At 45.0% G+C, this 58,024-nt stretch overlaps 1 protein-coding gene across 5 annotated transcripts; it reads right to left on the bottom strand.

Annotated features, from left to right (window-relative positions):
• Positions 1–4,560: 4,560 nt before the first annotated feature.
• BRPF3 (bromodomain and PHD finger containing 3) lies at positions 4,561–40,273 on the bottom strand. Of its 5 annotated transcripts, none has more exons than XM_044254793.1 (13): positions 40,253–40,273; positions 34,070–35,546; positions 31,033–31,189; positions 28,395–28,526; positions 26,228–26,356; positions 25,625–25,937; positions 24,589–24,894; positions 22,459–22,965; positions 19,527–19,620; positions 15,677–15,774; positions 12,297–12,394; positions 8,303–8,457; positions 4,561–6,935 (listed from the first exon to the last, which is right to left on the bottom strand). In XM_044254793.1, the coding sequence occupies exons 2-13, from the start codon at positions 35,518–35,520 to the stop codon at positions 6,752–6,754; spliced, it is 3,624 nt and encodes a 1,207-aa protein (XP_044110728.1). In that variant the 5' UTR covers positions 35,521–35,546; positions 40,253–40,273; the 3' UTR covers positions 4,561–6,751. The 5 variants fall into 5 exon arrangements, with proteins under 5 accessions (XP_044110728.1, XP_044110725.1, XP_044110723.1 ...); XM_044254790.1 differs by lacking the exon at positions 40,253–40,273 and adding an exon at positions 38,972–39,028; XM_044254788.1 differs by lacking the exon at positions 40,253–40,273 and adding an exon at positions 38,609–38,718.
• Positions 40,274–58,024: the final 17,751 nt, after the last annotated feature.

A 58,024-nucleotide genomic window follows, 5' to 3' on the forward strand; every position in this document is an offset into this window, starting at 1 on the left:
CAGCAGTGTTATTCAAGCATGAGAGCCCCGCAGCAGTAACAACCCGACGCCCACCAGCAGGAGAATGGACAAACACCCCGCAGTGTATTTGTAAGACAGAATACTACTCAAAGCAAACTAGAGCTACATGCAAAACAGCGATGGGGTTCAGAGACATAACGTTGAATGAAAGAAGCCAGACTCAAAAGAGCACATATTGTAGGAGTCCATTATATGAAGTTCAAAAACAGGCAACACTAATCTATGGCTGTGGACATCTGACAGTAGTTACCCTTGGAGAAGGAGGATATGGACTGGGAAGGAGTACAAGAAGCTTTCTAGGGCACACTTTCTAGGGTGGAGACACATGTACAAATTCACGGAGATTAAACTTGAGGTTTGTGTACCTTAATTACTATATGTACAGTTGTATATAAGACAACAATAAAGGGGTGCCTGGGTGGCTCAGTCAGTTAAGCGTCCAACTCTTGGTGTCGGCTCGGGTCATGATCTCATGGTTGGGAGTTTGAACCCTGCGTGGGACTCTGTGCTCAGCAGGGAGTTTGCTTGACATTCTCTCTCTCTCTCTCTCTCTCTCTCTCCCCCCACTCTTCTCCTCCCCCCATTCATGCATGTGTTCTCTCTCTCTCTCCCCCTCTCAAATAGAAAAATAAATCTTAAAAAAATAAAATAAAATTCAAGGTCTAAAGTTCCATTGCTTCTGCCACTTGCCCTTCCAACCTGGCTGCTGGCCTTGCCCTCAGAACAGTGTTTTGTGTATCTTCGGAGTGACCTTTCATGCCAGGTGCTGGTGGTTGTACTGGAGCAGAATGGGAACTTCTCAAGCTAGAGAAGAAATGGTGTAGCCACTGGGGGCTGTCCTTCTTCTGCAGATGTTTGAACACAGGGCAGAATTTGGTCTAGGACTTATTTCCATGGAAATATACACCCAATAGCAAAGTTCCTAGGACAGAGAGGTAGAATTCCCATTCAATTTCAACCGCTGGAGACTAACAATATGTTAGCAAAACAAAAAGGAAGTTGGCTTGGGTCGGTCAGAACACACAGCAAATGAAGAAAAGCCGAAGTCGGGCAGGAGAAGTGTTTGGCCTTGAGTTCCAGTCATGCCAAGAACTTCTGCTCTGATGTCAGAACCCACAGCCTCTCAGGGCAGCCGATTTACCCAACTACCCAGTACAAGAAATTGGAGTACGTGCTCTGTCTAGGAAAAAACAGGAGACTATGAGGAATGACACGAAAATGGTGGAAATGGCTATTTCTGGGTATATAATATTCTTACTTTATATATAAAATTATTTTTATAACTTTATATATAATTATATAATTTTAATATATATTTTATTTATATATATTTTATATATAATTATATAATCTTAAAATTATATAATTTTATAATATAATCTTGTTTTCTCCTTTGTGCTTTAAAAAACAAATCCTGAATGAGACAGCAAGGAGCAAATTTTATAATCTTCCAGTACCAGCTTGTAAAATCCCGTGGGGGCCCTTCTGGACTGTGAAGCTAGGGGAGAGGGGACTGTCCCCCGAGGGCCCATCAGGAGCCATCAGGGCTGAATTTCCAATACTTCTTCTTCATCCCCCAAAGAAGTCTACAAAGCTGAAAGGAAGAGGAAGGAGCTCACACATCGCTTCAGGAACAAGGGCAGTTAGACGGAAACCAGATCCTTCCAACCAGCCTTATTGGGGCCAAGCAAAGGACACAAGGTTCTTTGACACAACCCTTCGGAGATTTGGGGACAATCAGCTTTTGCTACTAGTCTGAGTCCTGGCCCTCTCAAGAGTATTCAACTTGTAGGAAGTACATATATATATATTTCTTTTCTTTCCACCCTTAGTACCGTCTGCTACCCTTGAAGGGAAAGGGTGAGCAGAAGGCCAACCCCAAGTGCCAAGGTTGAGTCAGAGACCCCTCCAGCTCAAAGTTTACAGCCTCGCCAGGTCAAGGGAGTCTATCTGGAAGGCAAATTCACACTCAAGGGTTAATGACAATTCATACATTAATGGAAGTGGCCAAGTTGACAGAGTCTGCAAATGTCTTTAATTATATTTTTAAACTTGTGAGGAAAATGAAATGTATTTCTAGTCAGTACCCCCACATGCTCCAATATCAAGATATTCTAGGCTTCGGTCCATGAATTTTAATCACGGGATTGATAAAACTCGCTAAGGATGCTTCTGCTCACCTTGAGGGCTCTGAATGCATGGGCCCGTGGAGAGTAGAAAGTGCTGGGTTCTGGGGTCTTTCTGGTCAGCATGGCCTTTTCCTGCTCTGTGATGCTGAGCCCATGTGACCCGCCTCTTTCTGTGAAGTGAGTGGGTGGGCCTCCTTGCTCCCTAGGACTGAATTTCCTTAGTGTGAGGCCCTCCCCAGTGACCAGAAACCCCCTGAAGATTGTCTCCACCCCCAATCCCGGGCTCCAGATATGAGGGGCTTTCCTCAGGTCTGTCCTTTCTCCCTGTCCTTGGCCACTGTCAAAACTGCCTTGGTGGGCTCTGGTGTCCCCACGTTTCTGTCAAGTGCTCCTATCTTCCTCTTGAACTCGGGGCCCAGGCCCATCTGCTTGCTGAGGGTGTTTCTCAGATGTCCTGTGGGCGGCACAAACTCATCAAAACTAAGCTCTCCTTCCTCCCCTTCAAACCCACAGCTGATGCCTCCAGCCAGGTGGCAACCCTGTCTGCACTCTTGCTTTTTGACTCTGACATCTAATTGGCTGCAAAGTTCCAGTCGTGTCTCCAACCCGTTCAAATCCTCCAAGGCTGTGCTAATGCCTCTCCCTGGCTTCAGGGTCCTCTCTGAAGTCAGCCTCTGGGAGGCTCAGAGAAGCTGAGTACCACGCTTGAGGTCACACAGCCCATGAGCGACAGGGCTCTGAACACCATCACACCCTTTTGTGATCTCAGTGGCCACCAGGCAGACAGAGACCGAGACGGCCACCAGTCATTGGAGAAGAGCACCCACCAAAGCTCCCTGAACCCTGCCTTTGCCTGTGTTGCTTCCTCTCTTTACAAGGCCTTTTCTCCTCATCCTCACCTGCTAAAACCCTGCCCCTCTGGGCATTCTCCTTCTGTTCAAAATGGTTTTATAGGGGCGCCTGGGTGGCTCAGTGGGTTAAGCCTCTGCCTTCAGCTCAGGTCATGATCCCAGGGTCCTGCTCAGCAGGGAGCCTGCTTCCTCCACTTTCTCTGCCTGCTTCTCTGCCTACTTGTGATCTCTGTCAAATAAATAAATAAAATAAAATAAAATCTTCAAAATGGTTTTATAGGGTGAGCGTCCCTTCTTGCCTTAAGTATTGCCTTTGTAATTCAAAATATAAATTTATATAGCGGGATTTTAAAGCCCATTTAAAGGGTTGACTGAATTGCTGCATTCTTCTGAAAGCTTTTGTTATTCAACAAAACGTGGTGTCTTTCTCAAACTCCTCCCCTCTGTGGGAGCCTCACACCGGCTTCCTTGTTCAGACCTGTCTGCAACATGTCTCAGGAATCAGGCTGTAAGCCACCTGTGGACCTGCATCCTGTGGGCCGGGGGTGTGCCATCTCTGCACCCCCAACGCATAATTCCAAAATTATCAGCGCATGGCAGAAACCATGCCAATGTTGTATTATCACATTAAGCACTTTAACACTCTAGTGACCTCAGTGAGAATTTCGAAGGCCGCCTGGAGGCAGCGATCCGGAGACCTCTGTCCTCCAGTCACCCTGCTGTGACAGTAACTCTCAGCCAAGCACAGGAGCCAGGCAGGAGCAGAGATGGGACAGGGGAGGGGATGGGGAAATGCTGTCCCGGGCCCAGCAAAGGAGCAGTTTGTCCCTGGCAACTCACCCTCTGCTCCTCAAGATGTCCCTTTCCAGAAACACTGGAGCCATATATGACCAGTGAGAGAGGGGGGCTGGTACAAAAAAGGCCAGCATAGCCCTGAGATGCTGTGGAGCCCACCAGGAAACCCTTGGCCAGATCCTTGTCGTGGGATTCTGCTGCCATTAGTTGGCTGGCTGGCCTTGGACAAGGCTTTTAATCTTGCTGATCTGTTTGGTCATCTGCAAAATGAAGACCAGGTTGGCGCTAGGATCCCTTCTGGTGAGCCAGGAGGAGCCAGGCCCACGTTAGGCCTGTGTGTCCCAGCTATCTATAGAACGGGGACAGCAACAATGACAGAGGAGACGTGAGCATCCTCTAGTCTCGGATTTGGCAAGCTTGGTAAACAGGTGCTAGAGACACGGGGCTACATCTCCTGCTGCATGAGGAACAGATGCTCCCGAAGGAACAGGGCCACAGGAAAGCTGAGCCATGGGCCGGTAGGCTGGACCTTCCACAGGACTGAGAGGCTGGAGCTATTTGGGAGGGAAACAACGTTGGAGCCCACCTTCACACCCCTCCCGGGAGTCCAAGAGACAGACAGACAGAGCCCTTTCCAGCTGGGAGCCTGCAACAGCGGACAGCCCCATTCTTAATGGCTCCCACTTTCTGAGGAGGCGGTGGGCTACAGAAATTAGGAAGCAAGGGGCGGGCCCCCGCGGACGATACCAAACACAGCACAGCAATTACTGCCCATTAGAACATTTATTTCTCAGAGAGAAAATAAGTTTCAGACAGTCATATTATAGTAGGTAAAATTAACTTTTGTATTCTTTACAAGCATAGATTTTTCTCTGTTTATTACCTCTCTTATACCATCTGTTATAAACAATTCTAGAAAGCAAATAAAGTCACTTTCTACAATAAATAGAGCATCGTGTGCTTCACAGCAGACGCGACTGAGACACGTAGGCCCCGAGCCACAGCAGGATCTGAGCCGCTTCCCATTCTAAAAGAGCAGTTTTAAAAATAAGACTCAGAGAGAGACTGAAGGAGTCAAGGAGCTTGGGGGAAAAAAGAGACTAAGAAAGAGAAGGTGTTCAGGGGAAGAAAGAGACACAGAGAAAAGAGAGAGAAAGCCCCGAGATCTTACAACACAGGTTGAGACAAAGGTCACAGAATCCACAGCTGACCGACTACCTGGGGAGAGGGGGACGCATTGGCTCCTTTAAACAAACCTGGGCATTTAAACTGTGTGCATTTAAAACACTCAGCCACACAACGGAGGACTCCAGTAATGGAAACTATAGGCCTCAATAATTTAGAACAGTATTTTACAATTATATACACCATGTCCTTCCCTAGCCATATGCTGTATTGTATTTTTATTATTGTACAAAATCCAAAACCCCATCCTTTATGTTATAGAGTTTTGTTGGTTCCCTTTTAAACTCTGGCTCGTGTCCCAAATGTATAAGAAGTTGTGGTGGTTGGTTGGTTGTATTTTTAAAAAGTCGAGTGTGTAAAAATGGCAGTGATCTCCCCAGTGACTTTGTTTTGTCCAAAACTCCCCTATGAAAAATTTAAAACAATTAAAAAGAACATCAGATTAAAAATCAACATGGCGATCAGTGGCCTGCGACCTGGCGGCTTTGGTGCTTAAGAGGTGAAAAGAATCATCCAGAGAATAGACATCGAAGCCTCTGAAAGTTGTGTTGGTTTGTCAGTCAGCATTCCCCGTTTCACAGTTGTTTTTTTTTTCCTTCCATTTTTGAGAAGGTGAAGGTGGGGAGGGGAGTTGAAAGGAGGAGAGGGAAGAGGACAGAGAGTGAGAAACAAAAGCATGGTGTCCCCTGGAGTGTGGGAGCGGGAGCAGCAGAGGCTGGGCAGGAGAGCGCAGGCAGGGAGCGGCTGGACTGCGGGGCCCCACCATCCATGGCGGCAGACAGTGAGGCCCACAGAGACAGGGCAGGAGGGGTTAGCGGCAGACCCAGCTGAAGAGCACGGATGCACCTCACAGCCCTCGCCATCCAAGTGGACGGATGGACACTCAGCCAACCAGCCTGGTCTGACAGGAGCCCACCAAGCCTCAGCCTGCCACTCGGCACACAGGGAGAGGGGAAGAGGGGCCTGGCCTCGGTCAAGGAGGCAAGCCTTCAGAGCCTGGCCCCAGCTGTGTGTCTGCAGCAAATACAGGTGGGGGGATGTGCTGGTGGAGGGGTCACCCGAGTGGTAGGCTGCCCTCTGTCCTGGGCCCTGAGGAGCCAGGCGGAGGCACCCACCTAGCATAGCAGCTGGCCTCAAAGGGAATGAGACATAAAAAGAAGAAGAAGAAGAAAAAAAAAAGACCAGTTTGGTGATGGTTTCTGTCCATTTGGCACAAAAGAAAGGAAAGGAACATGGGAAAAAGAGAGACGACACTGGTGCAGAAGATGGGACAGGGAAGAGGTAATAAGAATGAGTGATGAGGGGGGAGAGGGTGAGCTCCGTGAGCTTCCCTGCGGGACCCTCGTGTATCCACAGCACCTCTGGGGTCAATGTCAGAGCCTCACTTGCCCTGAGGCGTAGTTAGCTGGGAGTGGGGAGGAAGGAGCCAGGCACACCTTTGAGAAAGAGCCTAGGACCTCTTGCATTCTGGCTCAGGTCCATCTCCTTGGCTGGGCCTAAGCCTCACAGCTATTTCTACTTCTAACTGGTTCTTCAGTGGACTAGCCCCTGAGCAAGCTCAGGTGGGAGTTTTTGGCACACAGCAGGCCCACCAGGGGAACCACGCAGTTGGTCAAAACTGGGGCCTTGCCCGTGGGGAGGACACAACCCAGTCCCTGGCCTGCCATGGAGGGGGGAAACTGCCGGCCATATGACTGGCTGGGGCAAGAAGAGGCCTCTGTTCCTCACGGGACAGAGGCAGGACAGGCAGACGCAGGCCAGGCCCTGCCCTTAAAGGTAGCTGGAGGTGACGAAGGAGTGGGGCCCCCGGACTCGGCTCAAGTGGATCATTGCACGGTCGTAAGCCACCTGCACCGACTTTCGGATGCTGGTCTTGCGGCCTTCCAGCATCTTGAGCTTGTCCACAGTGTCTTCCACACCCAGGGGCAGCACTTTGTCCCTTGGAAGCCATTGCCTAAAACACAAGCACAGCAAGAGGCCTGGGGTGTGGTGGGTCACATGAGGGGGCACCTCTGGGCCATCTGCCTAGGACAAGTAAAGCCAGGGGAGGCGACAGAACAGGAGGAGACAGACTGGGACACTCCAGGCAGGTCGTCTCCAAAGGACCTGTTTTGCAGCCAGGCCCTTCCCTGAGCCCCACTCACTCTGCTTAGGGCTGTCAGGACCTGGGAGCCAAGAGAGGCCCATATGAGGGTTAGCCCTCACCCTGCCTTGGGACATCGGGGAACTATGGCTAGGAACTGGGGCTGATACCAAGAATCAATAATTCCATGGTGGCAACCACAGCTGGGGTGTGTGTGTGTGCGTGTGTGTGTGTGTGTGCGCATGTGCGTGTGTGCGTGTGTGTGTGTGTGTGTGTGTGTGTGTGTGTGTGTTTAAAGATCCCCAGGTGAATCTAACATATGGTTAAAAGCTATCCTTTGGAGCCAGATCATGGTTTGTATCCCAGTTCTGGCTGTGAGGTCTTAACTTTACAAGCCCCAATTTCCTCAGCTGCAAAATGGATTGGAGGGGTTCAATGGAAGATTTAATGAGGATTAAATGAGATTATATATGTAAATCAATTTGCATTAGGACACGGAGTAAACAATTAATGGTAGCTATTATCTGGACTGGCTAGTCCTACCTCCTCATTCTATAGAAGCAGAAGTGAAAAAAGTTTCCTGCTGCTAAGAGAAATCTTGAAGGGCAAGTAAGCCCTTTGCCATGGACCTGCACTGCTCAGAACCACTCCAACTCTACATCCCCCGACCCGAGGACCAAGACACACATGCCCACATCCATGGGGAGGCTCTCAGCTGAATCTTCTCCAGGAATCACCCTCCACCAAGGGAGCTACCTGGCCCAAGGTGACACCCCCACCCCGGCCCCCACCCAGGGGCAGCCAGCATTCAATGACTAGTTGACAGGAGGATACAAAGGCACAGACGCATAGACCCAAATCGTGACATCGCTAACAAGCCCTCCAGCTCCCGAGCTCCCCTGAGGAACAGCGGAGGCCTCTGTAGCAAGTGTGACCCTGTTCAACAGGTCCCTCTGCCCAGCCCTGCATCCCTCATCCCCACAGCTCTCCCCAGTAAGCCTCCTTATAGAAATCTCCACCTCAGGTGTTTCCCAGGGAATCTGACCTGAGACAGTTACTATTAACGTGCCAGGGGCAGCCAGCTGCTGGTAATGCTTCACCTTACCTGGGTGGAGGCAGGGTCATGGAGTCCAGAGCCCTCCGTAGACCTCCCCAGCATGGCAGTGTGTACCACAGCCTCCCAGTTGGGCCCACAGCCCACACACTGATGCAACCTCCTGGCGGGAGCACCCACTCACCAGGTGCGCTTGTTGTCAAAGAAGAGGACAAGGAAGAGCTTCTCTCCAGCCTCGGCCTGTTTCTGCTCTCCCAGCTTCAGCACATCCAGAGGGGGAACAGGGATGGGGACACCATTGTGCAGGAGGCCCTCCCGGGGCATCTTGGGGTCGATGATCTGGAGGCAGGAAAGAAGGTGGCCCTCAGCTGTGGGTGGAGGGGGTGAGCAGAGCATGCTGCACCAGGACTCCCTCCTGAACCTGCCCCCCACCAAGCTATGCAGGGCCTCAGCCAGGCCCACAACCAAGTGATGAAGGGGTCTGACCTCTTCTGTGACCACCCAGAACCCCAAAATGGAAGTCTCGGCTCTCCTTTCCCAGTTCATTGGTCTAATCCTCTAGCCCTGCTCAGTCAATTCTTCCAATGAGTGAGCTTGCTCCATGAACCTTTGGGGCCCAGAGCTAAAACAGAAGCAACGTGAATCCGGGGGTGGGGGGAGGAGGTAGGGGAGGGGACACTGGTGTGTGTGTGTCAGAATTGAGGGGTTATCTGTGATGTCCAGGCCAGACTGGCAAATTCATTCTTCCCAATGTCCCTTAGGGGAAGGGAGTAGAGGCCATTTTTGCCCTTGTCAATTTCCCTTTAAAAGCTTTGCAATTCATATCAAAGGCTCCGGGGCCTTTCTAGACACCATCGCTAGGAAGGAGCTTCTTCAACAGCAACAGGGCCCATCCCTTTGGTTCTACCTACCAGAGGCCCTGGCTACCCACTATTTTCTTGACTATATTCTGCCTGCTGTGTGGACTAGGTACATTTGTGGGCATCAGAAAAATGCTGTAAGACTGAACTTGGAGGGTTGCTGGAGAAAGGGGAATAATGTGGCTAGAAAGAAGGGCCACCGGAGGAATTAATGCTCAGGGCTGCAAGCTCCACAGGACAGGAGCTCTGCAAAATGCCTGGTGACATGGACAACCGTGACCTCTAGCTCTAGGAAGCACTGACAGTGACCAAAGCTCCTACTTATTCACACATCACCATCTTATTTCATGTTCTTACTGATGCGGAGAAGTCTGCTGACAGCTAGCTATCAGCTGACCGAGGAAAGCACCAGGCACAGGACATGGCTGGCTGTGGCCACAGTGGCTTGAGCCTCTGCTGCCTGCTGCCCTACACAGACCTCGTTTCCAAAGCAGTGGGATGATCATCTCTGTGTGCTGAGGCCAGAGGGGCTTGGAAATGTACTGAGGAAGCAGCTTTCTCCAGAGATGGAATAATCTTAATTTCTATACCCTGTCCCAGGGGGCCTGTTCTCATAATAAACTGCTCTGGCTATTTACCTTTGGATGTCTGCCAGCTTCCCTACTTCCCTCTCAAGATAAGCAGCTGAAAGCAGGTGTTTTGGTTAAGAGTGTGCTCTAAGGAAGAACCACCCCTACCCTGCCCCCAGCTGTGTAGTTTGGTCAAAACTCTATCTCCCAGCCTGTCTGTCCCCCCTGGGACCGAAGCTAAGGGTCCTAATGAGAACCACCACAAGCCCTCCTGAACTTCCTCAATTGAAGAAGATAGTGGGGGCCACTCTTCACTAAAGCCATGCTGGTTCCTGCCTTGGAAAGGGAGGGAGGAGAGTGGGCAGATGGTGAAAAATGCCACCCCCCGCCCCTGCTCCGGGCAGAAGCAAGGTGGGTAAGTCGCCCCTCAAGGAGAGCTCTCCTCCCTTTTTAAAGAAGATACAGGCAATTATATCCCCAAATAACACATGATGGACCATTCACTCAAATGTTATGCAGATGTAAAACAACATGGCTTGTGATACACTTTAACGCATTATCTAATAAACATCTACATACATTATTATTAGAGCCTTACTACATAAACAGAGACAAGACATGATGCAAAACGCTTATAGCTGACATGCTAGAATGGTGGGGTTCCTGCTACTTTTCCAAAACTTCTATAGTACTGGCACATTATTTTATAGAAAAAGACTTTTTTTTTTTTTAAAAACAAGAGCCAAAAAAAACCATTCGAAAATCATATATTCATTATGGACACAAATACACATTTAAGAATGCACAGGAGAACTGGGAGAGCGTAAACCAAAATAAAAACACAGGCTGTGTTCAGGTGGTGGGTTTTCTCAGGTGGTGGCTGAATTTATTTAATCATGAAAGAAAATGTTATGATAAAGAAGATAACTAAAAAGGGAAAAAAAAGACCAGTTTTAGACTTCTGTTGTTGTTTGTTTTTTGCACTGTGAGACTTAAAAAAACCAGGATCAAACTTGTACAGCTTTAAGCACTTCCTTGGCAACTACGCTGGGGTCTCAGTGACAACAGGGCACAGACTCCAAGCCCAGCCTCCTCAGCAGTTGGATCACTGCGTGGATCCCCCCACTTGCCATTATAGGGGGAGTGCGGTAGGCAAAAGGCATTCCAGTATGGCCCCAGCAAGTTGTCCAACCTCTGGGAGCTGTAGCTTCCTCCAGCCCAAAAGGGTCAGAGTTTCCACCTTCGTGACCTTAAGAAGCCGCTATTAGACCCGAAAGAACCGTGAGAAGCCCAGAACCCTGTATACATGCAAGCAGTTGGCAGGGTAGTTCACAATCCTGATTACAGATCATCTGGGAAGGTTTTTTAAAAAATATTTATAGCTAGAGGCATCTGGTGGCTCAGTCAGTTAGGCACCTAACTCTTGATTTCAGCTCAGGTCATCATCTTGGGGTCCTGAGATCAAGCCCCATATGAGGCTCCACACTGAGTATGGAGCCTAAGATTCTCTCTCTCCATCTCCCCCAACCCATATCGTGCTGCTCTCTAATAAAATAAAATTAAATTAAAATTAAGAAAATATTCATTGCTTAGTTTGGCCTTATTCTCACTGGGTCATTCTGAGATGGGGCCTCAGTATCCGTATTGTTTAAAAAATTCCTCCATGATTCTGGCATGCCCCCAAGGTTTAGAATCACTATCTTCCAGCGCCAGATGGACATTACCTCCCCAGTACAGAGGGAGCTCTAAGAAATAACAATCAAGGTGATAAAAACGGAATTTTTAGCTACTGCTACTATGGAAAAAATGAGAAATTTTAGCAACTACTGGTGGGAGTAGACACTGAAACTAACTTTCTAAAGGGCCGTTTGGCAATTTGTATCAGAATTTTGCAGAGACCTTGCCCCAAGAAGGCACCTCCAAGAATTCACTGTACAGAAATCATCATGATGTGCACAAAGTAAAATTAGAGTCATGTTTACTGCCAGCTATTTGTCATAGTGAAAAACTCAAAACAACCTAAATGACCAACTACAGAATGGTTAAATAAGGTGCATGCATACAACTGAGGATAATGCGGTCATTAAAGTGATGTTGATAAAGAATGTTTAATGGCACAAGACATGCGTGTTCACAGTACACTGTTAAGTGAAAGGGAGGTTAAACAGAGTATGATCTCATATTTATGCATTTTTAAAAAAAGCTGAGTGGCTATACACCAGGAGGTAATCTCCGAATAGATGAGACTATGGGTGATTTTGAACTTAGTGGCTCAGAACACAGGCTTTGCCATCACATATGTTGACCCTTGGGCTCAAATTCCAACCCTGCTATTTAATAGCTAGATGACCACAGGCAACAGACAGACCCTCAATTTTCTTCCCCACAACATGAGAAAAACCATACCTTCCTCAGTATTTCAAGAATTTGCATGACAAATGTTTAATAAATTCTCTACAACAAGCATACATTACTTTTATGCATAAGCAAATAAATAAATGCTATTAAATCCTTATGAGCCCAAGTCTCTGTCTTCACACTTTTACCCTATTTTGAGTGCTCCAAGCTAGGGGCCTTGATGGGTTGACCCACCCAGGCTGGGGTAAAACCTCCCTCTCTTCTGTGGCTAAAGGCACCCTGATGCCCACCGTACTCTGCTGGCTTGATCCAATCAGATAAGCCCCCAAGGCAAGACAGGGGCCAGAACAGCCCAGGGGAGGGAGGAGAGTGGTGTCTGGGGCAGACTCACCAAGGCAGGGTAGGAGGGATAGCCTCGGCACTTGGCCCACACCAGCTCCAGGGGCTCCAGGTCTCCGCGGTCTTCAAAGGGCATCAGGAGGCTTCTGCCTGGGGGTGGGGGAGGGGAGGAGACAGCACCCAAAGGGGACTTGGAATGGTGCCCAGGAGGCCTGCCTGTGGCCTCCATTTGACTGGGGCAACCCAGGAATGAGTCAGTCACATCCCCTCCACCCTTCCTCTTCCCTGGCCTTTCCTTAGTTCTTATGACTAGACCAGAGGTCGGCAAACTTGTTTTGTAAAGGGCCAAATGATAAATATTTTAGGTTTTACGGTCCACATGGTCTCTGTTGCAACTACTCAGCTCTATTGTTGCGGCATGAAAACAGCCATAGATATTCTGTAAAGGAATGAATATGGCTGTGTCCCCATAAAATTTTATTTTTAGGCACTGAAATTTGAATTTCATGCAATTTTCATGTGTTATAAAATATCATTCTTCTTTTGATTTTCTTTTCAATCATTTAAAAATGTAAAAACCATTTTAGCCTGCAGGCCCTACAAAAAAACAGGCAATATGTTAGTCTGCTGACCTCTGGACTAGAACCCTAGGATGGTATTCCTTGGAAAAATATGACTGCTTCATCACCGGGACCCCAGGAAGAAAAATGACAATGCAACTTGACAAAACCACAACCTGCTCTCTGGGCCTCCCTGCGTGGTGAGCCTCCCAATAGAGGCTTCATGGAAAAAGATGCCTGGGACAGACATCCCAGGAAAACCACTTGCTAATAAATGAGTTCTTTCCTGACAGGGCCACGTCTGGCCACCCACGTCACCTGGATCCACAGGACTCGGCAGAGCCTAGCAGGTCTGCAGGTCCCTCATGGACATGCTTTTCTCAGAACCTTAGACGGTGTCCCGCTCAGGGCAGGCACCACACCTCTCCAGCTTACTCTGTTCTACACCCGATGCACCAGCACACTTGGATGGACTTCACAAATGCTCCTGAACAAAAAGAGGAACCTCTCTTCCCCTCCCCACAGCTAGAAACTGAGAACTCAAGGTGACCAAGCACAATCAAGGAAAAGGCCCCAGACTTCTCCAGAATGGAAATTATATTCCTAAAGAATATTACCACCCTCATTTATAATTTTTTTAAAAATATACTACTAATAATGAGGTATTGTTTCTTTTTTAAAGATTTATTTATTTGAGAGAGAGAGAGAGAGAAAGAGAGGACATGAGCCAGGGAGGGGGTGTGCAGAGAGAAAGGGGAAGCACTCTCCCTGCTAAGCAGAGAGCCGGACACAGAGCTTGATCCCAGGACCCCAGGATCATAACCTGGGCTGAAGGCAACCGCTTAACAGACTGAACCACTCAAGCACCCCAAGGTATTGCTTTTTATGCACTGGGTCAAAAGCAGTAACAACAAAAGGATAAAATCTAATACTAAAGAGGAAGGCTGTGGGGAAACTGGTGCCATCACACACTGTTGAAGAAACTCCAGACCAGTCTAATCCTTAAGAATATAATTTGGCAGGGGGCACGTAGGTGGCTCAGTCGATTAAGCATCTGACTCTTGATTCTTGCTCTGGTCATGATCTCAGGGTCCAGACTGAGCCCTGTGTCAGGCTTCATGCCGAGCAGGAGTCTGCTTGAGATTCTCTCCCTCCGCCCCTCCCCCTGCTTGCATGTATGCACTTTCTCTCTCCCTCTCACTCTCTCTAAAAATAAATAAATCTTAAAAAATACATATAATTTGGCGGTATGTCTCAAGAGCCATTAAAAAAAAAGTATGAATCATCTGCTTCAGTACATTCCTTCCGTGGGAATGTATTCAAAGAAAAATAACTTTAAAAATGAATAAAAGGATTTTGAACAAAAATACACATTTACTACATTATGTATAATGTTGAAAGTTGGAAATAACCAAAAGTCTAACAATAAAAGAGTTAAGTAAACTATAATGCACTGATTGGAAGATACGTTGTTCCACTAATATGAGATAAATAAAGATCATGTCAACATGAAAAAAGTATGAGAGAACGTTGAAAAATGCAGAAAATGAAATGTTCTGGATTAACATTTTGTTAAAAATGTGCCTAAAATAAACAGAAGGCCACAGAGAGAAATGAAGACAACTGTGTTAAGGTGATGATGGGACATCAGAGGGTCGAAATTTTTAAATTTCCTTTGGCATCATTTTATAAGTATATGGTTTTAAAAATAAGAGTAAAATGTCACTACCAGAATCACAATGTAGGTGCCAATCCGCTGCCAGTTTTGTGTTAGATGCTGATCCAATTCATCTAGACATGAGCCCTGCTTTCTGGGCGCTGACAGTCAGACAACAGTGAAACACACAGGCATGCATTCCTCAACACACGTATGAGAAAGAAACTGATGCTAAGGAAAAGAAAAGGAGAAGAGAGGCCCTGACGCCTGTGTGTTATATGGAAGCTTCACCGGGCATCCAGAGTGCACCGCCCCGCCGCACAGGAGGGCTGCACAGAGACGGACTCGGAGAACAGCCCACCCTGTCCCCACTCCACCTGAGCACCAACCAGCCCTCTCCTATGGCCCTGCCTTGTCCTGTTCTTGAATCCCTCGGTCCATGTATGTCACTGTTTGGACCAGCCGGAGTAGAATGTCTCATGAGGATGTAGCTGGAAGCACTGGATCCCATGAAATCTCAGGGCACTGTGTGAGATTCAGTAATCCAGGCTGTCACTGATCGCTCCCGTGAGGGCAGACTGGCAATGTCTCTGGAAACTACAAGTACACACTTCTCTCACATACAGCAGCTCCACTTCTCCACAGAAGTGCATGCTCCCCAGCGATACAAAATGATCTGTGTACAAGTTGCTCACTGATTATAACAAAGAAGTGAAAACAATCTACATGCCCATCTGTGAAGGACTGGCACTCCTAGATAATGGGACATCAGGCAGCCAATAAAAAGCACAGAAGCATCTCCAAGATATATTATTAACTGAAAAAAGGCACAGTTTAGAGGAACACATGTATATTAGCTTCTCTACGCACTCTCCTAAATATATGCATAGGTCTTGGCTTATATAAACTTCATCTAGGGAGACACAAAAGAAACTGCTAGCGGTGGTTGTTCTAAGGAAAGGACCCCTGGTTTTTCATTATGCACCCTTCTGTACTTTTTTGATTTTTGTTATCATGGGCATATATTACTATTCAAATTTAGGATGAAGTTCAAAAAAAAAAAAAAAAAAGAGTTCAAATGGCCTGGGAGGGGGAGACATCTCCACGCCCATGCCCAAGAGTTTTAGGAGCTACGGGTCTGGCTGCAGCCCACAGAGCTGCTTCTTTGGAAGGCCTGCCCCGCCTCCCCAGATCCACCAGTACACCGCTCCTCACCTGAGCTGCTGTAGTCAGAATCTCCATTTACACCTTCCAGGAAGGGGACACGAGATAGGGCTGGTTTCCCACGGCTGCGTTTGGGGGGCGTCAGACCACTGTATATAGACCAAGAAGGCAGAGGGAGCAAAATGAGCAATTTCAATGACTAACACATCCACTGTTGCTCTTCTATGCCTAAGAGGAGAGGAGCTGCAAAAACCCTTCAAGGAGAATAGTTTCTCACCTTGCCCTAATAACTTGCACTAACCCACGATATGCTTCCAACCACAAAGTTCCTATGAGGCTTTGAGGGACCACTTCATCTGTGTGGAAGGGCTCTGGATAGAGATGCCTGCTTCCTTGCCCAGGGACCTGGGCCTTCACCCAGAGGAAAGGTCAGCCCAGGCACTTGTCAATCCTTCCAAGGTTTAAGCAGCCTAGTCATGAGAAGGGCCAGTCTCACATCTGTCCAGAATTCTTTTACTCTATGGTTCATGCTGCTTCTTTAGAAAATAATTTATTTTTGAGGTACCTAAATGTGCCACTTTCCCAAACTTTCTATAAAGGACGTGTCTTTAATTAGAAAAGACATTTTTTAATTGAAAAAAAAATCCACTTCTCACTTCCACTTTGTGTGTGAAGTTTTTCTTAGACAGAGATCGATTTTTTTTTTTTAACAAATAAGACCAATTTTTTCCCATATGGTTACTGCAAAGAAGTAAAAAATATATATATATTAGACAAAGACTAGAAGGTACTAAAGCAAAAATGGGAATGGTAATATCAGAATAATGGTATAAGTGGAACCCACCCAAGCATCTATATTTTTAAATAGCTCTCAATGCAATTCTAACGTACACCATAGTTGTAAGCCTCTGGGCATGATGTAGCCAGGGTTTGTTCCCATCCAAACAGTGAGAAACATCACTCCTATAATTTTTTCAACAAAAAAGAAATGCTTAAAAGATGGGGCACCAATCTGCAGAAGAGTAGAAATGCTTAGGACACCCCTGGTGGGATAAAAGGAGGCCGGTGTCAGGACTGGCTGGAGAGAGTAGGGTATTCCTGTTTCACTGAATCAAAGCTGACTTTATTATAGTCTTTTTTCTTTTTTAAGTTTTCATATTATAGTCTTATTCAGAAAACCTTGCACAACCAGAACCCAATGAATCCTAATCCTTCAGTAACTGGCAGGTTGGTAGCTTTTTTTCCTGCTAGTCAAAATTAGAACCTGTTTAGGAAAAAAAAAAAAAAAAATTAACACCCGGTTTACATTTTGGATTCAGTTCCCACTCACCCTATAAAAATCTGCCACTGGGCTTAGAGACTCTGAGGCCTCTCAAAGTTCCTACCAAGGATCTGGGGAGACATCTTCAAATGTGACAAAAGAGGCCACAACAGAGAGGTTAAGAGAAAAACTCTGGAGCCAGACTACCTGGGTTCCGACCTGGCTCTTCTATTCATGCGTTCTATGACGTTGAGCAAGTTACCTACCCTCTCTGAGGCTGGTGTCCCCATGGGCTGCTGTGAGGATCTACTGCATTAATACACAGGGCACTCACATACCCAGTACTCAACAAATGACAGATGGTAGTTATATAACAAATACTATTATATGAAGGGCAGTAAATTTTAATTTCTCACTTTAAATATTACAAACTACTAATGTTGTGTACTATCAAATGATGAACTCTGAGGAGGAAGAGCTCAATAAAAGAAGATACAACAAAACTAGGTCCGTGTATTCCTATTTCATAGAAAAGCACAAGTGACTCAACCTGGCCTGCATTTCAGCCCTCTTCCCAAGTTACGTAGATCTAAGCAGCCAACCCAATCTATAATTACTTTGTTTACTGGTCTAACATTCATCTGTCCCTTCTAAAAGATAAGCTCCATTAGAACACATCTTATCAGTACTTAGAACAATGCCTGGCTTGAAATAGGTGCTCAATTATTAATAATTGAGTAAGTGACCCATAGAAGGCATAGCCCCAGTCTGCTCAGAATATCATCAGGAAAACCCCAGCATAGGTGGGCAAGGGAATAGGATTAGTGAACACAGGTTCTTTCAAGTTTTTTTCTACTTCTGGGATTATATGATTCCAGTAATTAGTAACTAAAAGGGTGAATGGGTGGCTCAGTTAGTTGAGCAGCTGACTCTTGGTTTCTGCTCAGTTTATGGTCCCAGGGTCTCAAGATCAAGTCCCACATCGGGCTCCGTGGTCAGCACAGAGTCTGCTGAAGTTTCTCTCTCTCTCTCTCCTTCTGCCCCTACCCTCTATGTGTGCATATTCTCTCCCTCAAATAAATAAAACTTAGAAAAAAAAATTAGTAAGTAAAATCTTCCTTTATGTACTTATCACCACAGTGTAGGAATTAAAAAAGGAAAGAAAGAAAAAGGAAAAAAAAAAACCTTACAGTTGGGAGTCCTGAACCTCCTATTTTAAACCCTGAAATTCCACTGAGTCCCACTGAGTTAAAGAGGAAATGCCTTCCAAGGGCATTGTTCCCACACTAAGCAGGGCTCTAGAGAAACTGGTGGCATGGAATGGAGTTCTACACAAAAGCAAACACATGGCCCAATCAGCAGGCTAACCAGAGGTTGGCCTGGCTCCCTTCCTGTGGTTCATGGCTGGGACGAGAGCCCTTCATGGAGCAAAGGGTCCAACGCACCTTCCAACCTTAGTCAAGGGCTAAGAGGGGATAGTTTGTTAAGCTACTCCTACCTTATGCCAATGAACTGGGTTTCCAGGCATCATTATCTTTGAAAGGACTCAAGAATTCCAACCCAGGACCAAGGTGAAAACATCTTGTAAGATTTTGAAAACTCTGCCTCCTCTATGCCTAATACTGTGTTTCTTCCCATCCATTGCCCCTGCATCTCTAGAGGCCACGGAAGAAAGCTAGGGTGATTTTGAGGCTTGGTGGGAGGGAAATCTCAAAGGAACCACATACCATGGCAGGGGTCCTCCTACAGCCACACATGGCCCCTGCCCCCAGAAGCCCAGCAGCCACAGTAGAGTGAGTACTAACAAAACACACACTCAACCTGCCTTGGAAGCACTTCAAACCTGGATGTAGAGTCTTTTAGTGCTGCCCTGGGACCTTTCCTCCCCTACTCTGAACCCAGGATCCATTCAATGGCCATGACGGGGGACCATGAGTTTGCTTTCAGGACAACTTGTTTCTCCTCTGTGGCACTGAGGGTCTCCCATTTCCAATAATCCCACTCTCCATAGTGTCTGGCAGAGCACCCATAACAGAGTGTAGGGATCCAATAAACTCTTGGACTTGGAAGGAACTTTAATGTTCTGGTCTCAGAAAGCCTCCCTTCTGATAAAAGAATGGAAAAAGAAACCCATCCGTTCCCAACTCGAGGATGGCAGAAGAGCTGGGGCCTTTGAATAAATGGCTCTTCCAAACTTCCTATCTGCTCATTTCTTATTGGCCCACCACACCTCTCAAGATGCCTTTGCTACGATACCCCAAAAGGCAAAGGGCAAAACCGTGTCTGTAACTGGGTTATCAGAGCGGCCCAGCAGGGAAGGTGGGGGTTTGGCTCAAATGTTAACTTCGCTGGGCAAAAGAGATTTGGCTGTCCCTGCCCTCTGGAGCCAAATTCAGCTCTACAAACCCTGCAAAGCATCAGCGCCACTCCTCCCCTCCCAGTCGGATCAGCCTAAGAGGCAAGGGTTATCCCCATTTCCTAGGAGCTACCAGTGTTATAGACCAGAGGCCTCAGGAAATAGCAGGAGTGGGGGAAGAAAAATCTTAGATAAGCAGGAGGAGGTTCCATCTGTAGCTGAACAGAGAATAAAGGGGGAGGTGGCAGAGCTGCCAACAAAGATTTGGGAACAACTGTTCTTACCTGCAAGCTTCAAATGCCAGTCCGCCACTGAGACCCAAACTACATTCAGAGTCAGACCCGCTTTCAGTGTGTTTTCCAAAGCCGTTGGTCACGCCTGCCAAGGACACAGAATAAGCCTCAACTCGGAAACCCCCTTCCCCTGACCCATGCTGGTGTGTGAGGCAGCCGCCTCAGGAGGGCTCAGTGAGGACTCAGGAGGGCTCAGGTGGAAAAGAGTGGTTATTCTTCCCACATGGGAGATAGGTCTTGGGTGGCAGAAAGAACCCAGTGAAGATTTGGGGGAAATGTTGATTAGGGCAATGAGCAGACACTGCATTTTCCTTCCCATCCCTCTGGTTTAAGGGAAACACAGCACACAGTTCACACCAGTTACTGTCAGTTGGCTACAAAAGGAAATACCAAGACTTCCCTACTCCAGCTGGCTCCTAAGTCCCTGGATCTGCTTCTAATTTCAAGTCTCAATTATCAGGGAGTCTCCTCTGCCTCTTGGGAAGCCCACCCACCTTGCCTCTTCAGATAAACACTCACACACCCTATCCATCACACAGCTGGCAACAGCTAGCTTCATTCTTTTGGGATGGTGTCAGGGGAGGTTGGGGAAGGGTAGTGGCTTTGTCAGTCCCACCCCAAGATACCTAGCAGAGCTGGTCAGAGCTGAGGATAGGGGAGTTGAGCACCTCTAAAGGAGACCTGACCTTGCTGGCCTGGGAGTCAAAAGTTCCCTAGGTCCTGGATTGGGCTCTGAAATACACGTCCCTTTTCCTCTTTACCTCTTCTTCTCCATTTCTGAAAATAATACCTTCTTACTTAAAGAGGACAGTATTAGGTATGAATGAGAGAAGTCTGTTTCTAGAAAGGGGCCCTTTGGAGGAAATGAAGGCTGTCTGGTCATCCCAGGGACATGAGGCTCATGAGCTGCCAAGGCTTCCAACTCTCCTCTCTAGTCCCTGATTCCTAATCACATTCCAGAGTCCTAGGAGTCTGGAAGCTGAGCCAAGAGCTCAAGAGCTCTCGGTCAGACACCTTGGCCAGAGAACTGTGAGTACAAGCTACACCTGTAAAAGCAGGTGCCTGAGCCAAGATATCTGGACTCTAACCTGGCTCTGCCTCTATAATGTTACAGCTTCCGTTTAAATCACGAAGCCAGCTGTGCCTCAGCTGCCTTGACTGCCAAAGATCAACACCTATTTTTGGGAGACTCCACTAAAGTTGTACAGAAATACTCCTGGATGCCAGGCCTCTGGGATGGTGGGGAATGAACGGATTCTAGCAGGTTCCCAAGCAGTAGAGTAGGCCCTCTTGGGTTGGATGAGCCTGACACCCAGACCTATTTCCCAATAGCGGGATTTTTCATTTTTAGTGCACAGCCCTCTCAGTGCTGTCTGGCTGCTCCTCACGGAGCGGAGACGACCGCGGTAACTGCGACCATCGACTGCTGCGTGCCAAGTACTTCACACAGGCTATTTCCAATTCTTAGAGCCTCCTACTAGAAATAAGAAATTAAGTCTGAAAGGCTAATTCATCTGCCTAAACCTATACAACTGGTCAGAAGATGGGACTTGAACCCTGGTCTGCCTAACTCCAGGCCTCAGACTCTTGGTTCCATATACTAATCTCTTAATGGGGAAGGGAAGGTATTGCTAGAAACAAAGTGTTAGGTAGGAAGACAAAAAGCATATACTGGCCACACAGCCCAAAGCCACCACATAAAAGAACAAGAACAACACAGAAAGCAAAAGCCCAGAGCGGGCCCCTCCCACCAAGCAAGCTGCCCTCCCCCATCTCACTGAGACTGCACAACACTGTCTGCACCTCCAGGCCCTCCTCACCATCCAGCCTTGGCTCCTGGTGCTCCAAGAAGCCCCTCTTCAAACTGTCCCTCACAGGCACTCTGTCCTTGTTCCCATACACATGGGCCTGAGCCCTTGGCTCCATCTACTCCCCGCTATTCTGCCTTCCTCCCACAGGACCAGCTCAGGCCCCGCCCCCTCGTGAAGCCCAAGACCTCTAGCTCCTAGGTCCCTGCCTGCCTCCAGCAGTGGTGTCCCCAACACACAATCACGTATGGTCCTTCTAACATCTGTGCACCTCAGGACACCATTTGGTCTCCCCCCTGGATTGTGGACTCTTCTAGAGCTGGAACTCAGTCTGACTTACTGTATGACTCCGTGACCAGCTTGTGCTGAATGTGTACTAAGGACTCTTTAGTGACAGAGCCCCCATTAGCCAGCCCTGGAGCCCCATTTCCACCCACACCCTGGCTAAAGCTGCTGCAACCACACTGGCTTCCTCACTGGCCCAGGCACGCAGGCACTTCCACCTCCAGGGCCTGTGCACTTGCTAGCCTATCTTTTTGAAGTGTTCTTCCCCCAGATACCCAAATGGCTTATGCCTCCAACTCCTTCAAATCTTTACTCAAATGTCCTCAACTCAGGCTTCCCCGGGCCACCCTCTCTAATAGCACCCCAATAGCCCCTATTCCCCTTTCCTGCTAGACTTTTTGCCACGGTTTCTAATGGAAAATACAATCTACTCATTTGCTTTTAGTCTTTCTCCCTTACAAGGGAGATTTTTGCCTTTTGCTCACTGATTTTCCCACTATGCCTAAGATAATGCCTCATAGAATTATCTGATGAATGAATAAACTAAAGTGAAGGTAGGAACTACTTTATGGCATATAGATTTGCATTCCCTTCAGGGCCAAAGAGGGCCCCAGACACAATCTGGCCATCTCAAATTGCTTTCTCAAAGCCTTTTCCTCCAGGCCCCTACTCATGCGCCAGGCCCAACTGTAAACTACAGAGCCCTCAGTGCTTCTATTGGGTCCACAGAGACCATGAGGGAGGTAGCCAACTGGGGGACGGGCGGGTGCTGGCTGGCAAGGCAAAGCAAGAAAGCAGATGAGAGGTAGAGAAGTCACCGGTGTGGTCACCTGTCTCCTCTTCCAGTCGGGGGGATCTCTCCCCTTCGCTCTCACTACAGCTCCTGCTCCTTGGCCGTTTCCGGGAGTGCTGTTCATCATCGATGCTGGCCGGAGAAGCAGGAGAGCCCACTGCACCGTGGTCCTCGCCATTCTCCAGGGCCCTATCTGGGCTCCTCTGTAGCTTAACCCCATTCTTGGCCTTCTTGAAGAGGACTGAGGTGCGGCGGCCCACACCACTGAGTGGGGCACCAGCAGGGGCATCAGGGGCCATCAGAGATACTCTGTTGATGCCATTGTCACTGAGCAGGCATTGCAAGGGCTCACTCCCAATCTGCAGAGGGGATTTTTCCAAGAGCTCATCTTCTTCCACCTTTTTGGGCTTTAGGAATCGGCTTGGAGGTTTGCTATCATTTATGGGTTTCAGAGTAGGGGGATCTGGAGGCGAGTCTTGCTCGGACAAGGAAGGTGCAGGCCCAGTGGGCTCCAGGGTTGGTGGGGGAGGCAGTTTGGAGTCATCTGTTAGACAAAAAGAGAACCTGCTTGAACATTTTAGAAAAAGTCTGCCCCTACAAGCCAGATACTGACACTGATGACCAAGAACCAAAGGCATGGGCTATTACAAATCTTGACGCATATGCCAGGTCTCCTTGTCTGAGGCAAAGAGAATGGAGAATTAAGCTTTATCTACATTAATGACTCTAAACCATGTGTATTAGAATCACCTAGGAAGTTTCTTAAAAATTCCAGTGTCAAGGTCCTATCCCAGACCAACTGAAACTAAATCTCTAACTATGGGATATTTTTTTAAAAAGCTTTACCAGGTGAGTCTGATGAAATGAGTGTTACAAACCATTACTCCACACCTGAGAAAACTGAAAGCCAGCTGGCTTCGATCCTCAGGCAAGTTCAGCTTTACAGATTAAGAAGTACACAATGCGCATTCGACTCAAGTGTTTTCCCTTCTGCCAATGTATTTTGTCTCCTATCACCCAAGTAAAGCAAGTAGTACAAACAGAAAGAATAAGTTTACAAATGTGGAAAAATTAGAGCAAGTAAGTTAAATCAGTGGTTTCCAAACATGTCTGGTCATTTGCCACTGTGAAACTTTTAAAAATTACAACTTTCAAGCCACAGCCCAGACTTCCTTCATCTGACTCTTTGAGAAGAGAGGCCTGGGAATTTTGTTTTGAAACTCACTGGAAAAAGCTCTTCTGGCCAGTCACTGGGCAGGACTCTGCACTGCCACAGCCCAGGAGTGGGATACAAGTGGCATGCTGACTGCCACCTAAAGAATCAGAAAGAGTGACTGCTAAATGGGACCTCCCAGCCATGTCCTTATTCTTGGTCAACATAAAATAAAATGGACCATTTCTTGCAATTTGACCCCTTACGCTCTGGAGATAACCGAACCCTTCTAGGCTGTGTGGATGACAGATCATCCCCCCAAGCTGTAGGCTCAGCTCTGAGGACCTGTATGAGGAGTACAATTTTGTCCCCAATGAAGGGGAAGGATGGAAAGCAGCTCAGCTTTATGACTGGTGAGACTGGTGAGAAAAGACTCCGGACATCTTTTGCAATCTGGCCTTTCTGCTTGGGATAGGCCTGTAGACTTGGCCAGCTGGGGTCAAAGCCATGAGGTAGCTCAAGAAGCCAGACCATCTTTAGGGTCTTTCTTCCTTTTCTATTCTCCTACCCCACAACTTAATCTGCTCTAAGAGCCTATTTGCATGATGGCTCAAGGTGAGCTAAAATTTAACTATTATGTGCAATACAGTCATATCAGTTACAAAACACTATAATGCTTCCTTACCGGTTAGTGAAGACCTGCTGGGCCCCAGTCTCTGAAACTCCCCAAACCTGTCCACAATCTAGCAATTTAACATCCCCGTCAGTGGTCCCCAAGAACACACTCCAAAACAACAGCCAACAGCCACTCTGCTGACTTTTGGTCTCTACTGATTATTAAATATTTTGGATATCATCCCTGGATATACATGGAAGTGTGACCCCTCCAACAGTTTTTGCTTGCCCACAAGGGTCAGACCTAAGCTCAGGGAAGGATGCTTCCACTATGGGATTTCAGCTCAATCCTTACTCCGTTACATAGGCCTCCAACCCCCTGACTGCCCCGTCTCTCACCTCTGTCCCCATCGTCTTCTGGCTCCTCCTGTGGGGCCTGCTCCAGCACAGCCGCATCCCCCTGGGGCACTGCTGGCAGCTCCCCATTGGACACAGTCTTGTTCAGTGATGGTGGCTGTGGTGGTGGTGGTGGCTGTGCCAGCTTCTGCCGAAGGGCATTGATCTCCCTGCGCAGCAGGCGGACGCGGCGGGTCCGGGCCCCACTGGACCGCATGGCGCTCACCAGGTCCAATTTCTCCAGCAGCTCCTTCAGCTGCACCTCCGGGGACAAATGGGCCCGGTTCTCTGGGATGAGGATGTTGTCCACTGCCAGGGAGAAGGGAGGACAGAAGGGGCTGAAGGACCTGCCCAGCCCAGGGCAAAGGGAAGGGACTGAATCCTTCGGATGCAAAATGTTCTCCTGGAATGCTTGGGCCAGTGGCTTCTAGCAGTGTCACTGTGAGGCCTTGGCCCTGGTATCACCACCACCCAGAGGGCAGCCACAGGGACAAGGTCAGAATCTGGGAAACATCTGCAGGAAGCAGTTCACATCATAATTACAGGCTCCGTGGAGCAGGCACGAGGCAGCTTGGCAATCCCCCAGCCTGTGACTGGCTACTGCCACCAAGAAGCAGAGAGCAGGGACAGGCAGAGTGCAGGGCTCAGAAGCAATTCCGTTTTCCTGCTCCTCTACTTCCACTCCTCTGAAAGAGCCAGGCATACACTAGCATTGCACTCTCCCTGCTCCATGCTCCAAAGCCACAGGGAGGGCATCCAGAAGAGGAAGACCCCTTGTAAGGATTTAGCTTTTCAAACAGACAGCAAGTACCTGATTCCTTTCCTGCCACTCAAGAAATACTCAGTGAATTAGTTAAACTTTAACTCCTGAAACTACTGCAGCCACAAGCAGGTATATCTCAGCCTGTGCCTACTCTCAGCTCTCCTCCTCATGTCTACCCTATATAGCTCCGAGGCCCACCCTGATCCCTGGCTCTCTGGGCTCCATCCCTGTGCCTCCTCCTGGTCCCTCTTCTCCCCACCCATCCAGGCTTCTCACCGTCTTCCCAGGAGAAGCGGTAAAAGTCCTCCAATTTGGGTGACTCAGGCAAGTGGGTGCCCCTCTCGGGGTCATAGCCGATGTTCTCTGCCTGCCGCCGGGCATGCCGCAAAATGGCCCCTCCCAGGTCCCGCAGGCGGACAGCTGCTCGGTGGAAAATTGTGTCTTTAGCATTATACTTCATGCAGTTGGTAACTATAAGGTTAAAGTCCTCCTCAAACTCCTCCAAGGTGCGGTACAGGTGAGATTCCAGCTTCCGCCTCATAGTAGAAAAATCCATTGGCTTGGATATGAATTCCAGGTAATCTGGAACCTAAACATATAAAACCTGTACAATTACAATAACCATTTACTAGCCAAACAGATGCACCCTTCACCGGTACTCTTGCCTCCCCATTTTCTGGTTTGGCACGCTGGCTCAGGCAGAGCCCCAGGGCCCTGGTTCCCCCTGGCCTCCTGACCCCTCACCGTGGGCAAGTCTACTAGCTTTGCCAGAAACCCCCAGGTTTTGTCCACCCTATGGCCCAACCCCTTCCTGGCCTACTCAGACCCTGCTTCCGATTCAGGAGGGGCTCACTGCTCGGGAAGTGTAAGGGAACTTGCCTCACTCAGGTTGACAGGTTCGGCAAAGATGTGAGCTGGATCCTTCTCCTGCAGCAAGTCCAGTGTGGTCCTCAGCAGCACGTTGAAGGGCATCAGCTCTAGCTCCATGGCAGCCTGCTGGACCTTGACCTGTGGAGAAGGTGGAAAGAGATCAGGATATCCCTTGCAGAGAGGCACCCAACAACTTCTTGATAACTTAACCTTTGCCAATCATGTACAACAAATTTTCAAAGGACATAAGCTGACCAGTATATGAGGAGCAATCACCCAGCCCTTGGCCCAGAAATAATGACCAACAGCTACCACTTTGTGGCTGTTGTATCAAGCACCTATGTATCAAGCACCATACCAAAAACTTCCAATAATATGTTAACACTTTCATAGTCCTTCTTAAATGCCAAGTAACATTCTAAACATTTTATATGATATTTTATATAAATACAAGCATTTTATATAATATAATGAGGTAGGTACAGATGAGGCATTTTACAAAGAAGCAACTGAAGCACAGCGAGAGTAACTGGCCTGAGGCTACACAGCCAATAATGGGCAGAGTCGGGATTCAGTCCCAGACAGTCCAATTCCAGTGTGTGCTCCTGACTACTATGCCATGCTGCCTCTCTAGATTACCTCAGTTTATCATCACAATAACCCTGAGGGAGAAATGGCTATTATCCCCATTTTACAAATATGGAAACTGAGGTTTGGAAAGAGGAGGATGAGAAGTCACTAACCCGACAAGAAAGGATTTAAAGCCAGGTCTGACTTCATCAAAAGAGCACACTGATGATTTAAAATGCGACCTGGGCCAGAATTCTCACTTAGTATGCTGAGGTATCGATCCCACTGGCCCTTGGGGCATCTGAGTTGGCCGGGGATAACAAGGGCCTGGAGGAGTCCCTCCTCAGGGAGCAGCAGCCTTGTGCATTTATAGTAGTATGTTGCACAAATGAGATTTTCTACGTATGCCCTAACATTACAAGGTTGGGAAGCCATGGATGAGGCTATGAAATGTTCCTTCTTCCTGGTGACATCAAAACAGGCCTGTCTGCTTCCTTTTCCCTTTTACTTCCCTGAACTGGAGGCTCAGAACTGAAGCAAAGCTCAGCTGTGGGACCAGGCCTGAGATGGCACAGGCAGTTTGAATCCATGAAGTCCTGAGATGCCCTCCAAGCCACCCACACATGCTAGGTACAGCAAGAGCTGCCCAGTCTCTCAGAAGCCTGTAGCCTCTGAGAGAAGGGCTTGTGCTGGGGCTGAACAGTGAAGGAGGGTTTGGACAAAGAAAGAAAGGAACATCTTTAACCCAGGCCTCTGAAGCATACAAGTAACAGCTGCTATGCCTAGACTGAATAGAACAGTTTTGGCTTGTCATTCATTCAATTAATAGTATTTACTCTCTGCCATGTGCAGAGTGTGCCAGTGGACACTTCAGAGAGGCAAAGATGATTGATAATGATGAGGAGGACACCAGCTGACACTTCAATAGCCCCTATGATGTGCTAGGCACTGTTCTAAGCTCTTTATATATACTAATATATCTCCTCTTCACAACCTTAGGACATGGGTTCTATTATTCCCCCCATTTTACAGTCAAGGAAACTGAGGTATAAAGAGATTAAGCAACTTACCAATGTCACATGAGCACTAAGTGACAGAACCAGGACTTAAACTCACATCATCTGGTGGCACAGCTCATATTCCTAACTGCTGCGTTACACTACCTGCCTCAACGTTCCCCATGCTTAGATGCTCAGACCCTTCTTGTCTAAAGGTTGGAAAATTTCAATTAATCAAGACCATAAATGTTTTAAGGGCCAAGTGAAAACCCTTGGAAGCTCCCAGGCCAGCAGTGATGCCCAACAGAATGGCCTGAGAAGCTTTTCAAAATACTCAAGATCAGACTCTGTCTGAGATTTTCTGAGTCAGAAACTCCAGATAATATAATAAGCCTCTGCGTGAGGCCACCAGATGCTGAATCCCCATGGTTAGAAGCCATGTGCAGCATCATACCCAATACAGACTAGCAGGCCTTGGAGCATCCAGTGTGAGCGGGAAAGGGAGGAAGTGGACACCAGGCAGAGGTTCCTGGCTCTCCTGATGTCACACTGATAGTGGGAGAAAGAGATCTTGAACAAAAGACCTGAGGCTGGCAGCTCTTCCCCACCTGTTCCCGCTTGAGCTTCTCTCTTTTGCGAATCAGCTCAATCAGCAGCCGTGCCCGCTCCAAGTCATGACGGAGCTTCTGCCAGTATTTTAGCTCTTCCTTTACTGCACTCGTCTTCTCATCTTGCTCTCGCTGCAGGACGGAAGGGAAAGGAAGGAGGAGCTGGAGATCCGCTTCATGCCCGGAGTCCTCTCAGTGTTCCAGCCTCTCAGGGTCTCGAGAGGTAAGGGCCCTGCACCCTGGTTGAGCCACATTCCCGAGAACCCTTCTGCCCCCTCTCTGCCCCATGACTCCCTCCTGAGTTCCCCCAGCCTTGCAGCAACATTTCTTAACTTCCCCAAAATAACCACAGCTGGAGTGAGAGCTGGGACTGCTTTCCTGCCTCCTAAGGATGCCAGGGGGCAGCTGTGCCCCTTGGGGCTAGAAAGAGTTTCAGAAGGAAACTAACAGACACCTTGAGATGAAAGAATTTCACCCTAGAGCTGCCACTTGGCTAGAAAACAAAGTGAAGTTCTTACTACAAGCTTGTACTAACTAACTTGAACATACTTTAAAATACCACCAGCACCAAAAATCATGATTCCTACCATAGAAGAGGTTACAGTAGAGTTGGCCGAAAAAGAGGCACAGGGTTTGACACACAAGGGCATAGCAGTATAAACATAATAAAAACTCAAGAGATACACTGAATATAAAATGCTGAGAGGATATAAAATAGAGAGGATCTGAGTGTGTTGGAGAGGGCCAGGGAAGGCTTACCATAGAAGCAATCTTACTAGGGTTTCACATGGTGATGGACATAAGTGAACAAAACCAAGACCACAGGGAAGAAGTAGGAAGGCAGAATTAGTGATTCTTTGCTTGATGAAAAAAATAGCCTGGCCAGAGCAAAACAGCTAGAGAACCACAAAAGCCAAGGAATATCTAGGAATTCAGCTAGTAAGAAGCCTCAACTCCAGCAAAGCACCTGGATGTGGCCTGCCCGGAAAGGGGAATATATTCTGGAAAAGGAATATACTGGAAAATGGTGTGTAAGACAGTACCCGTCGCACAGCAAAGAAAGAATTAGAGGTGGAAGACTCCCTAGAAAGCTATTTCTGAAATTAAGGGGGTGAGGGGCATGGGTGAGCAGAGGAGCTGTAGCATGGGGACAAAGGACCACATACTGATAAACTCCTCCCAAAACAGCGTAAGAGCTGATTGACTGTGGCTTGTCATGGAGGAAAAATCAAAATTAACTCCAAGATGGGGAATGCCAGAGGTTAGGAGAGAGAAGGATCCATGTCAATAATGGGGAGGGGCCCCTGGATGGCCCAGTCAGTTACGCATCAGGCTCTTGATTTCGGCTCAGGTTATGGTCTCCTGGGATAGAGCCCCATGTTAGGCTCCTCACTCAGTGGGGAGTCTCCTTGAGGATTCTCTCCCTCTGCCCCTCTCCTTGCTCTCTCTTAATAAATCTTTTAAAAAAGGAAAAATACATTTACCAAGAGTAAGGATGATAATGAATTCAGCTTCCAATAACTGAATTCTAGGAAACAGTATCTACATGGACATCTGTGGGGCCCCTGCCCCAGAGGGACTGAGATCAGAAAAAAGGAATGAGGACAAGACAAGAAACATGGAGCTACTGCCACACTTACTTATAACTATGAGAGTGTAGGAGCTCTCCCAGCAAATGGGCAGCCAGTAGAGCCCCTGGGAATGTTATTACAGAGGAGTAAAAAGTCGGGTCAACACAAGGTACAGCCAGCCACATGGAGGAGGAGGGAAATGGGGTCACAGAGAAGCTCTAAGACGAGGTGATCCATGATGTCAAATGCAGCGCAATGGCCAATATGGTGAGAATGTGAGGTACGGCTTGCTGGGCTGGAAGGAGGTGCCTGATGTTCTAGGGGAGCCTACAGAGGAGCAGGCGGACCACTTCAAGGAGTGCAGACTTGCACTTCAGGACTTTAGGTAAAAAAGACAAAAGTGCAATCAAATAGAACTCAGAGAGCATAAGAGTCACATAAAAGACTGCTTCATCTCTGGGGTGGTGGTGTGGAAATATTAGAAGGCAGAAGTAATGGAGCAAGTGAAAATAGAAAAAGAACTAAAGATGGCTGAAAAACAAAACAAGAAAAAAAAAAAAAAAACCAGGTCTCCAACCAATTCAGTAAACGCTAAACGTGCAGGAGCTCTGTGGCTAAAAAGCTACCACAACTGGCCAGGCTCTGTGCTACAATTTAGATGGCATATTCATGTGTTTTCTACGAAACATTTTTTGGCAGATGTCAGTATAGTGTCTTAAGGAAAGTGCTCCTTGTCCTAATTCATGCAACCCGACTGCCTGGCCCTCATTCAACCCACTTCTTTCTTTCTGCCACATCTATGAAGTTTTCCCTACATATATGGAAAGCTGGGCTTGCTCTCTACTCTCCCCTAGAATTTGCTTCAAAGTCAAGCCTCCCCCATCTAGAAGGAGATGCTGTCTGGGCCCAAGAACTCTACATGCTGGAGGTCATGCCTGGGAGATGCCACCTGGAGGGGTGACCGCCTACAGGCAAAGGCTCTGCAGAGGGCTCAGGGAGGGTGCCCCAACCATCCCTCCTCCTCCTTCACACTCCACCTCCTCTACCCCTTCGATCACTTCACCTACCTGCTCGGCGTTTCTTTGGGACTGCAGGTGGGAGTGCAGGCGCCGGATGAGAGGGACACCATTCCGTGCCTGCCGCTTCAGTAGCCAGTAGTTGTGAAGCCGCTGTATGAATTGGTTTTTCCTCTGAAAGGAGAGACCACTACAGATCTTGTTCAACCTTGAGTAGAGGCACAGGGAAGTGAAAGAAAAGGTCAGTGGGCAACCCTGATTACAGCCTCCTTTTAAACCCCGTTTCATTTCTGAACCTTATATATAAAGGAAGAATAAAGTGGCCAAATGCCTCACCTCAGAGAAAGGCTTAAAAAAAGACAGCAAAGTTAAGCAGCTCAGATTCAGCATGAGATAGATGTATCACTTGATTTTCCATCTCCTACCTTATAGTCCTGATTCTCCAAAAGAACACTTTTCCAGGAATCCTGTTTCCTACGGTCTTGGATCCTGAGAAACAGGCCTGTGCCCTGAACTCTTGATAAAGGCAGCAAAAGAGAGCAGGGACTTTAGTAAACCATGGGCAATGTGGTCACTACTTCCTCTGCCCTGTGGCTGAGGGTCCCCCCAGATCAGGGAATAATCCACAGGCAAGCTGGAAGGGAAACTACTAGAAGTACACCAGGCTACTGCTTTCTGAGCTCAGATGCAACATCTTGGAGCTGTCTGACCTCTGGTTTTTCATGAAAGATCTCAGCAGCTTAAAAAGGTCTAATTTTGAACGAAAAGAAAAAAAAAAGTACTGGATAAGAGGATGGAGAATCTGAAAACTTAGCTGGCTAAACTAACCCAATAGAGGTTGTAAGGTCAGGATTTAAGCCAATAATACGTGGGGCAGCGGTGGGGGGGGGATGGTGGGAGAGGTGGGAGTGAAAGGGGTAGGAGTTAATGAGAGCCTGTAATCTTTATCCTACTAGCCCTGTTGTAAGATTGGTAACATTAGTCTCACAGTAACAAAAGATGGAAAGGCAGCTTAGGAACAGAGGCTGGATGAACTGTCAAAGTCACTAATGCAGCTAAGGAAGCTGAAGGAGCTGGATGGGATGTGAATCGATGATCTCTCTGCTATAGCATCCTGTGTCCCAAAGTTGGCTCTCCACAGAGGAAGCAAGGCCTCTGTGCCCCTGTTGGGTTTCCTCCACTTTTTCTCTTCCTCTCACTCCACTGAGAGGAAGGTAAGTGTGGCTAAACAAGAAAGTAGAAGCTAAAGATGGGCATGGTGGGCTGGACATTGCTCACCCAGGCCCTATGCCTTTCCACAGTCAGACATTCCTGCCCCAAAGCCAAGCTTACGAAATCAAGGCCTAGGCCTTTCCCCAGAGAACAGATCCCCCACCAATGCCCATGCCAAGCACACCTGCCCAGATGCAGGCAGTCCCCTCCCTCTACAACCTCTTGGCCATGGAGGGTTCCCACAGCATCTGTGCAGGTAGGAAAAAGAATAATAAAACAGCAGCAGCAGCAGTAGCCACCGTTTATTGAGCGCTTACTATTTACCAGGCACTGTGCTAAGTGCTTTACTTATACCATCTCATTTATTTCTCACAACAACCCTATGAGACTCATTTACAAAGAAATAAGGCTTAAAAAAGTAACCTGCCAAAGGTCACACAGGTAATAACAGGAGCATTCAAAGCAGGTCTGTCTAGTTTTTTCTTAGCCAGCATGCTATGCTGGCCCCTGCAAGATACATCTATCAGAGCACACACAACAACCAAAAAAAAAAAAGTCTAGTCACAGGACACAGCCACCCTAAGAATGTTACTAAGCACGGACCGGCTCAACAACAGGGAAGAGTGTAGCCAAAAACAGCTCTGTGAAGAAAAGACGGTTCCAGTTGACTGAATTGTAACTCCAGCCATGGATTGCCACAAGAGCCTCTCCCCTCCTACTCTTTCCACACCTGTGCCTCCTTCCCAGACTGACAAGTCTGGGTGTGTGCTCCCCTTACAACAACTCATTCCCTGCTATCCTCCAGCACACTTTCCTCCCTATCCTTTTCAACAAGAGAAAAGGGCCAACAGGAACAGAGCCTGGAGGCATCATGAGTCCCAGCCTGTGGTTAGGTTCTATGCTTCCCACCTGGTTCCAGCCCTTTGAACAGGACTTGGCATATAGTAAGTGCTCAATAAACAACTCATTGAATGAACAAAGGAGTGAACAACTTTACCTCCTGTGGCAGCAGTTTCTTCATCTGGGGGTGTGGGAGAAGGTGCAAGGACTACATTAGATCAATAATCTCCAAGATTCCTTCCTGTTCTAATACTGTTTACTTTCTAAAGAATATCACCCTTCAGATGAGCATCCACTGGGAAATCTTTCTGGTCTTTTGCTTTTCTGCCCTCCAACAACTACTTCATTGATGGTTAAAAATAGGTACAATGGTCCCTCTATAGACTCAGTAGGGAGCAAGGTGGCTTAGCTACACAGCTGAATCGAATGAGCCTCTTTCCCCTAAATCTAAAAGCTTCTCAAGAAGAGAAACAGCATGTCTTCCCCACACCACCACCCCCTCACATAAAGCCCCCATCATTCCCAGAACAGAGCTTTCGGACAAGAGACATCCATACTGACCCCCTGAAACAGTGGTTCTCAGTCCTATCCCCACAGGGGTTTTTGGTAACATATGTGGGGAGTGTCTGAGTTTGTCACAAAGCCCATGCAATGAGGGAGGGGACGCAAATGGCACTTACAGACAAAGATCAGAGATGCTAAACATTGAGAAAGTATAGGACTGTCCTAATAATGAAGAATTGTCCTGTCCCAAATGCCACTTGTGCACCTGTTGAAAAATACTGTTTTAGACACCCTTCACCTGGGTTTCTAAGCAACTAACTGTCTCACCTTGAAGCAAATGAAACACATTGCTCTCAGGGCATAATCAAAACCACAAACCAGACCAGGGACCAAAGGAGAAGTCTAAATTTGACAGCACAGAAGAGAACAAACGTTCGCCAACCATGCTTGGGGAATGAAGTCCTGGCTCAGGACCAACACCAGCCCAAGAAGAAACCCTCGGTCCATGGGGAGCCCTCCTGGGCAGGCTTACCTATAAGAGGGTATCTGTGGGACAGTGACCATGGGGACAGTGGAGGGCGTATCTCGGCCCACTTCCTCCGGCTCCTTCTTGATCTTCTGCTTCAAAGTCATCTTGTTCTTCTTGGGCACCCCCTTGAGGGGGCCACCCACCCCACCTTGGCCTTCATCTTCCTCCTCCTCTTCCACCTCTTCCTTCTCTTCTTCCTCTCCACAACCTTCCTTCAGCCCTTCCTCATCCCCAGTCTCACTGAGGCTCCCAGGGGAGTCCCCCTTCCTCCTACCAGTGGCAGCTCCTGGTGGTGAATGGGCCTCACAGTAGGCAGTCTTGCGTACTGTGAAGATGGTGCCGTTGAGGCTGGTCTCACGCATGGGCTCGATCTTCATGAAGAGCCCAGCCCGCTGTGCACATGTCACATGGAAGGCTGTGTAGCAGTTTACCTTATGGCACTGGATGGCTGCCCCCAGCCCCTTCTGCTTGCAGATATAGCAGGTGAGTTTCCAGCGGGCAGGTGGGATGTTGTCGATGCCCTCAATGGGCTCCAGGAACACGGTGTTAGCGAAGCAGACTTCAGGGATCCAGATGGCACACACCACGTGTGCCCAGTGCCCATCGCTGGTCTGTTTGAAGGCGCCACCCTTATTGGGGCAGAGGACGCAATCCACAGGCCGGGAGGGAGACTGCAGGCAGCAGCGGCAGAGCCACTGGCCCTCAGGGATGTAGGGGACACCATAGCACTCCTGGTGTACAGCCAAGTTGCAGATGTCACAGAAGAGAATGACGTTGCTGTTGTGGCATTCATCGTCCAGACACACACAGCAAAAGGCGTCTTCGTCAATAAGCGACTGCTGGGCCCCACTGCTGCGACTCTCCAAGTAGGACTCCTTCTCAAGCCGGTCTACCAGCAGCTCAAAGGTGTCTGCTGACACCAAACTGTGCCCATCTACACGCCGCTTCTCATTCACCATGTCCAGCCAGGCAAGGTCCTCCTCATCCATGTCATACTCTACCTCTGCATCCAGGTCTTCGGGTGGCTTCTCGATGTAGCGGTAATAGGCAGCAGGCAGCGGGGGGGCTTCTGGCTGGCTGCCTGAGTCCACCATGCGAAAGCTGGGTTGTGGGAGGTGGAAGGAAGTGCCGGACGCATGCTTGGAACAGGATTCCTTTTTCTTGCCCTTGGAGGAAGGCTTTTTGGACTTGCCAGGGAACTGAGGCTGCTCACTGTTTTCCTTGTTGCTGTTGCATTCGGTGATATCCTGGGCGGTCAGCTCATCCTCTGTGATGATCTTGAGTGGGTCATAGATGCTAATTCGATGAAGGCGTCCATCAATGTCCACCTCGACAATCCGCTGGGCCTGGGCATATGTCAAGGTTTCCCGAGTAGGCGAGCACTTCAGACTGTAGGGGGATGGGGAGCGCCGGCCCTCGGCATTCTGCCGCGACTTCCGGCGAGGCTTCCTCATGGCACCAGGGAACCAAGGGAACAGGCCTAAGGAGAAACCAGGAGACTGGGCTAAAGGTTCAGGCATGCACTCATTTACCCTTCCACCTGAGTGGCCACCAAGAAAGAAGACTGTCCCTTCCCTCTGTCTGAACATCCTGTCCCTCAGACATCCACACAGCTTGCTCCTTCAAGTTTGTTTATTTGGTTTGTTTTTTTTTTAAACAAATACTGCTTCTCAGTGAGAGCCTCTCCCACCACTCTTCCCTAAAACTGCAAACCTCTTTCATCCTGCTTTACTTTTCACTATAACACTCACAATTTTTTATTATGACTATGTTACTTGCCTATTTATCATGAATGTTCGCTTCCTTCCATTAAAAATGTAAGCTCAGTTGGGCACCTGGGTGGCTCAGTGGGTTAAGCCTCTGCCTTCAGGGGCACCCACTGGGTGGCTCAGTGGGTTAAGCCTCTGTCTTCGGCTCAGGTCATGATCTCAGGGTCCTGGAATTGAGTCCTGCATCGGGCTCTCTTGCTAGGCAGGGAGCCTGCTTCCTCCTCCTTCTCTCTCTCTCTCTCTCTGTCTCTGCCTGCCTCTCTGCCTACTTGTGATCTCTGTCAAATAAATAAAATCTTTAAAAAAAAAAAATGTAAGCTCTGTGAGGGGAAATATTTTTGTCTATCTTGTTCACTGCTGTATCCCCAGGACCTGGAATGGTGCTTGGCTCTTAAGTAAGCACTAAATAAGTATTAGTTGCATGAAAGAAATGCAACATGCCTGCCTGATCCCTGCCCTCCAGGTGCTCCATCAAATTAAAGGGACAGAAAAGTAAAGAGATCATTACAGTACAACATGGGGAGACACCTAAAGTTTTAACGATATACGTAAGGCTGTGGGATAGCTAACTATGGAAGAGGAAGGAGAGGTCAAGGGCTCAGAAAAAAAGAAAACAAGAATAATATGCACTTGCAAGCTCTGTACATGACCAGTGGCCCCATCATAGGATCAAAAGCTCATAGGTCTAGAGCCCTCTCCCAACCCATCTTACAATGATCAAAAAACCCTATCTCCTGACCACACCCAGAAGTGAAGAGGCAAAGGCACCTGAAATGTCTACTATGTGGAATCTAAAGACTTCAAACTACAGTATGCAGGGTTTTCTCTGGAAATCAATAGCATTGAGGATGTACTGACTAGTACATCTCTAAGCAGAAACACTGGAAGCTCTGGGAGTGGCCCCAAGTGGTACTGAGTTTTAGGTGGCCTATCTGGGACCTTCACTGGACCTACAGCCAACGTGACTGGGAATACACCTGAGGTAAACTCTCAAAGCATTCTTTTACCTCAAAAATTCCTCTCTCCCCAAATACTTACATCTAATCTACCCTTGTATAGCAAGGATAAAGCCCTGAAGTTTCCCACATCACTCTTTGGGTAAAGGGAACTATGACAAACCCGTAAGGAGCTGTGGTAGCAGTTACTGAGGCCATCACTACCAGGAAAGACATTAGGGGATATGGTGCCCCAAGGTGTGGGCAGAGACCTGGAAAGGTACGCACAGTGAGAGGATTTCAAAGAGAAAAAGAGTTTGTCACCTCGGTTGCAGGATCTACCATTTTATCTATGTAGTAGAGATGATGATAATTTAGCACACTTTTGCAAACTATAAATCCCTTTTACTTTTTAAAAAAGATACTTTTTTTTTTTTTTTTTAAATTTCTAAGTAATCTCTACCCCCACTGTGGGGCTCGAACTCAACTCTGAGATCAAGAGTTGCATGCTCTACCAACTGAGTCAGCCAGGTGGCCCAATCCCTTTTACTCTTAAAATTTCTCTCCACTAGTTTGGGAGGCAGAATAGCTTTTATCATCTCCATTTTACAGGTGAAGAAACAAGCTCAGAAAGGTGTCACTCAACCCAAAGGTAGCTGAGTGATAAAGCTACAGTTCAAACCTAGATGATGGGTTGAACTCATTTCACTGGGAAGAACACCACAGAGATGCCATGGTCTAGAACGAAATCAGTCTCTGGGGCACTCCAGGTGCTAATCTTGGCCCTGTGTGACCTGGAGAAAGTCACTTAATCTCCCTGTGCCTCCAGACTCCACAATAAAATGAGAATAAAATCTACCTTTTAGGGGTTGCCATATGCTAATAAGGTTTATTAACACCCTTATTTAAAAGGCTTTCCAATCCCAAAGTGTGACTGAAACAAACAAAAAACAACTTGGCTGAGGAACAGGGCCAGGCAGGGACACACCCCAATGGGGACAAAAGGCAACAGAATCATCACAGCAATTCTGTCCAGGTTCCAGAGGCCCTTGGCCACTATATGCCTGACAAATGTCAACTTCCTGGGGGTAGTCCCAGCCAAAAGACCTGCTTCATTGTCCCCACGCCCTCCCGGCCCTCCCCTCGTGGGAAGGGAGATCCTTGCAAAGGTATGAAAATCTACCTCAACACTAACCAGAAATAGTTTAGACAGAGGGTATGGAGCCTCCTTTGTTAAAGCGCTGTATATTCTTCCTCCCTACCTGCTACCTCCTTGGCAGCCTGGGTTAGCCCTCATCCAGGCACCAAGTATCTGTGGAGAACCTCTTGAGTCGTACCCCTGCCTCTAAACACTGGAAGGGCAAATTCTGGAGGGAAGGGCTCCTGCTGAGGAAATGAGTTTCGCCCACAAGGAGCTTACAGTCCAGTTTTTTTGGCGGGATTTTCTCAACCCACAAAGCCGTTCCCACAAACACCTCCAAATACCCCCAACACCCCCGGGGTCTCCTCAGCACCCCTAAGCCCCCACTCGCCCATCCCACCCAGGTCCCCAAAGAACGAGGAGTTTCTGCAATTAGGCTGTATCCCCTGCACCCCCACGAGAGACTCATGAGACAGGGGAGAGACCCAGCCAAGGGTCTTGCTCCTTTAAAAGGGCACCTCTTCCAGAAGAATCTTGACCCTTTCGAGGAGAAAGGAGGGAAATAACATCTCCACCCCTGAGGGGAGGGGGCGAGAGCGCCAGAGACAGACTGACGCGGAGTCCGACCCGCAGACAGAGAAAGCTAGCGCCAGCGAACCAGCGGGGCAGAGAGGCGGGCGCCCATTGGTCGTCTCACCTGCCCGTCAGGAGGAACCTGGGGTGCAAGGGACGCTCAGGGGGTGGAACACTCCTCTGGTCTGACCAATCGGAGAACATGGCGGGGGCGGAGCTCGGCGGCTCGCCAGCCAGGGCCGGGGGGGGGAGGGAAACAAGATGGCGGCTGCGGGAGGGGGTCCTCGCTTTTCAGCTCCCCCCTCACCCGCCTTCTTCTTCCCCGCCGCCGCCCTCGCTCCAGGAGAGCGCTTTCGCGCCGCCCCCGCCCCGCTCGGGAAGCCCCCTGCTTCTCTCTCGTCGCCCCCCCACCCGCGCAATCCCTGGTCCCCGTAGGCCCCGCTGCCCCCTCCCTCGCTCTGTCCGGCCCCGCTGCCACCCCCATTACCTCAGCCGCCGGCCCGGCCCCACCGTTCGGGGCCCCTGGGCGCGGGCGGGCCGGCCGTCGAGCAGGTCGGCGCGGCCCGGGGAGCGGAGCGCGACCTCCTCCCGCGCTGGCCTCCGCGGCCACCGCCGTGCCCCCTCCCGGCCCGCGCTGGGGCCCCGGCCCGGCTGCCGCCGCCGCTCCCGGGGGAGGAGGGGGAATGAAGCCGCTGCCGCCGCCGCTGCCGCCACGGAGCCCGGCCGAGGGGAGGGAGGGATCAGCCCCCAGGCAGGATCCGCCCCTCCGGCCTCCCCCCCGCCACCTCCACCCCTTCCCTCGCTCCCTCCCTGGCTCCGCGGGCTCTCCCGCTGAACAGGAGCTAGAGCGCGAAAGAGGGGGGAACGGGAAGAAAATCCCCCCGCCCGTCCCCGGCGCGGCGGCGGCCGGGGCGGCGCGGAGAGGAGCGCGGAGCCGCCGCCGCCACGGGGCACCGTCCCCGGCTCGGCCTCACGGTGGCGGTGCGGACGCGGCAGGGGCGCGGAGCAGAGACGGGGTCTGCCCCCGCCGCGGCCAAGGCTCACCCCAGCCAAGCCTCCGCCGCGGGGCGAGCCCCACAAGGGAGCGGGGACGTTGGGGTCTGCTTGGGAAAGATGGGGATTCCCTAACTCTTTAGAGTGCCCAGTTGTCCCCTCCCCCTGTCCCTGCGGAGGTGACTACGGTTTGGGGCAACGAACCCCCTCCCGGAGCTAGAGGGCTCCCCCAGAGGTTAAGCCTGGGCAGTCATTGGAGTCAAAACCGGCCTGTAGTTTTTTGAGGTGCAGGTGCCTGCATTACTCCCAGAAAGTCGCCCTTCCTCCCCGGCCGTGCTCTGGTCCGGAGGACAAAGGTCTAGCGCTGTCCATCCCCTCCCCCAGTGAGGGCAGCAGGAAAAGACCCTCTGTTGTGTACAGGTGAGCGTCTTGTTCCCCGTAGGACATCCTTCTTAAGAAACAGACCTGACTTTTCGTTATGTGCTATTCTCTCCCTTATGTGTTTAGAAAGAGTAAACATAAAAGTTTGACAGTCTACTTAAGGACGTCTGGTAACTCGTTTGTCACTGTAGACATGGGAAACACTCTCTCCTTAAACCTGATTTGGCTAGGAATCGGTTAATTTAATGCAATAAGCGGCTGTCTAAAAGACTTGACAAATGGCAACTTCAGACTTTCAGATATAATCAGACTGGCTTTGTCTCCATAAGTATATTTAAGAAGAGGAGACGACTTTGCCACCCCCCCCCTTTCGCCTATAAATCAGAAAGCTTACCTCATATGACTGAAGTCTTAAGTACCAATATTTAATGATGTGTGTAAAAGATGTATGGATAGACTGCCTTTAAATGTGAAGATGAATGACATATTTTGAAAGCGTTTCCTCTGCCCGCGCTGGTGGTGTAGCTTGGTGAAGCTTCTCACAATTTCTTGCTTGGTTCTGATGATCAAGGACACCGATTCTAGAGTCAGAGGATGAAAGATAGTCTTAGGATGCAAGTCTTCCAAATGTTTAAACGGAGCGTATTGCGACTTTTGAAGTATAGATGTTCATTACCCTAGGAATTTAAAAAATTGTGTTTTGAATTTGAAAATTTGATGAAAGTAAGGAATCTAATTTGTATTACAAAGATGTTTTTCCAATTACACAGTAGCACCTTGTAGAAGTGAAAACAGAGTGATAGCAAAAATTCTTCTGTTAGCCAATTTTCTGAAAGAAAAGGGAGTGTCTTGTGGAGCTACGCAAGGGCAGGGCAATGTTTTGAAAACTGTGATGATGGAGGAGTATGAATTAATGTCAAGTGTTCTAAAGCTAGGGGGAATAATCATTTGGAGGGAAGGTGTAGATAGTATCAAGATGATTAATTGTGGAAGGGAAAGCCCCAGACGCAAGATACTACTACAACTACTGTTAGTTAAAGGGGAAGCGGGGGACCCTGAAAACTAAAAGAAACAAGAATACTGAATTTCATTTCTTGTTCTTTTAAAATATGAGCTACATCCATTTATACATATGACTAATAATTTTTATTTCTTGGTAAGTGTTCACAGAATTTATTTAGCACAGCTCCCATTTGTGTGATTGGGAGCTCTTTTCCCACTAAACTTAATGAATAAGATACCTTGGGAAAATACATTGATTTTCACTTGCAAGAGTAAATAAAAAAGAATGATTTAAATGCTCTTTAAAAAGCATGAAGTTAATACATTGAATTTCCAGGTCTTTCTATTCAAAGTTTTCATAGTAAGAACTTATTCAAAGGAGTGTTTCTCTTCTATTTGCAACTTCTAGTTTCTTAATGGTAACATTACAGTTGTTGACAACAACTGTAATTTGTTTTTTTGACATTTATTTTTGACATTTTTTTTATTTACTTATTTTTGACATCTGGGATTGGTTTCTGTTAGTGTAACTCCACACGTAACCAGTTTACAATGATGTAATCTTAAATGTAACATGGGACAATTATGTCATTAAAAACAAATTTGGAATGTGTATCAAAAATCCCAGAGGTACTAAATTTAATTAGCTTGAATCTTTATCTATTTTAAGGAGTTTAAATTCACTAGCCCTCAACCCTTCCATTAACCCATATAGCAATTAAGTTCAACTAAGACAGGCACAGACCTTTGGTTTACAAATAGTAGTTTTCCAAATTTTGTGTTTTTTAGTAGAAACTAATTTATTTGGAGTAGAAGCATGTTTTACCATTTAGATCAAAAAAAGGAAATGAAAATATAAAATTTATCCCCCTCAGTTTTTTTTTCAGCATCTCAGGATATCTTCTTCAATGCTTTACTATTATCATTAGTTTATCAAGGCAAGAACCCTCTGAAGGGTCAGATGCAATACTACTGGATTAATAAAATATGTACGACAAGAGAAAAAAGGTTTTGATTGATTGTTACATTATCTTTAAAAGAATATTCCTTCCTTAGACCTTGGCAAAAAGAAGTATGAAATCATAAATGGGAAGAATGTTTGAGGTTGGAATCATTGTGATAGTTTTACGCCATAATGAAATTGGATTAAGAATATAATGTTTGCTTAGAAAAAGGAAAAAGTTTAGGCTAACAACTGGCTTTAAATTGACTATCATACCTTCTAAATTTAATTCCATTCATTTATTCCTATACCAGACACTCATTGAACACCTACTGTGTGTCCAACCCTGGGCAAGTTGTTTTGGAAAATAATGACAAAATCTCAACCTAAAAAGGTCCCAGTGATCATATTTTTCCTTGCCTTGAGTAATGTACACTCAAGAAGCAAACTAGAAATAATTAGAAAACACATGCAGGAGAAATTAGATAAGACAGTGAACAATTTGGAGCTACCATTATTCAAATGGAAGATGGGAGGCTTTTTTCAAAGCCAGATTCTAAATAATGATGGATGTGAATTGGCGAAAAGAGTGTAGAATGACATTATTAGGTTGGTGGCAGGGCAGCCCAGGCAAAGGAACAATATACAGGGAATAATAAGGAAATTATTGGTCTATATGGGCAGATGTTAAGAAAAGGTTGAATTGGATATAGGATATGGCAAGGGTATAAAGATAATAAAAACGATACCTAATACTATGCAAAGTAGTATGCTTAGTGCTTTACATACCATATTATCAAAAATCTTTGTTGCACTTAGAAAACAAACTAAAATTAGTTTAATAAAGGAAATCTATTGACTCACATAATCAGAAAGTCCAAGAGTATATCTGGCTTTAGGCAAAGCCAAAAGGCTTAGATTATGTCATCAGGATACTGTCTCCAGCAGTCTCTCAGCCAACCTGAATGGATAGCTATGACCAGAAAGACATGGTACTCTAATGAAGTCTGGCCATTGTCCACCACTAGAACCAGAGGACATGGGCAGGAGGTGATTCTCCAAAGATATAGTGGGCACATATACAAAATAGGTCCAATATACATGGACCTATTTCTCGTTACCAATTTATTAATTATTTTTATTATGGTCCCCATTATGTATAGGATAAGCTAGAGCTAGGAATAGTATTAGGTAAACCAGGAAGAATTTACTATAAGCTATTAGGTATTAAGACAATAAAAGGACATTAACCAGAATAATTGAAGAAATGGTAGAGAAAGAAGAGGGAAAAGAAAATTCTAATCAGAAATCAATAGACAGGGCAGCTAAGTGGCTCAGTTGGTTAAGAATCTGCCTTCGGCTCAGGTCATGATCCTGGGTCCTGGGTTCAAATTCTGTCTGCTTATCAGGGAGCCTGCTTCTCCCTCTGTGCCTCCCCTTCCTCCTGCTCATGCTTTCTTTCTCTCAGATAAATGAATAGAATCTTGAAAGAAAAAGAAGAAAGAAAGATCAGAAGACAGATCAGTAATTTGATGGCTGGTTGGACATAGTAACAAAGGAGAAGGTTATCCAAGTTCAGACTTAGGAGGCATTTACAGTGTTGCTACAATTATCAAGAATTAAGAGGTAGCAAAAGATTACATAGGAGCCCCTTCTGGGTCTGGGGGCCCAAAGATTGAGAAAATGATAAGTCAGTTCAGCTTCTCTGGAGTCTCTTTGGGTCACACTAAAATACATAATTCATTCGATAATTGTGAGTTGCAGGTAACTTTCTATTTTATGCTTGTAAAGACTGCAGAGGTGAAAAGGCCATGCTTTAATCACAGGGATAAATCACATATATTAATAAACATACATACAGCATATAAGCCACTCCAGAGAGATACAAGCAAAGTAGCATGAGGGTTTAGAGAAGAGAGAAAAGAAGGAAGGTCCTGTGAAGAAGATACCATTTCAGCTCCACCTTAAAATTTGGGTTGAATGTCAGCTGGGAGGATGGTATGGGCTGAGCACAAGCATAAGCAAAGAAAGGCGAAAGGAACACCAGAAGATTGATTCAGAGCCCAAAACAAAGGAAACAGAAGGAAAATAGTCAATGTAGAGAAACAAGAAAGCTTGACAAGCAAATGAGTATCAGCCTCAAAAAGTAACATCCCTGAAACAGGAACATGACATTATCAGGGAGAGAGAGACAAAAAAGAAAAGAGGAAAGTCTTGAAATTGAAAAATATGTAAGGTTTTTAAAGATATAAAGGGACATTTGGGACGTGAAGTTGAGGAAGTCTCCCAGAGAGGAGAAAGAAATAGAAAAGTAAACCTAAAAAAGAGAATTTGAGGATGAATTCAGGAAGCCTGACATCTCCCTTACAGTACATCTAGAAAGAGAAGTGAGAAATTTTCTCAGAAAGGAAGGTAGTGAGTTTACAGAATGAAGTACTCTGGTACAATGAATGCAAAAAAAAGCCTAAAATAGCAATAGAAAAAGGGAGGATCCTAAAAGCTTCTGGAGAAAAAAGATCTCTTAGAAAGGACTAAGAATCAGAATAATATCAAGCTAGAAGCCAAAATAATAACCCTTTCAAATACTGAGAGAACACTGTGTTACCTATAGAAGTCTAGCCAAAATACCAATCAAGTGTGGAAATAATATAAAGACATCTTCAGAGGTGCAAGTTCTCACTTATCCTTTCTCAGGAAGCAATTGGAAGACCCTTTCCACAAAAATGATGGAGAAAATAATCAAGAAAAATGAAAGTCATGGGATCTATAAAATGGATCCAATACAAGAGAGAAATAAAAGGCAACCCCAGGATTATGGTAAAGGGAAATCCTGAGAAGAATTGTGTGCCACCCCTAGAATACAACCACTGGAGTTGGAGGACAGACAGAGGACCCTGGAAACCATTGGAATGGATAGATTAGCAGAAGCATTTGATCATATGACAGGAGGTTTTTAAATACTGATGGAGAGTTTGTAGATGAATTTAATAATATGTACTTACAATATGAACATTTTAAAACAGGCATTTACTAAATCCAGGAAAGACAACTCACATGAAAAAGAAATGTAATTTCAGTTGAGCCAATGTGGCTCATTTGCAAATGTTTATATAATTATAATAGTGGAAAACAGAACAGAGAGGTAGCTAAAAATTATGATAAAACAATTTTAGGAATATGAGGTGAGTGGTGGGAGACCTAAGAGGATTAAATTCTCATTGTCTACAGTTGAAAGATAATAACGTATAATTCAAAAGATCAAGAACAGTAAAGGCATGCTATTTAGAAATGAAAGATAAATACTGAAAGAAATGACTGAAGAGTTTGAAATAGCTGCTTTTGAATTGGGAGAGCAGGAGTTGGGATGAAGCAGGGATCTCTGGTTTTATTTATTTATTTATTATTTATTGATAAATAGAGAGCATAAGCAGTGTGGGGAGTGGCAGGCAGAGGGAGAAGCAGACTCCCCACTGAGCAGGGACCCTGATGTGGGACTTGATCCCAGGACTCTGGGATCATGACCTGAGCTAAAGGCAGACCCTTCACTGACTGAGCTACTCAGCCATCCCTCTCTGGTTTTATTTTTATGCCTCATAGTATTTTTTAAAACTAATTCCATATAAGTTCATATGAAATATATTCAACAATAAATGATATTATTCCAGAACTAAGTAAATGAATTGACCAGTGGCTATAATAAATTAGCTACTCAATTCAGTATGGCAGAAAGAATGCCCATCATGCAGAAAAAAGCTAGCATAGTAGGCCCGACAGCCATCCTTTAAAAGTCCTGCTTACAAGGTTGGCCCCTGGCTGGCATCTGGGAACTTGGATTTTGTGAAGGTTCTCACCACCCTAACTGATAAGGGTGGCTCACTGTGCCTAAACTATCTGTGCAAACAGTATAGTTATGCTAAGCACCTGCTTTCCTTCTGGAAGTCTGGAATGTGAGTAGTTCCAGAAGGCAGAAGGTGCCTATGTAACCAGCCCCTGATAAAACCCCCGGACAGAGTCTCTAATGAGCTTTGCTGGTAAACAACATTTGACAGGTTGTTACAACTCAGTGCTGAGGGAAGTAGTTTGGGACTCATGGAAGCTTGGGTCTGGTTTCCTCCAGATTAAACCCAGGCGCCTTTTCTCTTCGCTGATTTTGCTCTGTATCCTTTCTCTGTGATAAATCATAGCTGTAAATACAGCTGCAGGCAGAGTCCTATGATTCCTCCTAGCCCATCATTGAATTTGGGGTTGGTTTTGAGGACCCCTGACACATATTTTATTCCAAATATCAAGTAATATAACATAAGTACAGGATATGTGTGTGCAGGCAACAGAACTCCAAATCTAGCCATTTTCAGGCAAAAAGAATTTATTGGAAGGGTTTAAGGAGGGCTCACAATTGACAGGAAACTGGAGGACAAGCTAGAATTCAAATATAATCTAGCCAGGTCAGCCACCACTGTCTATATTGTAAATAGTATCTTAAATATTTTTCTATTAGCTGCTGGTATTGGGAGTGCAATATATTATTGCATATTCATCTCACATTTAATGACCTTGCTAAATTCTTATTATTTCTAATAATTGGTATGTTCTTAAGGGTTTTCTCTTTAGATAATTATATTATCTGTGAATAATAGATTTGATCTTCCCTTTTCAAATACTAGGTTGGCTTGCTTGCTTGCTTGCTTTCTCTTTCTTTCAATCTGTCTGTCTTACTGACCTTCAGCACAATGTGGGATAGAAGCAGTGATCATAGAATCCTTATCTTGTTGCTCAGTAAAGGGAATGCTTCTGACATTTCCCCATTAAGAATGATGTTTACTTTAGGTGTATGTTAAATACCTTTTAACAGATTAAGAAAGATCATTTCTATTCTTACATCGCTAAATGTTATTTTATCATGATGAGTGTTGAATTTTATCAAATGCCTTTTCTGCATCCATTAAGATGGTAATTGGTTTTCTCCTTTACTGTTAATGTGAAGAACTGGTTCTCTAATAATAAACCGTTCTTGTATCCCTGGAATTAGACCGACTTTGTCATGATTTATTACCTCTTTTATACATCACTGATTTGATTTGCTAATACTGTAATATATTTGCATCTAGGTTCACTAGTGAGATTGGCTGTAATGCGATTGCTTTGGGAATTAAGCTTTATTAATCTCATGCAATGAATTGGGAATATTTCCTCTTTTTCTGTTTTCTGGAAGAGTTTATATAAGATTGAAATGAATTGGGGCACCTGGGTGGCTCAGTCAGTAAGTGTCTGCCTTCAGCTCAGGTCATGCATGATCCCAGTGTCCTGGGATCAAGCCCTGCATCCAGCTTCCTGCTCTGTGGGAAGCTTGTTCTCCCTCTTCCACTCTTCCCTGCTTGTATTCCTTCTCTCGCTGTGTCTCGGTCAAAAAAATAAATAAAATCTTTTTTAAAAGAAAGATTAAAATGAACTCCTTCTTGAAAAGTTGGTACAATTCACCTAATAAATTATTTAATCCTTATGATTTCTTTGTAAGAAATTTTAACTATCTTCAGTTTCTTTAATGGGCATAGAATTATATGAGATTTTTTTTTCTTGAGTTATATTTCTCTAGAATTCTCTCCATTTAAGTTTTGCAAAATATTGTCTTTAAATCTCTGTTGCATCTGTAATTATGTCCCTCTTTGCATCACTAATATTTTTTCTTTTCTCTACCCTTCTTGTCAATTTTAATTTTTTCCTCCTAGATAACCAGTTTGGGGCTTTGTTTATCCTCTTTATTCTATTTTGTTGATGCTCTAATCATTTTTATTTGCTTCTTTCCACTTTCTTTGGTTTTATTCTGTTATTTTTCTAATTAAGTCGGTTGTCTAGTTCTTTAATTTTCAGACTTTGTTAATTTCTAATATAAACATTCAAGACTATAAGTTTACTTGAATTATCAAGTATTTGTTTGTTCTCAAGCCTTATACATTGTATTTTTATTACTGCTCATTTCTAAATATTTTTTACACTTCTATTATGATTTCATCTTGGTCCCAAAAGCTGTTTTTCATGTGTGTGTGTGTGTGTGTGTTTAAATTAAGTTTTTTTATTTTGAGGGGCGCCTGGGTGGCTCAGCGGGTTAAAGCCTCTGCCTTCGGCTCAGGTCGTGATCCCAGAGTTCTGGGATCGAGCCCCGCATTGGGCTCTCTGCTCAGCGGGGAGCCTGCTTCCTGCTCTCGCTCTCTCTCTCTCTCTCTCTGCCTGCCTCTCCGCCTACTTGTGATTTCTGTCAAATAAATAAATAAAATCTTAAAAAATTTTTTTTTTATTTTGAGATAATTATAGATCCACATGCAACTGTAAGAAATAATACAAAGAAATTCCACATATACCTTATCCAACTTCCTCCAATAGTAACATCTTGTAAAACTACAGAAAATATCACAGCCAGAATATTGACATTGATGAGAATTCAGCTATTAATCTTACTGAGGCTTCCTTAATCCTTTCTTGCTACTTTCAAAATTCTCTCTTGTCCTTGGTTTTCAACAGTTTAATGTTGATGTGTCTAGGTATGGATCTCTTTGAATTTATCTAATTTAGAGTGTGTTGAGCTTCTTGGATGTGTGGATTAATGGTTTTCACCCAGTCTGGGAAGTTTCTGGCTATGACTTCTTCAAGTATTTCTTTCTCTCCCTCCTCTCCTTCTGGGATCTCCATTATGTATATAGTGGTATACTTCACAGTGTTTTATAGATCTCTGACATTCTCTATTCCTTTCCTTTATTCTTTATATTCTTTAGACTGGAGAATCTCAACTGAGCTGTCTTCAAGTTTGTTGATTCCTCTTTCTGTCAGCTTGAATCTATAGTTGTGCCCCTCCAATAAATTTTTCATTTTAGTTATTGTACTTTCCAATTCCAGAATTTCTATTTGGTTCCCTTTTATACTGTCTCTTTACTGATGTTCTCTATTTGGTGAGACATTCTCATACTTTCCTTTAGTTCTTTAGTCATGGTTTCCTTTTGTTCTTTGAATAAATATATATATATATATTATCTCTCTCTTCTAAAAAAATTGTGTATATATAACATATATAATATAATGTATAATGTATATTAAATATATACATTATATGATGTATAATGTATATATACACATACATATATAAAAATTATATATAACATATCTAATGTATAATATATATATGAAACATTATATATTTAACTTTTTTTAGAAAAGAGAGAGATAAAGGGGGAGGGGCAAAGAGAGAAAGAGTCTTAAGCAGGCTCCACACCTCAATAAAGTTGATTTTATTTTATTTTTTATTTTTTAATTTAAAAAAAATTATTTATTTTAAAGAGAGAGAGAGAGAGGAGGAGGAGGGGCAGAGGGAGAAGGAGAGAAAATCTCAAGCAGACTCCCCACTGAGCACAGAGCCCCATTCAGAATGGGCTCCATCTCACAACCCTGAATTCATGACTGGAGCTGAAATCAAGAGTCAGGTGCTTAACCAAACTGAGCCACCCAGGCACCCCTCTTTGAACCTGTTTATAATAGCTGATGTAAAGTCTTTGTCTAATGAAGTCCATCTATCTGAGCTTCCTGAGAAACAATTTCTATTAACTGCTTCCTCTCCTCCCTTCGTATATGTCACATTTTCCTGCTTCTTGGCATGTCTCATAAGTTTTTGTTGAAAACGAGACATTTTAAATAACATAATGTGGCAACTCTGGAAATCAGATTCCCTTCACTTCCCAGAGGGTGGTGGTGTTGCCGTTTATTGTTGTTGCTGCTGCTGTTTGTTTAGTGACTTTCCTGAACTAATTCTTTAAAGTCTATTCTTTGTCATATGTGACCACTATAATCTCTGCTTGTTTAGCTTAGTGATCAGGCAGGCAGTGAATGGACAGACACTTCCTTACACGTCATTCATTAATAAGTCTTCCAGTCTTTGCTAACGGGGTGTGTGTGTGTGTGTGTGTGTGTCTATTAGGGTATATCTTGATAACTCCCACACACTGCAGACAACTCTGCTTTTTTTAAAAATTATTTGTATTAACATATAACGTATTATTTGCCCCAGGGGTACAGGTCTGTGAATCACCAGACATACACATTTCACAGCACTCACCATAGCCCATACCCTCCCCAATGTCCATAACCCAGCCACACTATCCCTATCCTCCCCAACCCCCCCAGCAACCCTCAGTTTGTTTTGTGAGATTAAGAGTCTCTTATGGTTTGTTTCCCTCCCCATCCCATCTTATTTCATTTTTTCCTTCCCTACCTCCCCAATCCCCCACCCTGCCTCTCAAATTCCTCCTGTCAGAGAGATCATATAACAATCGTCCTTCTCTGACTGACTTATTTCACTCAGCATAATACCCTCTAGTTCCATCCATGTAGTTGTAAATGGCAAGAGTCCATTCCTTTTGATGGCTGCATAGTATTCCGTTGTATATACATACCACATCTTCTTTATCCATTCATCTATTGATGGAAATCTAGGTTCTTTCCATACTTTGGCTACAGTGGACATTGCTGCTATAAATATTCGGGTGCAAGTGCCCCTTCAGATCACTACATTTGTATCTTTAGGGTAAATACCCAGTAGTGTGATTGCTAGGTCATAGGGTAGCTCTATTTTCAACTTTTTGAGGAACTTCCATGCTGTTTTCCATAGTGACTGTACCAGCTTGCATTCCCACCAACAGTGGAGGAGGATTCCCCCTTCTCCACATCTTCGCCAACATCTGTCGTTTCCTGACTTGTTAATTTTAGCCACTCTGACTGGTGTGAGGTGGTATCTCATTGTGGTTTTGGTTTGTATTTCCCTGATGCCAAGTCAAGTGGAGCATTTTTTCTTGTGTCTCTTGGCCAACTGGATGTCTTCTTTGCAGAAATGTCTGTTCATGTCTTCTGCCCATTTCTTGATTGGATTATTCTTTGGGTGTTGAGTTTGGTAAGTTCTTTATAGATTTTGGATACTAGTACTTTATCTGATATGTCATTTGTCTTCTCCCATTCTGTCAGTTGTCTTTTGGTTTTGTTAACCGTTTCCTTTGCTGTGCAAAAGTTTTGATCTTGATGAAGTCCCAATAAGTTCTTTTTGCCCTTGCTTCTCTTGCCTTTGGCGATGTTCCTAGGAAGAAGTTACTGTGGCTGAGGTCGAAGAGGTTGCTGCCTGTGTTCTCCTCAAGGATTTTGATGGATTCCTGTCTCACATTGATGTCTTTCATCCATTTTGAGTCTATTTTCATGTGTGGTGTAAAGAAATAATCCAATTTCATTCTTCTGCATGTGGCCGTCCAATTTTCCCAACACCGCTTGTTGAAGAGACTGTCTTTTTTCCATTGGACATTCTTTCCAGCTTTGTCAAAGATTAGTTGTTCATAGAGTTGAGAGTCAATTTCTGGGCTCTCTATTCTGTTCCGTTGATCTGTGTGCCTGTTTTTTGCCAGTACCATACTGTCTTGATGATGACAGCTTTGTAATAGAGCTTGAAGTCTGGAATGGTGATGCCACCAACTTCAGCTTTCTTTTTCAACATTCCTTGGCTATTCGGGGTCTTTTCTGGTTCCATATAAATTTTAGGATTATTTGTTCCATTTCTTTGCAAAAAAAATCATGGTATTTTGATAGAGATTGCATTAAAGGTGTAGGTTGCTTTAGGTAGCATAGACATTTTCACAATATTTGTTCTTCCAATCCAGGAGCATGGAACATTTTTCCATTTCTTTGTATCTTCCTCAATTTCTTTCATGAATACTTTAGAGTCTTCTGAGTACAGTTTCTTTGCCTCTATGGTAGGTTTATTCCTAGGTATCTTATGGTTTTGGGTGCAATTGTAAATGGAATCGACTCCTTAATTTCTCTTTCTTCTGTCTTGCTGTTGGTGTATAGAAATGCAACTGATTTCTGTGCATTGATTTTATATCCTGACACTTCACTGAATTCTTGTATGGGTTCTAACAGTTTTAGAGTGGAGTCTTTTGGGTTTTCCACATAAAGTATCATATCATATGACTTCTTTGCCAATTTGAATGCCTTTTATTTCTTCTTGTCTGATTGCTGAGGCTAGGACTTCTAGTACTATGTTGAATAGCAGTGGTGATAGTGGACAGCCCTGCGGTGTTCCTGACCTTAAGGGAAAAGCTCTCAGTTTTCCCCCATTGAGATTTATATTCGCCGTGGGTTTTTCATCGATGGCTTTGATGATATTGAGGTATATACCCTCTATCACTACACTTTGAAGAGTTTTGATCAGGAAGGGATGCTGTACTTTGTCAAATGCTTTTTCAGCATCTATTGAGAATATCATATGGTTCTTGTTCTTTCTTTTATTAGTGAGTTGTATCACATTGATTGATTTCCAGGTGTTGAACCAACCTTGTAGCCCAGGTGCAGAGCAAAAGTTTTTAATTTTGGTAGTGTTCAATTTATTTTTTTAAGGTTTTATTTATTTATTTATAGAGTGTGCATATGTGTGGGGAGGTGGCAGAGGGAGAGGGAGAGAGAATATCGCAAGCAGACTCTGCTGAGCACAGAGTCCCATGTGGGGCTCGATTTCAGGACCCTGAGATCATGACCTGAGCCAAAACCAAGAGTCAGATGCCCAACTGACTAAGCTACCCAGGTGCCCAGGTAGAGTTCAGTTTATTAATTTTTATTTTTATTGACTGTGTTTTCAGTGTAAAGTCTAAGAAATATTTGTCTAGAGCTAGATCTTGAATATTTTTTCCTTTTTTTCCCTGAAAGTTTTGTAGTCATGTGTTTTGTATCTAAGTCTGTGATATATTTTGGGTTAATTTTTGTATAAAGTATGAGACTTACATCAAGATTCATGTGGGTTTTTGTGCACAGATGTCAATCACTTGCGCCATGTGTTGGAAAGACAATCTCCCCTCCCTTGAATTGCTATTGCAGCGTTGTCCCAAATCAGCTGGGCATTTTCGTGTAGATGTATTTCAGACTACTCTATTCTGTTCCATTGATCTTTTGATCTATGTGTCTATCCCTCTGTCAATACTACACAGTCTTGATTAGTGTAGCTCTATAAAAAGCCTTAAAATTAGATTAAATGATCCTCCCACTTTATTCTTCTGTTTCAAAATTGTATTAGGTATTATAGTTCTTTGCCCTTTTCATACAAATTTTAGAATAATCTTGTGTCTTCCACATAAAATCTTGATGGGATTTTAATAGGAAATGCATTAAATCTATATATCAGTTTGGGGAGAATTCACATCTTTAGAGGTATATTTTTAAATTTCTGAATATGTGGAGAATTTTTAAAAATATTTTTGTTATTACATCTAATTTAATTCCTTTACAGTCACAAAATGTGATCAATATAGCAGTTCTTTGAAATTTGCTGAGACCTGCTTTACAGACGAGTATTTAAGCTTTTTTAAAAAATTTATTTATTTCAAACTTTATTTTTATTTACTTATTTGTCAGAGAGAGAGAGAGAGAGAAGTAGAGAGAGCTGCAGGCAGAGAGAGAAGCAGACTCTCCACTGAGCGGGGAATCTGATGTAGGACTTGATCCCAGGACCCTGGTATCATGACCTGAGTGGAAGGCAGATGCTTAACTGACTGAACCATCCTAAGATTTTATTTTTTTAAATAATCTCTACAGCCAACGTGGGGCTTGAATTCACAACCCTGAGATCAAGAGTTGCATGCTCTACAGACTGAGCCAGTGAGATGTACTAAAGAAAGAGATTTTAAAAAGAAAAAGGAAAGTTTATTTTTTTAAATTTTAAAAAGGAAAAATTGAAACCTCTTTGATATTAAGTTTCACTCTTCAAGAAAAGGTCTTTTTGCTCAAATCTTTTGTGTGCTTAATAATGTTTTAGACCCCATCCTCCTCTGCACTAGGTCTTACAAATTTCTTATTAAGGCTATCCTTGGGTATTTTATATTTTTGTTTCTATAATAAGTGGGGCCTTTTTTTCAGTCTGCCTTCTGATTGTTTGCATATATGAAAATATATGCATACTTGCATATATTTTGTACTCTACTTTACTGGATTTTATTATTGTTTATAATAGCTTTCAATTAATTATCTTGTATTTCCATGTACATAGTCCCATGGTGTATAAATAGTAGTAACTTCCCCTCCCTTCCAATGTTTATACTACTGATTTTTTTTCTCTTCCAATTGCATTGGTAGTATTTCTAGTATAATGTTAATAACAGTCAAGGTAGTAGACATCTTTGTCTTTTCCTGATTTCAGGGGAAATGCTCCTGCTGTTTTCTCATTAAGCAGCATATTTGATTTGGGGGTAAAATAAATTTATTTTATAGTGTGAAAGAAGAAGCTATTTTTACTTTTAGTGTGTTTTTACATCAAGCATTTTTTTGAACCTTATCAAAGCCTTCTTAGTATCTGTGTAAATGATATTCTTGAGCTATCTTTATATTTCTGAAATAATCAACATCATAAGGTGTTGTCTTTCATGTTTTTATTTAGTATGTTCCCTAGTTTTTGTTTGCTCTATTTTAATTAGTGTAGTAGGCAACATTCTACATCCTTGTAAAATCCCCTTCCCTTAAGGGTGGACAGATTCTATGAAAACTCCCATGATTATGCTATGTTACATGGCAAGGGGGAAGAAATTTTTGCCAGTGTAATGAAGGCATCTAATCTGTTGACTCTGAGTTAGTAAAAGGGAGATTACCTTGCAGGAGCCTGACATGATCAGGTAAGAGGGTTTAGGACCTGCCCTGAACTCAGAAAATCTTTCCTGCTGGCCTTGAAGATTCCAACTGCCCTGAGTTTTAACAGCTACAAAGAAATGAATTTCTGCCAATCACAATGTGAGCTTGAAGATGATGTGAGCTTCACATGAGACTGTAGCTTGGCAGACCTTGTGAGACCCCAAGAACAAGACCCCAGGTAAGAGCTTTGTTTTCTGGTTTTATTGTTAATTCCTGCGTTTGAATTCAGAGAATGAAGTTTTTGATATTTTTCTTTTGAGAATTCAGTGAGGTTTCTCATGTGTGTTTTGATAAGTATCCATGGTCCTTTGAAAAGAAAGTATATTCTCAATATTAGAATATAAAATTATGTGTGTGCACACACTAGGTTTGAATGTGTATATGCATCTGTTTAATTCTTGCTTTTATCTATAGGTACTTAAAAATACTGAAAAGAATGAATTAAATATCATCCTGCTAGTTTATTTCTTTCTATCTCTCCTAACATGTCTACCTTATTAATTTGACTACTATATTATTTATTACATAGATATTCAGAGTTGTATCTTTACTGTGAATTGTGCCTTTTAGAATTATGGAGCAATCTTCTTTGCCTCCTTTAATTCTTTTAGTGTCTGAATTCTATCTTTCTGACATTAAGAGCAAGACCTCACTTTTCAAAAATTTGTATTTACCTATTATATTTTTAAAATTACTTTTTGTATATCCTTTCACATCTTACCTTTCTGAATTATTGTTTTCTTTTCATGGATGATTTAAGCTAATTTTATTTGTTGATATGATGGGTATATTTGGTTTAAGTTGTCATATTTTATATTATATTTTTCTGTTTAAGTCTTTCAGTATGTTCACAATGCCCTGCTTTTTGTTGTATGGCTCTTCTGATATTTAGGGAGGTTTTCACATTTGTTCCAATGTTACTTTTTATTATTATAATTTTATATAATATCCTTAATTCTCTATTTCTTTAGATAGTATGAATTTCCTACTGTGACTAGCGTTAAAAATCAATGTGTTTTGTCTTCTTTCCCATTGCCCTCCTTTTTTCCTATGGTCTAATGTTAGTTATAAAAAAATACCTTTCTTTATGTTTACCTTTGAAATATTAAATATGGTTCTATATCTGTTACTTGATTTGCCATCTCTGAATGGTTATTTGACCTCTGGCTATTACAGATGAGACAATTATCCAATTTAATATATTTGCCATCCTCTTTTTCCCTTCCTCTCCTATTTTTTTATTCATCCTATAATGTATGTATTGTCAGACCATATTACATTTAAATACTGGTTTGCCATCCTGATCTCCAAATTTTACCTTAATCTTATCCCAGTGGTTATATGTTAGCTTAAATGTTCACCAGACTATAGTCATAGTCTTTGCAATAGTCTTTTAGTTGACTAAAGTTTACCCTTTAGCACTTTTCTCCAGGAGAGCTCATTGGAACAATATCCCCCTAGTTTTTGTGTGTCTGTAGTCATATTAATGAAACACAGCCTGGCCAGGTGGTAAATCCCTGGTTTTCACTTTTTTTTGAGTATTTTTCAAGTAGTGCTGCACATTTGGCTAGTGAGTGATGCTGTGAAGAAATCCAAAGGCAGCTCGAATCTTTTTCTTCTATATGCGACTTTCTTTAGAGGGAGTAGAAGATACCTGGCTTCCCAAACATTTCTTTGTTTTCACAATCCAATAATTTATTAAGATATGTTTGAATCTGGGGAGCCTGGGTGGCTCAGTGGGTTAAGCCTCTGCCTTTGGCTCAGGTCATGATCTCAGGGTCCTGGGATTGAGCCCCACATCAGGTTCTCTGCTCGGCAGGGAGCCTGCCTCCCCCTCTCTCTTTGCCTGCCTCTCTACTTGTGATCTCTCTCTCCTTATCAAATAAATAAATAAAATCTTAAAAAAAAAAAAAAAGGATGTGTTTGAATCCATTTTCCCTGGCATGTGGTATATATTTTGATTTGAAAAAAAAATCCAAATCCTTTACTTTAGGAATGATTTTTAAATTTATATCTTGAGGGCGCCTGCATGGCTTGGTCGGTTAAGTGGCTGCCTTCTGCTCAGGTCATGATCCTGGGGTCCTGGGATCAAGTTCTGCATTAGGCTACCTGCTCAGCGGGGAGCCTGCTTCTCCTTCTCCCTCCCACTCTGCCTACTTGTGCTCTCTATCTCTCTGTCAAATAAATAAATAAAATCTTATAAATTTATTTATTTATTTATTTATTTATATCTTGAAGTAGATTTTGAACTATATCATAAATACTTAAGTCTCCATTGGTTTGGTTTTCTTCTTCAAGAATTCCAGTTACATGTGGGGTTCTGTCTCCTTTGCCTATCTTCTACACCTATCGTTTTCTCTCTCATCCTGCATTGTCTAATATGGTAGCCACCAGCCACATGTGGTCATTTAATTAATTAAAATTAAATCAAATTAAGAAAGCACTTCTGCGATCTCATCGCTCACATGTCACAAGCTCAAGAGCCACACATGGCTAACGTTTATCCTTTCGATGTTCAGAACAGCACCTAGATAGAAAATTCTAGTGGACATTTGAACTTTATTTCCATTCCACTTTGTTTGCTTTTGTCACTTTTGTCCTCTGTGTTCCTTAACTGTATTTTGCATCATGTTTATTCTCTCTTGGGCCCTTACTAATTCGATCCTGAATTCAGAGATTTCTCGCCTTTCTGCTATGAAGCCTTTCTCCACTGAGGTGGTAACTTGTTTTGTTTTGTTTATAGTTAACTTTTTTAAAGATTTTTATTTATTTATTTGATAGAGAGGTCACAAGTAGGCAGAGAGGCAGGCGGAGGCGGGGGGAAGCAGTCTCCCCACCAAGTAGAGAGCCCGATGTGGGGCTCGATCCCAGGACCCTGAGATCATGACCCGAGCTGAAGGCAGAGGCTTAACCCACTGAGCCACCCAGGAGCCCCTAGTTAACTTTTTTAAAAGTTTTATTTATCTTAGGAGGGGGAGAGAGGGAAAGGGAGAGGATCCTTAAGCACACTCCTGGCTGAGCACACAGCCCAAGGCAGGACTCGATCCCAGGACCCTGAGACCACAACATGCAGAAATCAAGAGTCAGACGCTCAACCAACTGGGCCACCACATGCCCCTGTAGTTAACTTTTGTTGAGAATTTTAATCTGTTCCTTGTCTGGTTTTTCATCTCTTACCTTTTGATATCCCTTCCCACCTCTTTTTCGTATAGTATTTTTTGTAGTACTGATGTGCCAGTCCCCTTTTTATTATGCTTTATGCAATGACAGGTGGTTCCTTCAGTGAAGTGTATGACGTGGGCATTTTCTGAGATCAGCCACCTCTGAGCATTTCTCTGTTCTCCCTTCACCTTCATTGTACTTCCACCCACACAGCTTCTGACCAGTTGCTTCCTGCCTAGTGGTTTCCAGCTCTTTCAGCACTTGTGGTGCGTGGAGGTGGCTCACTTTAAGGTGAGTGTTCTTTACCCACAGGAAGTGGAGTTTACTAATATTTTCTGAGATCTGTTGCCTCTGGCCTCTTTCTGT

This window comes from Neovison vison, chromosome 1, assembly GCF_020171115.1.
Source record: "Neovison vison isolate M4711 chromosome 1, ASM_NN_V1, whole genome shotgun sequence".
NCBI lineage: Eukaryota > Metazoa > Chordata > Mammalia > Carnivora > Mustelidae > Neogale > Neogale vison.

Bases quoted from the DNA above. Each gene is read 5' to 3' on its own strand.
- BRPF3 (XM_044254793.1), bottom strand. From the start codon at position 35,520: ATGAGGAAGCCTCGCCGGAAGTCGCGGCAGAATGCCGAGGGCCGGCGC. The intron at 19,621-22,458 runs GTGACCACACCG...TGTCCTTGGCAG, and splicing joins CCGACTGGAAGAGGAGACAG to GCGTGACCAACGGCTTTGGA. The intron at 15,775-19,526 runs GTAAGAACAGTT...GTCTATATACAG, and splicing joins CTGGCATTTGAAGCTTGCAG to TGGTCTGACGCCCCCCAAAC.